This window comes from Sinohyriopsis cumingii, unplaced genomic scaffold (assembly GCF_028554795.1).
Source record: "Sinohyriopsis cumingii isolate HCF-2022 unplaced genomic scaffold, ASM2855479v2 utg000160l, whole genome shotgun sequence".
In the NCBI taxonomy this organism is placed as follows: domain Eukaryota; kingdom Metazoa; phylum Mollusca; class Bivalvia; order Unionida; family Unionidae; genus Sinohyriopsis; species Sinohyriopsis cumingii.
Window position 1 is genome coordinate 4806565 of NW_028315873.1, and position 72089 is coordinate 4878653.

Genomic DNA, 72089 nt, shown 5'->3' on the forward strand with positions numbered 1-72089 from the left:
CCCGGATATGCGTTCAAAAATGGATCGGGGCCTCTGCTAGTATAAATTTTGTAATTACTGACTACGAATACGTAATGCATATGACGTGTTATGACTTCTGGTCTGCATCATATTTATAGTGATGGAAGTGTCGACCAGTCTTAATGAATACAAGGAAATTCGTTCTCCGTGGACAATTCTATTCCTTCCATAGTGTTGCTCCTGTCTTCAGGCGCATATCAATGACAAATTGACCAAACGAGTAGCACCAGATGACACCTTCCCATGTTCTGTGTGTAGAGCAGAAACGTCCCCATCGAGTCCTGAAGAGAATGTCGACCAATGGGCAGATTCATTCCCAATAAACAAAATGGTGGTTTCTCTTCTAGATAAAACAACGGATGTAGGTATAGAAGAAAATTATGTATGGATGTATGTTGCAAACGAGGAAGGACAACATTGTCAGCATCTTACTGCCACGAATGTGATAAGTATCTATGTGATCATCTGCGAAGTATCTGTCAGAACAGTGTTCACAACCTGGATACCGGAATAGATTCAGAGAGTGTGAATCCAAATATATCTTTTGCAGAAATGTGCCCAAAACATTTTGAAGAACGTATCAAATTTTTCTGTATTGATCACAATAATGTGTGCTGCAACATGTGTGGATTATTAAATCACATGAAGCCTGATGTCATGATAAAGGAATTTAACGTTCAAATGAAGTCAGAAAAAATATAAACATATCTTAAAGACCTTGAAAACCAATTAAAGAATATAAAAACAACGGTGAATCGGAATGCCGAATGCATTCAAAAGGAAAAAGCCGCCATATTGCACGAAGTACGGACTTTGATTGCGTCACAATGCTAAACTTCAAAAGATTGAAAACGATCTAACTTACTGTCTTAAAAGAATGTGTACAATAAAAGATTTAAGCTTTTGAACTACTGGAAAAAAACATTAAACAGCCTTATTACTACCATTGCAAGTCACAATACCCATGTTGACCTCGTAATGATTCACGGATCAGAGGTCATCTTCTCCACAACCTGGACCAGAATCTAAACAGGTACTTCAGTTCAATAATAGAGTACCAAGAAGATATAAAAAATGTGAGTTTTTCGTTTGAAGTTGATAAATATTTAAAGATTTCTTAAATGCTAGTAATGGAATTGGAATGGTAAAAGTAACCCGCTTGAAATCCAACATCCCTCGATGTCCAATATGAGATCCATTAGCTGGTAACAAATGCCGTCAAGGCATCCGAGTTCAATATAAAAATGGAGGAAGATGAAGAAGTGTGCCACATATCAGATATCCTACAGCTGAAAGGACTCCATATTCCTATTTGTTGACCATGGCAATCCCAAAATAAAGATCTACGGAGTAGATTGTCAATGTCAAGACTATGTGACTTTCTCAAAACGTCCATGGAATGCATGTGCTCTAAACGACACCGATGTGGCCGTGACAATTCCAAAGCAGAGGACGATCCAAATTATCAGGATCACTCCGAAGATACAAAAGGTGAGGGACATACGAACAAGACTTGAATGTTGGGGCATAGCAGCACTGAGAGAACAGCTTGTGATCACCACTGGGAAGGATAAACAATGCATACAGATATTAGACAGAGCAGAAAGAGAAATTTCTGAAAGGCAAATTGACTCTGAAAGTGACAAACTCCTCCAACCAAGGCGTCTTGCAAAGCATTTGCTGAAAAAGATGACGTATGTGTCAGATGAGAAGGGTGAAAACTTGTAGCTTACAACTCCTCCTGGGACGTTGAATTTGCATACAAGGATCAGGACATCAGGACTATATCCGGCTTGGACACTGACAAAGACGGAAATATCTACCTTTCCGGGTACGGTTCAAAATGTGTCAAACAGGCATCGGAAGATGGAAAACTCATCAAGACAATTATAGCTCACAAACAAGAAAATAAGTTACTGGCAATAAGATTCTACAGGGACATAAACAGGTTTTTTCTGACGTGTGGAAACTGTCATACTGTGGAAATAGATAACCTTTGTGAGTGAATGATGTATCTTACGATCATTTGTCCATAAACACTCTACAGTGGTCTATATGCTTGTGTATGTCTATCTTATATTTATGTATAATCCGATTTTATATAGGTTTATGTATCTTTTTTATAATTTCATCAGACTTTATATTTGTATCTCATAATGCAATGTAATATGAATAGATGGATATATGAATGTCATAAGAATTGACTGACACACTGATATGCATACATACTAGTGCATATTAGTACGAATTGATAGACAGATGGATATATGAATTTCCTAGTGCAAAGTAGTACGAATTGATAGATGGATATATGAATTTCCTAGTGCAAAGTAGTACAAATAGATACCAAGATGGATATATGAATGTACTAGCGTAAAGTTGTACGAACAAATGGATGTATGAATGTCTTAGTACAAAACCGTAAGAAATTACGGAAAGTTGGATATATGTATTGCCATAACAGTCTCACAATTTTATCAAAAATATGTTTTATTATGGCTATTTTGTACATATGCTTCATTTCCATTGATTAGGAAGTTTTGAGACAATCACTCCTGGAAAACAAGTCAATCAACATTAATTTCATCCAATGTGCATGTAATCGTGTAAAACGTTGTACGAATTTTCGCAGTACATTTTGTCGTGGTCAGCGTCACACGTAACAATTCAGATTGGCGTATGGGCTAGGCTCGTAATAATTTGGTTTCATGCCATGGTTAACCTATCTTATTTGGACGCATACTAAGAGCACAAAGAAAAAATAGCTCCATACTTGTACAGCATAGTAAAAAAGAGTGCAGTCTACAACCAAGTTACTTTTGTATAGGTTTCTGTACAAATATGAGGTTCCCCGAGGGTGAGGGGAGAATAAATAGGGACAAACATACAGCATTTAAGTTCTCCGTCGTCTGCCTCCTCTCGAAATAAAGATTCGGTTGTAAATTTCAAAATTCAGAACTAACATTTTTCTCTTTGGAACAGCTAAGAACCATGACTCATTGTATTCAGGTAAAACCATCTTTGAAACTGTTACTTCTTTAGAATGCCAAATTTAGGATTTGCCCATATTCTGAATAATCTAAATTTCGGGTTGGTCCAAATTTCGGATTTACCCAGATTTTCATCTATTATCATTTCGGGATTGCCCAGACTTCGTACCTGTCAAGATCTTTACTTGAAAATTATATAATAATAATAATAATAATAATAATAATAATAATAATTAGAAAGTACAAGTCTCCACCTTATGGAGTACACACCGATTTTATACACCAGCATATTTGTTTTAGTAGATTTGATTTAGACTATAATATTTATGATAAAAGTCTGTTGAATATGAGTACACGTGAAATTGTGTTGTATTGTGAAAACCTTATTTTATAAAGCTTGTAAATTTATGGCAATTAATTAAAATCAGTACTGTTGTATGTAACTGATATTGTGATTATGTTAATAAGACAAAATGAAAAGAGAACATGATAAAAAGTTAAGCATAATTTATTCTTTATTCGTTTATGACATCGTAATCAGCATAGATTTTTTCTTTTTTCGTCTGTAATCTCTTTTGTCTTTCTATATATCAGAAATTACAACATCAACACAAGCCATGGATTACACGTAACAAGCTGCAGATGAATGATAACAAAAATGAAATCTTTTCAATCACCACGCAAAGATTTTCTCATTCAAATTTCTTACCTGACAGAATGTGTCAGCAATTCCAACATTAAATTCACACAGTCAGTACGAAATCTAGATGTCAATCTCGAAATTACAATATCATTACACTAACATGTAATGATGATTTGCAATGAGGCAAAGCTGGAGCTGAGACCCTTCAGCTCCAACTGCAAATTTCTTTAGATCGATGCCACAAAAACACGTGTTCTTAGCACTTTTAAGACTGTACGGTCTATTTCACTTCTATCAGGTTCGTCTCAGTAGCCGCAGAAACTTTAAAACACGGCTTCTGGGTTCATTATTAGAATACAAAGAACTGAGCACATCTCCCCTACTCTGTAACCTTCACTGGCTACCCGTTCGATCAAGAATCAATCAAAATAAAATCTGTTCACAATGCTACACTTCGGATACCTATCTGACGTAACCCATGTAAATATCCCGTCTAGAAACATGCTCTCCTTTTCCGACACTCGTATTTTCGTTGTTGCCACTGTTAAAATAAAGTCACACAGACAGCGTTCTTTTGCTTACTATGGCCCAGCTGCGTAAAAGAAATTGCCAATTGATCTTAGACACAAAGACGCTGTAATCTCAGTCAACAGTACTCTTAAAATTCACCTTTTTTACTACAATAACAGGCTTAACAACTTAAAAATGTTTACTTCCTTAATTATTGTTAACATTTTATTGATTTGTAATTTATGGCTTTTTTCAATCTTGTTGTCTAATATGTAAAGCCCTTAGAGGTTCTAAAGAATAGACGCTGTACTAAGTCCACATTATTATTATTACTACTAGTAGTAGTAGTAGCAGCAGTAGTAGTAGTAGTATATTCCAAGTACTCTGAGAGATGGAGAGTGAATGTCCTAGTGCAACGTAGGATATGCGGATGAACAGATGGACATATGAATTAATAAATCTCAAGAATATAGAAACCAATGGTGGGTACTAATTTTAACTATTTACAACATTCGTAATATTTTATAATATATGGAGAGCAGTATAGTCAAAACGCGAATTCGTTGTTAACAAGAGTTAAAGTCATAACGCGTCTAACTGTGATTTAACATGAGGACGGCATTGTGCAATCAATGGGGCAAGGGAAAATTGGCTTATAGTCTTTGAATCTTTCTGGCTGCATTAGAATGAGCGTTCCAACTTTTCATACTGTTTAATATCATATTGGGAAGAAGGGACGGTTAGCATTATGTGCACATCGTGCAAAGTTTGTTCATTCATTTTTGTAACATAGACGGAACAAAGGAAAATTGGCTTATAAATTTGAAATGGTGGCTCATTCAGAATAGAAGTGTGAAATCTCTTAGATTTGTCTGGTGTGAAACTTAACAGGTTGAGTGGATCTAAGATTTGAACATTCTGTATTAGTTGTAATTATTTAGATTCTAACATATACCACTCACTACTCAAATTATTATGTATACCATAGCGAGTGTAGTTTTGCAGGAATGTTCAAAGCAATATTATGTTTTTAGTAAACCAATCGTTGACTGCTCGTATTACATAGCCCAAGAGATTCAGGATTTTGTCTGCACTACATTTATTCACTAAAACCATCTGCGTATGTCACTGGCAGCCATTTGCATTTCGAACATATTGATATTCAAGTCAGAAATATTTACATTCATCGGTTTTGGAGGACCAGTGATATGTTTCTACATTATCAGAAGCCAAATAGAATACATTGACCGAATTGGCCTGCCAATGATGATTTAGTTCAACTACCTTTGTTTGACCTTTTGGAAATATATGTCAATTGGGATTGTCGAGTTTTCATACAATAAACATATGCTATTGAATATGGCCGTACAACACTTTGTTTGAATTTCCCTTTAGGTAGTATCACGTACAGGGCTATAGTAAAGTCAACCAATGTTCAAAGTTTGGTTGCGAAGCTTACGTGTCAGGTGATCCTTAGGACCTGAAATGGTGGCTACACAGAGGTAATCGGTTCTTTTGACATCTGTCTTCCTGAAATGGTAGCTACACAGAGGTAATCGGTTCTTTTGACTTCTGTTTTCCTCAAATGATGGCTACACAGAGGTAATCGGTTCTTTTGACTTCTGTCTTCCTGAAATGATGGCTACACAGAGGTAATCGGTTCTTTTGAATTATGTCTTCCTGAAATGATTCCCATATAGAGAAGTAATCGGTTCTTTTGACTTCTGTCTTCCTGAAGTGATGGCTACACAGAGGTAATCGGTTCTTTTGACTTCTGTTTTTCTCAAATGATGCCTATACAGAGGTAATCGGTTCTTTTCACTTCTGTCTTCCTGAAATGATGGCTACACAGAGGTAATCGGTTATTTTGACTTTTGTCTTCCCGAAATGGTAGCTACACAGAGGTAATCGGTTTTTTTTTACTTCTGTCTTCCTGAAACGATGGATACACAGAGGTAATCGGTTCTTTTGACTTCTGTCTTCCTGAAATGATGGATACAGAGAGGTAATCGGTTCTTTTGACTTCTGTTTCCTGAAATTATGCCAATACAGAGGTAATCGGTTCTTTTGACCTCTGTTTTCCTGAAATGGTAGCTACACAGAGGTAATCGGTTTTTTTATTTCTGTCTTCCTGAAATGATGGATACACAGAGTTAATCGGTTCTTTTGACTTCTGTCTTCCTGAAATGATGGCTACACAGAGGTAATCGTTTTTTTTAAAATTCTGTCTTCCTGAAATGATGGCTACACAGAGGTAATCGGTTTCTTTTACTTCTGTCTTCCTGAAATGGTGGCTACACAGAGGTAATCGGTTTCTTTTACTTCTGTCTTCCTGAAATGGTGGCTACACAGAGGTAATCGGTTCTTTTGACTTCTGTTTTCCTCAAATGATGGCTACACAGAGGTAATCGGTTCTTTTGACTTCTGTCTTCCTGAAATGATGGCTACACAGAGGTAATCGGTTCTTTTGAATTATGTCTTCCTGAAATGATTCCCATATAGAGAAGTAATCGGTTCTTTTGACTTCTGTCTTCCTGAAGTGATGGCTACACAGAGGTAATCGGTTCTTTTGACTTCTGTTTTTCTCAAATGATGCCTATACAGAGGTAATCGGTTCTTTTCACTTCTGTCTTCCTGAAATGATGGCTACACAGAGGTAATCGGTTATTTTGACTTTTGTCTTCCCGAAATGGTAGCTACACAGAGGTAATCGGTTGTTTGTTTACTTCTGTCTTCCTGAAACGATGGATACACAGAGGTAATCGGTTCTTTTGACTTCTGTCTTCCTGAAATGATGGATACAGAGAGGTAATCGGTTCTTTTGACTTCTGTTTCCTGAAATTATGCCAATACAGAGGTAATCGGTTCTTTTGACCTCTGTCTTCCTGAAATGGTAGCTACACAGAGGTAATCGGTTTTTTTATTTCTGTCTTCCTGAAATGATGGATACACAGAGTTAATCGGATTTTTTTACTTCTGTCTTCCTAAAATGATGGATACACAGAGTTAATCGGTTCTTTTGACTTCTGTCTTCCTGAAATGATGGCTACACAGAGGTAATCGCTTTTTTAAAATTCTGTCTTCCTGAAATGATGGCTACACAGAGGTAATCGGTTTCTTTTACTTCTGTCTTCCTGAAATGGTGGCTACACAGAGGTAATCGGTTCTTTTGACTTCTGTCTTCCTGAAATGATGGCTACACAGAGGTAATCGGTTCTTTTGAATTCTGTCTTCCTGAAATGATTCCCATATAGAGAAGTAATCGGTTCTTTTGACTTCTGTCTTCCTGAAGTGATGGCTACACAGAGGTAATCGGTTCTTTTGATTTCTGTTTTTCTCAAATGATGCCTATACAGAGGTAATCGGTTCTTTTCACTTCTGTCTTCCTGAAATGATGGCTACACAGAGATAATCGGTTATTTTGACTTTTGTCTTCCCGAAATGGTAGCTACACAGAGGTAATCGTTTTTTTTTTACTTCTGTCTTCCTGAAACGATGGATACACAGAGGTAATCGGTTCTTTTGACTTCTGTCTTCCTGAAATGATGGATACAAAGAGGTAATCGGTTCTTTTGACTTCTGTTTCCTGAAATTATGCCAATACAGAGGTAATCGGTTCTTTTGACCTCTGTCTTCCTGAAATGGTAGCTACACAGAGGTAATCGGTTTTTTTTATTTCTGTCTTCCTGAAATGATGGATACACAGAGTTAATCGGATTTTTTTACTTCTGTCTTCCTGAAATGATGGATACACAGAGTTAATCGGTTCTTTTGACTTCTGTCTTCCTGAAATGATGGCTACACAGAGGTAATCGTTTTTTTTTAAATTCTGTCTTCCTGAAATGATGGCTACACAGAGGCAATCGGTTCTTTTGACTTCTGTCTTCCTGAAATGATGGCTACACAGAGATAATCGGTTCTTTTGACTTCTGTTTTCCTCAAATGATGGATACACAGAGGTAATCTGTTCTTTTAACTTCTGTCTTCCTGAAATTATGCCAATACAGAGTTAATCGGTTCTTTTGACTTCTGTCTTCTTGTATTCCTTTCTCATTTATATATCTCGTCTTTCTTTACTCCTTCTAATGATGACTTCAGACATAATAATGTTTATCCAGGCTTTGATTAACTTATGAACTCGGTGTTAATAACTTTGGATCCCAGGCGATTTAATAGAGGAAGTTTGTAAAACTTCAAACGCTTCTCCTCAACGTGCCTTTTTTATTGCTCTTGGCAGTGTCTCTAATGGTCTCTGTAGTTAGCATGCTTCCATTTTTATCATATTTCGGAGCTTCCTACTCGCATGTTTAGTCGTCGTATCTAAATATGTCTAGAGAAACAGTTATATCAATTGTTTTGTTAGTCGCTAATGGATGCAAATATTCAATACAATTGCGTCACAGTTTTATCAGCCAGACTAGTGTGTGTGATTATGATTTTTAACGTAGCTATAAAAGAATTCAGTAATACCGTTACGATGTCCAGCATTGGGGTATCATGCCGCAGACATGTAGCATGATGGCCCACCCAGACACATTATCCTAACACCAGGCCGACCAGTCTTAACACTAACCTCTTAATGCTGAGCACCCAGCGAAGCAGCTGTTAGTACTATTTTTGTAAGTCTTTGGTATGACTCGGCCGGGGTTAGAACCCACGACCTCCGCTTCCGAGGCGGTCTAATAGCCAGACACAAAGAACATATATGTTATCAAAGACGTCTTCCACGTCGTATTAACGTTACCGATTGTGTTTGACACCCATACCCACACCCTTATATATATATATATATATATATATATATATATATATATATATATATATATATATATAAACATCACTGACCGCTCCGGTGGCCTAGTGGTTAGAGCGTCCGCCTCGGAGGTCGTGGGTTCGATCCCCGGCCGAGTCATACCAAAGACTTACAAAAATGGTACATATAGATGCCTCGCTTGGCGCTCAGCATTAAGAAGTTAGTGTTATGACTGGTCGGCCCTGTGTCAGGATAATGTGACTGGGTGGGACATCATGCTACATGTCTGAAGCATGATGCCCCAGTGCTAGACATCACTATAAGCTGCCACATTATAGACATCGTAGCGATATGACTGAAAAATTGTTAAAACTATGTTAAAATCAAAATCACATCACATCACATATAAACACATCAGGACTTTCTTCGTGGTTTGTGACTATCTCAATGAAAGGTGACGTTATGCCCCAAACGTAAACGTAAGTTATAATAATACGGCTTGTGTTGTACTCGACCTCCTTAATCTAGCCGTGAAGTTTTCCAATTTATCTCAACGAATTTTCTTTTGATTCTTCTTACTGATAGAACGGGTCTCTAGCTAGATAATGTCCTAGAGATGTTTAAACCATAAACTTCTAAGTACAGGTTCCATTAGTAATAACTATTGATACAAGCTTTGAAAATGTGAGTGTTTTTCATATTCGGTACCCTAAAGACGCCCCATTTTCGCTGATTACTCTCGATGAAATTCGTCAGGACCTCCTTGGTGGATGCACTCATTCCCTTAGAGGTAACATATTAAAGATGGGTTCATGTCAAAATTCTAAATAGGGAAATTATGGCCCAACTGTATACGTAAAATATCTTCTTACTACATGTGGTGTACTCGATCTCCTTTCTCTAACCTTGAATTTCTCGATATCGGCTCCACAAATTTTCTTCAAAAGTTTTGTCCTGTTAGAGCGGGGCCCTATTTAGATCCTTTATAGCAGGCGTCGATATCAACATCCTCAGCGTAAGGGGTCAATAAGTACAAACTATCGATATAATCTATTAACATTTACGTGCTTTTCATACCTGGTACCCATCGAGCGCCCCTTATTTCCCTCTTTCTTCTTGACGAAATTCGTCATGACTTCTTTCGCGGATAGATTCAATCCCCCTAGAGAAAAAATATAAACGGAGGATCTATGTCAAACTCTAGAAAGAGTGGACGTAATCGCCCAAATACGTAAGTAAGATGAAATCTTCTTACTACATGTGTATCACCCTACAACTTGTATCTTGCCACGACTTTCTCAAAATCGGCTAGACGTATTTTTATAAAAAAAAAAAAAAATAATAATCCTACCCTAAGCATGGGTGCCTAACCGGGATACTGTCCAACAGGAGTTGAGATCAAAACACTCTAAGTAGAGGTTCAATTAGTACAAACTCTTGGTACAAATCTATTAAGGTTTGCGTGTTTTTTTATAACCGGTACCCATCGGACGCCCCTTATATCTCGCTTTCCTCTTGACGAAATTCATCGTGACGTCCTTCGTGGGTGGACTCTATCCCATAAAGATAAATTATCTAAAAAGGCTCCATGTCGAAATACTATTCAGAGGGGAATTGTGGCCCAAATGTGTACGTAAGATACAATCCACTTTCGACATGATTTGTACACGACCTCCTTCATGAATCTAGCCGCAAATTTCTCCAAATCAGCTAACAAAATGTTTTCAAACTTTTGCTACTGTTAGATCGTGTACCTAGTTACAGAATTTGCAAGAGACGTTGAAATCAATGTCCTCTAAGTCGGGGTTAAATAAGTACAAACTATCAATACAATTGATAAACATTTGCGTGTTACTTATACCCGGTACCCAAATGGCGCGCTTTATAGTGCTGTTTCCTCTCGACAAAAATCGCCAGGACTTCAAGATGTTAAAGAATGGCCTATGTCAAAAACTATAACGAGGAGACGTACTGGCCCAAATATATACGTCAGATCCACGGCAAAATTGGGTGGACGAATTTTTTAAAAATTTTGCTACTGTTAGAACATATACAGTTAGCTACTATGCTAGGGTCGTTGAAATCAAACCCTCTAAGTAGGGGTTTGATTAGTACAATATATTTCGACAAGCGATAAACATTTGCGTATTTCTCGTACCCGGTAACTAGATGGTACCCCATAATTCCCTATTTCCTTTAGACGAAATTCGTTAGGACTTCTTTCGTGTTTAAACTCTATCCCTCTGGAGATAAAAGGTCAAGGAAGGGTCTGTGTCAAAACACTATAAAGAGAGTAGGTAATGGCCCAAATGGAGACGTACCATATAATCTTCTTATGGCATGTGTTGTACCCGACCGCCTTTATCTGGCCGCGACTTTCTCGAAATAAGTTCGACAAATTTTGTTAAACATTTGTCCTCCTGTTAGAAGAGGTGCCTAACTAGATACTTTCCAGCAGGCGCTAAAATCAAAATCGTCTAAGTAGAGATTCAATAAGTACAAACTATTGATTCATTTAATTAACATTTCCATGTTTTTCGTACTTGGTACCCATCCCCCCCCCCATTATATCGCGGCTTCCTCTCGACGAAATTCATCGGGACTTTCTTCGTGGGTGGACTTTATCCCCTAGAGATAAAACATTGAAGAAGGTTCCATGTCAAACCTCTATAAAGAGGGGACGTAATGGCCCAAATGTTAAAAAAAAGATGTAATGTTCTTATGACATGTGTTGTAATCGACCTTCTTCATCGAGGCGCAGATTTCTCGAAATCGGCTTAACAATTTTTGTAAACTGTTGCTACTGTTAGAACATCCAGTCGGGTTAACGAATGCATGCCCTAAAGAGCTGTTATCTGCATTAACGAAGTGGTAACCGATTCCGTACTGAACATCCAGTCGGGTTAGAATAACGAATGCATGCCCTAAAGAGCTGTTATCTGCATTAACGAAGTGGTAACCGATTCCGTACTGAACATCCAGTCGGGTTAGAATAACGAATGCATGCCCTAAAGAGCTGTTATCTGCATTAACGAAGTGGTAACCGATTCCGTACTGAACATCCAGTCGGGTTAGAATAACGAATGCATGCCCTAAAGAGCTGTTATCTGCATTAACGAAGTGGTAACCGATTCCGTACTGAACTGGGAATTATTAATAAACAGCCAGCTGGATGTTAATACGGGATAAGTATTCAAATTTAAGTGAAATTATTTGAATCGGGAATAAGTAATTGATTGCTTATTTCTTATTGAATCGGGAATAAGGAATAAGTAACCAACTTGATTTCACTCTATAAAAATTGTTCTGACTAGTATATGATGTGAAGTATTTGTACTTCTGTTTTAACTGTCGTGCATTTTGAGATTTTTTATTAATCATAGTTAATTTTACAGAAACGTTACAGGTAGTTATATTTGTTATGATTTCCAATAAATCAATATCTATATGAATTGTCCTGTCGTCGTTGAATGATAATTAAATAATAGATGTACCAGTGTAAGTGAACGCAGTGTAAATTTAGGTCACATGATAACAGCCTAGTCACTTAGGTATTCTTCCGCTGCTTATCTGTGTATTGCGATTTCTTAATAGTTATGACTCATGTACGTGCTTTGGTTGTGTCAACGGCAAAAGGAGTGTCGTTATACAGATAGAAGGCATTTTGCATTGGTTTTGAAAAATACTGTTCAGTATGAACCTAATTTTCTTCATCGCAAGACTGATGATTCTATTCCTCCTGTTGTCAAAGAATGTTTACCCTGTAACACTCCGGACATGTAAGTAAATGTACACTTCATTGTTAATGAATATAGATGAAGGTATGCTCGATATAGGGAGAAGAAAATAACATTACTTCTTTATTAAACAGGCTACTGGTGTCAAAGTGGGCAAAATGGGTAGTAAAGGGGGGCGGGGGCATCAGAGGGACTGGCATGGGGGAACAGGATTCAAATTAAGAGGGAATTAACATTAAGCCACAAAGTTGAAACGTGTCGATTGTAACCGTGTAGCATGTGTCAACAGTCCGCACGTAATATCGTACCGTCAGCATTTCACGCCGTAAAACAACTCCCCCTACTCCAGGGAACAGTTTTTACTACACCACATTAGACCAGTTAAATCATGATTGTAAGCCACATTTCGGTTAGAGCGTCCGCCTTGGATGCGGGAGGTCGTGGGTTCGATCCCCGGCCGAGTCATACCAAAGACTTACAAAAACGGTACTAACAGCTGCCTCGCTTGGCGCTCAGCATTAAGAGGTTAGTGTTAGGACTGGTCGGCCCGGTGTCAGGATAATGTGACTGGGTGGGACATCATGCTACATGTCTGCGGCATGATGCCCCAGTGCTAGACATCACTATAAACTGCCACACTGCAGCCATCGTAGCGATATGACTGAAAAATTGTTAAAGCTACGTTAAAAATCCAAATCACAACAACAACAACAACAATCCACATTTCGCCTGTAAAATTGCATCACATTTGCCACTACATCAGCATAAAAAGTACCTTGCGATTTTATTCCATTGTGTAATATACCATCTCCAAACTTAAATACTGCACCTGGAGTAAAACAACCAACGTACACAACTAGATTTTAATAGGGACTATTGAACAACAGGGACACTCATGCGGTTCTGGCCTGAATTCACAAAAGGTAACCATGGCATCATGGAAACTCACTAACACTTCACTCCGTGACGTTTGCTACTAGTAACTGGCTAATTATTTCGGTCTGACAAATATTTTCCCACGACCGATTTGCCATAATCAACAAAGTAATCACAAAAATCTAAGAATTCCTTAAAATGAAGCACTATGTAAAAAAAATGCGCATACTCCAAATTTATTACAATACTTTCCGACACCCAATGATGTACTAACCATCATCCAAATATCTACTATGAATACCCAGTTATTTACCATCCACAAATCAATTTTTTATGCAGGCCTAGATGTCTCCTATCCACCAATCAATGATCGATCATCAACGCATAGTTTTCAACTATCAACACTAGTGATCTACTATTTGGGTACCCTATAAAAGAGAGTAAATGAAGAATTTTGGTTTGCTTGATAAAACGTCTACGTTCCTTATCTCCCCTTACAATCCCTAAAATCCTCCTGATAGAGTTTAAGTTTTACCCCATTCTATAATATCCCCATGTTTCACATCCCTCTCTTTCTTAAGGAAAACCTACCATCCTCGCAATCATTACATATCAGTAACCAGTTATCTACTATCCACCACCTACAGTAGTTGTTTAATATCTAGAAACCAGTAATATATTACCCATCACCCCATTATCTGCTTTTAACACCATGTATCAACACTCAAATATTCAGCACCCACTTATATACTAAAAACATTTACTATTCGCCAACTAATTACATATTATCAAAACCCACTGATTTATTATCCACCGACCAATTATTCGATATCAATTCACAGTAATCTAATATGAACACTCATTGATCTGCTATTCAGGTACCCTGTGATTCCTCCTTATAAATAAAGGCAACATATCGTCATCCATCTATAGTATTCATACCCTCCCACGTTCTTCTATTTAAACATAACTATCATCCCATGCACACAAGATATGATTTAAACGAAATTATATTTAGACAAATACAATTTAAAACCTTCAAGAAATAGCACAAATAAAAATACATTCTTTAAGCCCCATACAGACAGTAAGTATACAAAAATAACTTATTCACAGTCTAACCTGACTCGGTCTGTTCGCAGCATAGTGATTCTGTTTTGGAGGGAAATGTGAGTTGCTGTTAAGTTGTACCGCAGCACGAGAAGAACACACGTCTGACACGGATGTCGTTTAATATAAAATGTGCCAAAATTGTATCCAACATTATTCCAATTAAATCTAGCCAAAGCAATCGCCTATAATGCAAATGCATTAGATTCAGGGCATCAATCAAAATGTATACGAGGTCCTGACATTTGTATACAATTGTATATCCAGTTAATTCAATCTAACGAATTTTGGAATCAGGATGAACGATATTTCCTGACTTTTTCTACCCCAGTATAGGCGGGATACTTATTCTGTCAACAGACAGACTCCAACACAGTGAGCATGGATATAATGACCACTACAATGAGACATTTGACTCTGACATGCATCGTTATGCCAGCCACAGCTGAAACTAGGTCTGGATGATAACCAGGCACAGAAAACTCGGCAACCTAACCTTCAAGCACCATATTGGCTGGGGGTAAAGAAGACTGGATCATCACCAGAGGGTTATCAGCATCTAAGTTTTCTTTTTTGAGCTGGTCACGCTCCTCCGCAGCTTTTTGATCTGAAGACCAAACTTGACAGATTAGCTTGGAGATCTGCCACCGCATCTGTGAGCGTTCTGCTACAACATCTGGCGACTAGTCTAAGGCGGTTTTCTCTTCCTTATCTTTGTTTCTGTTGTGGGGTGAGTCTCCGCTAGTTTTATTCTTCTGTTTTTAAAAGGCGCTTTGATTCCAACACAGCCCGACACAGTTTTTAATTTTTAATCCCTTGCGAAGCCAGCGCCCCGCGAGCACTGGCGAACCTCTGAATTGCGTTTTGAAGACTTGTCTTAGTATGCAACTCACCTTGACTTGTGAGAATATACATGAAAGCTATATGTTAATAGAAAAGCAGACTTACATTCAAAATGATCATTATAGGTGCTCAGCCGATTCCCATCAACTTTCATACAATGAACGCTGTTCTTATCTATTTATAAAGTAGAGAATGTCAAGGCAATATCTGATTGGTTGAAATCTAATGAGGTAGTCAGTCAGCACTCTTTCTTTTCATGGCAATCGTGTGAAGCTTTCTATAATGGTGACTTCACCAAAATGCATCATTTAGTACCAAAGCTGTTGGAAATCTTATTTCATATGAAAGTCATAGGCATTTGTCTTATAAAAAGGAAGTACATATTCATATAAATATATATACAGCATAGAGGTAGTAGATAGTGTCTTGTGACATGCTAAGCGTTGCATCCTTCTCCATCCACCAAGTCTGAGCACCTATCACATCTATAAAACCTCATATATAAAGCTCCTGCTGAAACTGTCAACTGCTTCCCTGCTGCAGTACAATGCTTGCTGTTTGGAATGGCCGTCACTGCGGACGACTATATATCATCATGATTGTAGGCAGAAACCATACAGTGCCATATTCAGCAACAACCGGAACATGCATATAATGGTAGTGGTACTGAAAGGCATCATGTGGGGTTCCAATAGGTTGGCCTGCCTAAGACGTGAAAGCACCGGATGCAGTCTTGCTTTTCTCCTTCTAACTGCTAAGCTTATACACTAGGCGGCCTTTTATTGTGACTCTTTCACTGTGAACCCTCGCGCAAGTATTAGTCAATGACCGTTACTATACCGCCATTAGCTTGGGCAACTGTCAATTTCAGTAAGACGCAGAGCTGTGACAGTAGGCCATTCACCTTTATATGATGTTTTTCAGCCCATCTTCGTGGTAATGAGTATGCTGACATGCCTTTATTTAACAGGCTAATTATAAGACAATTATTTTAACTTTTGTTCGAGATTACGTCATGTACCCTAGGCAATAAATTATTGCAGAATGCAAGAATGGTGTCTTCGAACTCTTACTATTTCCTGCGCAGTCGGGGGATAGTCTTTCACAATCGCGTCAGTACCTTTTACAAAAAGTCGGGCAGTTGGGAAAGCTCTTTCCACCTTTTCGGTGGCCTAGGGGCAGGAACTGGTCCTGGGCCTAAAGCAGGAGACTCATATCAGCGCTTAGGGGTAGCGGGTTGATAGGCCATATTCACCTGTATATTCTTCCTTATATTCAGTTTGGTCCCTCTGCCCACGGCTAATCAGCTCAGATACAAGTGCGATAGCAGATATCGTGGTTGTTATACTAGTAAGGAAACTGGAGATTCGACACTACCCTAGCTGCAGCAATGCCTTTTTTCGAACTGCATTCTGGGGGTTTTCAGATTATGCTGCACCGTATTGTCCACATATAGGCAACAAAGATTTGACCTGGATTTAATACCATTTGCACACGATCGGCATTAAAGTGGCGGAACTCTTTTCCTTCGTTGCCTTCGTTGAAGAATTTGGCAACAATCCGTACACAAATTTGTTTTGGCGAAGTCTACCGAACCATAAGCCAATTACATAAGTATGTCCTTTCAGTATTTTTAATCACGTACAACAATGGCGAAACGGTACTTTAAAACAAAAATAAAAATAGCGGACAAGAATAAAACGAGTAGTTACCCGCAGCCGGAGGCCACTAAAAGACCCAGTTTGAGCCGGCTTAGTGGGAGCATCAGCACCATAAAAGCTTCATCAGCCCCTTGTCCAAATTCCTATTTTACATCTACTACTTGAACTCTGAAATAAATGGTCATTTTCTAGCATACGATAGGGGAGGTCGCAAACATTCCTATTAAAACAGAGGCTCAAAGTGCTTTTAAAGTGAAACGCCACTGCCATGACAAATTGCTTTTAAGGTGTAACGTCGCTTCCATTACAAATTGATTTCTACCGCTTTCTTGCAGAAACGTAAGAATGTGTTTCACCTCACTTTGAAGCGTATAGCAGTATTAGGTGAAATATATTATGCTTTGAGCAGGAACCCTTCACTATTATTATTAGAAATTTTATGTTAATTATGCTAGAATTAAACACAGAAATGACCGAAATGGCAATTATAAATGAGAAAGGCGTAGGGTCACACTCTGTGTACATGCAGTGGAGTTGTTTATACGTCAGTGAAGAACGGTTTGTCAGTGTTGTGGGATACGTTGCGACTGGACGCTGTTTATCACTGTGATATGTAACTACCAATAGGTATGCTGTTGTTTCTTTGATGACCGTTTAAGTTCATGTGTTACAGCAGTACCAGGACTTGTGCTTCATACACATACAAGTCCCTGAGCAGTGACTGTTGGACTCATTTGCATATCAATAGGGAGTCAGACATAGGCTCAAAAGAGACTTCGAAAAGTCAAATGATGGTATAATTTAAAGTTCACTATCTGTAGCGAGAATTGTGTGCTGTCGATAGCTGATATGACCAGCATCAGTGACAATATTGGACTAGCCCAGAGTTTGGACACTCCAGAGAGCTGTCATATATAACGCGTTCCCCTTTGATATGCAAATGAGTTTCTCACTGGTCGCTTGAGCAGTAAGATTGCAATCACAGTGAGGAGTATTTGCCCTCAGGCTCGAAACCTATCTGTGCTTACCTGGACAGACCATTTGTTCTTCGGGAGGTGGGGGTAGAAGGCGGAAAGTGTAGTTGTTTTACAGAAGAAGAAAAAATAAACGCCATAACTAGCTTGAAAAAACTGTCAGGATTTCTTGTTCTGGTTTGTGGAGAAAAGCGGTAAAGTTCGTTCAGCCATATTAAATGAAGAAAAGAATTTTTTTATCTTGAAATGCAAGAGAAAAAGATCCTGATTAGAAAGAATATTCCACACCCGGAAATTAACTGGTATGTCTCTTAGCTGGAATTGTGTTATGAGGGAAAGCAATGTATATTTCCTACCTTACCTGTTTGAAATCAGAATCTAATATTTTAGTTTATATCAGTACCAAACGAAATATGAACTAGCCTTATGAGAGTATCAAGTGTGATGTCAAAGAAAAGATATGTTTGCCATTCCTAAGGAAAACTTGTTTTTCAATTCGAAAGTATCAAAGTGGTAATCTCTAAGGTCCGATCTATTACGTTTGAAATGATCAAACTGGTAGATCTCTGAAGTCTGATCTATTAAGTTTGAAAGGATTAAAATGGTAGATCTCTAAGGTCTGATCTATTAAGTTTGAAAGGATCAAAATGGTAGATCTCTAAGGTCTGATCTATTAAGTTTGAAAGGATCAAAATGGTAGATCTCTAAGTTCAGGTCAATTAAGTTTGAAAGGATCAAAATGGTAGATCTCTAAGGTCTGATCTATTAAGTTTGAAAGGATCAAAATGATAGATCTCTAACTTTAGGTCAATTAAGTTTGAAAGGATCAAAATGGTAGATCTCTGAAGTCTGATCTATTAAGTTTGAAAGGATCAAAATGATAGATCTCTAAGTTTAGGTCAATTAAGTTTGAAAGGATCAAAACGGTAGATCTCTAAGGTCTGACCTATTTAGTTTGAAAGGATCAAAATGATAGATCTCTAACTTTAGGTCAATTAAGTTTGAAAGGATCAAAATGGTAGATCTCTAAGGTCTGATCTATTTAGTTTGAAAGGATCAAAATGATAAATCTCTAAGTTTAGGTCAATTAAGTTTGAAAGGATCAAAATGGTAGATCTCTAAGGTCTGATTTATTAAGTTTGAAAGGATCAAAATGGTAGATCTCTAAGGTTTGATCTATTAAGTTTGAAAGGATCAAAATGGTAAATCTCTAAGGTCTGATCTATTAAGTTTGAAAGGATCAAAATAGTAGATCTCTAAGATCAGGTCAATTAAGTGTCTTCCCGTTGAAATAATCATATGCATTTATTGACCAAAGAAAGGAATATTTAGTACTATAATATCAAAAAGGTTTATAGAAATATTCATAGATTTATATTTAAACTTCGTCGATGTTTCCTTATCTTACTGCTGAAATTTGAAATAACCATTAGTGCGTATCAGTTCACAAAATAACTGTTTCTCACTATTTTCCTCTTTTCCGGACACGAGAGTGCATGTAATTTCTGCAGGAGGATGTAATCGTACGAAAAGATCAATATTGGATCTGTTTGAATTATATCATTTTCGTTTTTATACTGCAAATACTATTATTATTATTATTATTATTCGATACCTGGAATATTTCAGACCGCATGGAAGAATACTGTCAAGAAGAAATATCGATGATACTGGGAAGTTTCTATTCAGGCAAACTGGTTTTCCATTCTGACGGGGTGTCGAACTGTAGCGTTACTATAGAGTCATGGTATTCCAACCCTTACATACAGTTTTACTTTGAAGATTTTGACGTTGGAACTGACGACTGTCTCACAGGCAAATTAATGATGAAAGATGGCAATAGCGTGTACGCACCTAAAATAACGGGTAAAAGACTTACATTTTAGAACTTAAAGACCACCACCACCCGCCCAAGTTTTTTTTTTTTTTTTTTTTTTTTGGTTACATTCTCAACACCTTAAAGCCTAAAACTTCAGCTCAAGGTAATAATTGACGGCTTGTGGCTTTGCGCAGAAAACCCTGCCCATAACATTTAGTATTTTCCGTTTAAAATTCCTTGTTACTCAATTTCAAGTGTCGCGTCTGAGTGGTTTTGTTTTCTTCGGTTTGCTATTGAACAAAAACAATTAAGTGTTCCTTTAAAAGTGTCCTTAATATCATTTAGAGTATTACAACTCTGTGGCTTTTAACTCAATAACAGAAAAGAGTGATAACCAATACGCCTCGTAAAATTCAACAGATAATTTATTTCATTAGTGTTACGACTCTGGTTTATAACTATGTAATATATAGACGCAAAAGCATCAAGTTTTGTAAAACAATAACAAATAATTTAACTCTCCAAGTAATAAAATGAAAATTTCAGAGGAACTTACATATTTACAAATAAAATCCAAAATACCCTTAAAATGTTCTACTAAAGTCCTAAATAATCGAGTGTTCCAAATGAATTCCAGGTCCTTGAATGTGCTGGTATGTAACATTTTTGATGCATAATAATAGCATTGTCCAGAACTTTATTGAATAAATTCACAATATTCCTGGAATATTAATTTAGTCCCGAGTCAAATAGCACTTTCCAATTCCAAGGATTAATCTAAACGAACGGTTTCCTCTCCAATTATATATAAACACATATTTAAACATACCTGCAGACTTATATTAAAACAGGAACATAGGAAATACTAATCAAGAATTCATTCATCACTCTCGTCTTTTTATGCACACATACGTTTCAACATCACAATATTTTCCTACGTGACTTGTGTTCAATATCACGTAGCAACAGAACCCACCAGACTGATCCATCCAATGGGAAATCGCCCCAAATTTCTAAACAGGTTAATTATTACGAATGATTTTCAAATTTGTCAGCAACTATTTATGGCCCATATGCAATCTACAGAGACTTGCCAAAAGTGAAAACACTATATATAAAAGAGAAAGATGTATACAATTTAGGATATGAAAATATAATGCTAACATTATACGGGAAGATGCCTTAAGCATGACACAAAATATATACAAAATAAAGCAATGTATTACCTTATGCACATCTAAATGCATCTGCAGTCATGTGATCCTTTACCTTTATGTGCCTAATATAAACGTTGTATCCTTGCAACATCAATCTCTATCTCAACACTCTTTGTCGTTTATATTTGCTTCTCATTTTCCTGGTGAAAAGTACTTGGGTTGTGATCACTGAATACAATTATATGAGAAGGAACTGAATTGCAAACCAGTATTAATGCCAAGCACTCCTACTCGGTTGATGAATAATTTATCTGGAACTTGTTTCATAATGTAAAGAAATAACACACTGTATGTCTTTCACCAGTGTTGTCTTCTTGAATTACTTCACCACCAACGCCAACATCATTGTATCAGCGGAGATTTTAAATAATTAGTTGAAATGTAAAGCTAAATGAACTGGGGCACAGTTGAGTGAGCGATCTATATTATGTAGTACAAGCAAGAGACATTCTGCTCTGTTAACTTCAGCAAAGTCCACAAGGAGAGATCTCAAACTTGAAACTGTGCTACCTCCTGTCCTTTTTAACGTTTTCGCCAAACTACAATCCTTTTGGTCATAAAATCTTTTCATTTCTCTTTCCAATTTACGAAAAGTAATTTTTCTTAATCGAAACATATTGGAATTTTGGGGCTTCCATTTTTGTGAACAAGAGTCATTCCGTCAACAAGTACAACATTATGGTGAGAAGTTTGATCCATTTGATCATCAACAAGCGGTTGTTCCATCTGTTTTTAATATCAGCCGTTCCATTTAAACTACTAGCATGCCTATGCTCAAACAAAGCAGAAGACTACCACCAACAACAGACCCTTTCATTTAATAAACTTGTTATGCATATCTATATTGTGTGATTAGTTTTTGTCCATGACTGTATGTTGCAATGATCATTTATAAACAAGATATTACATAGCTAAGTTTTGACAACGAGTATAGATCCTATATTTAGAAAATGAGCTATGAATAGGCTTTTTATTTGGGTTCCATATAATGAAGGTATTTACAGTCTAGGATAGATTTCCACTGGATAATTAAGTCTCGTGGGTTGTGTTGCGACATAAGTGGAACGTAGAGTCGTGTAGATCTATATAAGGAGGAAGATGTGAACAATCATTCGTTCCTAGTTATAATACTATTATTATTTTATTTTCAGTATGCAGGACGATTTCATGTTGTTTTTAGATTTAATATGAATAGAGTCGTTTATTTAAATTATTTATTGGAATTACAAAACTGCTCATATGACTGTTAGGGCTAAGGAATAGTTTGGGACAATGTAAATTAATTTAAAGACATTTTGTGCAATGCCAGTGTGATAATCAAAACTATTGGCAATTCAGCACGTTCAAGGCTGTTCGTACATCTGTACATTCATGAGATGGAATTCATTTGGAAAACTTATTTTGGACTTGTGATAGAACTTGTGGGATTATTTTGGATTTAATTCACAATACTGTAGGCTACTCTTAAATTTTCATTTTAGAACTTAGATAATTAAATTATTTGATTAGTTTTACAAAACTTGGTTTGCTTCTCTCTTTTATTTAGTTTAATACCATAGAGTCGTAACAAATATATGAAACACTTCACCGTGGAAAAATTACTTTTTAAGATATATACTTCTAACATAGTGGGCACAGGTAGATTCAGTCTTCATCCTTTTCCAGATTCGAACATTAGTTTTGATCAGTTTGTTCTTTACTCCATCCACAAGACCGTTTTTGAGATAAACAAGAAAGTTTTATAGGCGAAATGAAGCTACGCTGATATATTTTAGCAACAGCTTATCTATTGTGAAAATAACGAGCAAACTATAAAATGCATCGATTTGAATGCGATATTACTGGCAGTGCCACTAGACTTGACATGATAGCATAACTTGTTGCTATGCATTTTAGCCCGGATGTTTCTTGTCTAGATGGCCAATTCATAACTACAGCTTTGATTATGTTATAAAATATTAATTTTATTTTTTTCGGTATATATTAGTCAAAAATAGACTTCAAGTTGACACTGATCTAGTTATACTTTATTCCTGCGTGATACGGTGCCTCTAAATATTTCACTATAGATATTTGTATTTTTTATTTGGTTTTGTTTATGTGTTAAATAAAATGTGCAAACCATATTGGGTTTTAATTAGGTTACGTTTAAGTATTTAATAAAATGTGCTAACCATATAGGTTTGTAATGCGTGATGCCTGATAAATTCACACTGATGTACATGCATTAAATTTTACTGTGACCCGTGACCTTAATCATTAGAGGAAAATTTTTCAATATTGTTTTATTGTGTTTCTCGTGGCATAATGTTATGTGACAACATTCTTGACGCAATTTTCACTCTATGACCCGGACTTTGACTGGCAATGGTAGCATCTAAAAAAATATTACGCACTGTGAATATTTTTTTCTTGAATTGATCATATCACTCTCTTCCACTTCCCGTTCCTACTTTTGTGACATTTTATTTATTTATATATGTTCTGGTATGTACGTATGCAACTTGATTTATAATCTTGTCTTGTTAAGGCTTAGGATCCCAGATATGTGGAAGTGAGAAACCAGATGATGTTTATAGGACTTTCACCAGATACCTTAGAATAGAGTATGAAGCAAGACGACGATACTTCCCCGGAAGACCAGTCCATTTCTCTATTACATTCAATGCTTTTGATGTGGGTAAGTACACAAGATGTGTTTTACTATTGCTTTCAAATCGATATTAGTTTTCCTTTGAATGATTTGCCTTTTCGGGTATTAATAACCTGCATTGATTAATTGGATAGTCTTATGAATAAAACCCACATGCATGGCATGCAGAAAAAAATCTTTCAGACAAAACAAAGAAAAACTTGTTTGTCCCGACATTGCTAACATAATTAAAACATGTGTTGCATTGGCTTCATCTTAATAGAAATGATATATCTAAACCCGTAATATACGACTGAGTTCCAGTTGTACAGCAGAGCCTCGTTAATCCGGATTTCGTTTATCCGGATCATCGCTATCCGGATATAGTTTAACAGGAATTGAGGTCCTAAACATTAATTTACTCCGTTAATCGAGAAATCCTCGTTCCGGATCCGAATATCAAAATCGGGAACCAGAGCGTAAAACTACCGTAAAACTCGATGATCCGGAAATAATGTTTTCAATAATACAGAATTTTCTAAGAATCATACTTGAAAAGAAGATCAGTTGGATAACATAGATTCACCGACGAGGATTTGGAGTTGTGTCAGTTTATCAGTATTTGATTGGTCAAATTCTAGCGGCAAGTTAAAGTTATAAACTGATCACATGAACATGAGTGTGGAAAAACATTATGCAGCCTGACCGTATTGCAACCATCGATTATATGAACAATGTCTGTGTTTGCTACGCGACTACTCTTAGTAATTCAATAAACAGACTGGGATCAAATCCTACACACTTTAGACATAACATATGGTTAATAAATTATTTATCATTAAGTTTCTTTGTTGTTTACCAATCGTACGCAACAATCACAGTTTGTTAATGGCTGTAAAAATAAGGTAGATTTAAGTTCTGGACAGTATACGGCCTCATTTCAGAATAAAACGTGACGTCAAGTATTGGCTCATTTGCCGCTATAACAATTGTATAACATGGCGTATAATAACAATTGTATAACATGGCGTATAATAATAATTGTATAACATGGCGTATAATAACAATTGTATAACATGGCGTATAATAACAATTGTATAATATGGCGTATAATAACAATTGTATAACATGGCGTATAATAACAATTGTATAACATGGCGTATAATAATGACTGCATTTTATTAGATTACCATAGCGCATTTAACTGCAAGATATCAGTTTGTATTTGTTTTTCTTCGTACATTTTACAGTATTTTTGCGCACTTTCAGGCAAATATAGTCAAGCAGAGATACTGGCCAACATATAAAACGAAGAAATGCCAGCACAATGAAAATCACCCATAAGCTACTATTCAAAATATCCGCCGGCATACAGGTGCATTTAACAAAATGAACAGGTACAGTACACGCATGATACTGTATGATGATATGACCATGAATCAATAATCCAGAAAACTCGTTAATCCCGACATATTCCCTGAAAACGAAGGTTTCCGGATTAACGGGGTTCTAATGTACATGTATTCATTAGTCCGTGGAATACTTGTACCACTCTTACCAAAACTATCTCTCGTAAAAAAAGAAGCCATCAACAGAACACGTGGTTAACAAATACAAGCGGTCAAATAGAAACAAATGGGGGCTTCATTTATGAACTGTGTCTACCATCTTTCTTTTCTCGAACTAGGGTTGTTCATCCTTTACACGATGGTTGGAAATGTGTCATTTATATTGTATTGCCATGTCTATATTTTTCATACTAACAAACGGTCGGAACATGGATCAGGGGTGAAACCCCTTAACCCCTAAAATAGGTCCCATTGCTCTCTAAACCTAGCTTCTGTTACTTGAGTTATCACCCTTTCCTTCTTTCTCCTGAGACATTGTGTTTAGAATCATTATTAATTTTTGTATCGCAGCGAAATTTAAAAAGTCAAATGCAAAATGAGAATTTTTTTAATAAATATTTTCCGATCTGCAGGGATCCAGTTTACTGCATCAATCTTCGCAACGACTTCCTAGAAAGAAATTTAGGTTTTTTTTTTATATATATACTTCAGATTTTACATTGCCGTACTATCTTAAAAATTTTTACAACTTTTCTTTATTTTAGGGATATGTGAATCCTGGGAGTCTCGATGTGACAACGGACACTGTATTCGGGATGAGATGAACTGTAACGGATACAATCCGTGCGGAGACCACTCCGATTGCAAGCTATCAGTAGGCAGTATTGTGGGTATTGTTATAGGCAGCCTTGCTGGATTGGCTATCCTCATGACCGTCATTGTTGTGTTGATATGCTGTCATCGTCGGCGTAAGGTAAATGAGTGTCTTTCATCTCGTTCAAGTTGGGAAATCTTGATTCTAGAGTCACGGTCACGGATAGTGGGTGTGTGTCTGGGATTTTTTAACGTCGCTTTACAATTTTCCAGTAATATTGCTACAATGTCTGCATTGTGGCCGTCTATAGTGACACGTATAGAAAATGTTAAGTAAATTAATGCAATACACATACGTATATACCGTCATAAACTGATCTGATAGTACGTATACACAGTCCTACACTGACCTGATAGTACGCATACACAGTCCTGCACTGATCGTATAGTACATATACACAGTCGAACACTGGTCTGATAGTACGTATTCGCTGATTTTACACTGATCTGATAGTACGTATACACAGTCCTGCACAGATCTGATAGTACGTATACAAACACAGTCCTACACTAATCTAACAGTATGTTTACACAGTCCTACACTGACCTGATAGTACGTACACACAGCCCTACACTGATCTAATAGTACGTATACACTGTCGTACACTGATCTGATAGTACGCATACACTGATCATACATTGATCCGTTAGTACCTATACAAGGTCCTTTTTTGATGTGACAGTACGTATACACAGTCCAATACTGAACTGATAGTACGTATACTCAGTCCTACACTGATATGTTAGTATTTGTTCACAGTACGGTATTTACAGTCATTTTCTTATGTGACAGTACGTATAAGCAGCCCTACACTGACCTGATAGAACGTATACACAGTCCTACTCTGACCTGATAGTACGTATACACAGTCCAATACTGAACTGATAGTACGTATACATAGTCCTACACTGACCTGATAGTACGTATGCATAGTCCTCCACTGAGCTGATAGTACCTATACACAGTCCTACACTGATCTAAAAGTACGTATACACAGTCGTACACTGATCTGATAGTACGTATACTGATCCAACACTGATCTGATAGTACGTATACACAGTCCTACACTAATCTAACTGTACGTTTACACAGTACTACAATGACCTGATAGTACATATACACAGTCCTATGCTATCTGATAGTATGTATACAGTCCTACACTGATCTGATAATACGTATGCATAGTCCTATGCTATCTGATAATACGTATATACAGTCCTACACTGATCTAATAGTACGTATGCACAGTCCTATGCTATCTGATAGTACGTATATACAGACCTACACTGATCTAATAGTACGTATGCACAGTCCTATTCTATCTGATAGTACGTATATACAGGCCTACACTGATCTAATAGTACGCATACACAGTCCTATGCTAACTGATAGTACGTATATACAGTCCCAAACTGATCTGATAGTACATATGCACATCCTACACTGACCTGATAGTACGTATACATGGTCCTACACTGACCTGATAGTATTTATACACAGTCCTACACTGATCTAATAGTACGTATGCACAGTCCTATACTATATAATAGTATGTATACACAGCCCTACACTGACCTGATAGTACGTATACACAGTCCTACACTGATCTCATAGTACGTTTGCCCAGTCCTACACTGACCTGATAGTACGTATACACAGTCATACACTGACCTGATAGTATGTATGCACAGTCCTACACTGATGTGATATTACGTATACACAATTCTACACTGATCTAATAGTATGTATACACAGTCATACACTGACCTGATAGTACGTATACACAATTCTACACTGATATATTTGTGTTATTACCAACAACAGATTCGGAACAAGCACAAAATATGAACAGAAAATACAAGCTCGTAAAATTATGACTGTATTATGTGTCATTCTTGCACATACGCAGTGTAACAGCTTAATCAGTCTCATTGTGCATATATTAGGATCGTACACAGTACAGGTTAGAACCAATGCTAACTGACCACCCTATTCTTGGCCAGTCCATGATTTGTTATAAATATTTACATTCTTACCGATGCCATCAGAACTGCGCATACCTCTTGACCAAATATAATTTATGAAAAGTACCAGGTCGTAAATTTCAGATCCTTGTAATTACAAATCTGCGCCATATTCGAAATCCCAGAGTCGGTTCACTAATGTCCTTATAATCTAATATACCAAACAGTTCGAAGAATTCGTCATTGACAATACTTATGAAATGGATATTAAAAATGTTTGGAATGTGTATATTCTTTTTACAAAATATTTAAATCTGATGTCATGTAAAATACACTGGATGCAAGCAATAAGAAAGAATTATTAACTGAGATACATTTCCCTATTTGAGATTAACAAAATAAATATACTTTGATATATCTATCTCTTTAAATACACTTTTATATATCTATCTCTTAGAGCTGGGGAGAAATGTGAAATTAAAGGTGCTATTATTTATTTACAACTTCTACAATTACCCGTCTTTCTTACATTGATCATATCCGTAGTGTATGGCTATTGTCACAGACTAGATATAACAATTCTACTTACACTGATCATATCCGTAGTGTATGGCTATTGTCAATGACTAGATATATCAGTTCTACTTACACTGATCATATCCGTAGTGTATGGCTATTGTCAATGACTAGATATATCAGTTCTACTTACACTGATCATATCCGTAGTGTATGGCTATTGTCAATGACTAGATATATCAGTTCTACTTACACTGATCATATCCGTAGTGTATGGCTATTGTCAATGACTAGATATATCAGTTCTACTTACACTGATCATATCCGTAGTGTATGGCTATTGTCACAGACTAGATATATCAGTTCTACTTACACTGATCATATCCGTAGTGTATGGCTATTGTCAATGACTAGATATATCAGTTCTACTTACACTGATCATATCCGTAGTGTATGGCTATTGTCACAGACTAGATATAACAATTCTACTTGAATTGTTTGTGTGACAGTCTGGTGTACCTGTCAATGTATTGCAATGACTATTGTATCTATATCATACTAAAATCTGATTAAGATCATATCTTTCACGTCTGACGCAGACTTGGAAGATTCGATTGAAGTCAGATTGATAATTTAATAATTTAAAATTCTTTTAAAATAGATGAAGATGAAAACTATAGTAAACTAACAATTGAAACTATAGGTACACATTTTTTCGACAATTTTTAGATTTTTCTGGTACATCACAAGACGCCACCAGCACCATCCTCCGTGACTACCATAACACCAGCACCACTAATAGCACCACATTATTTTTACCGCTGATAATACTAATACAACTAGCACACATCTCTGCTACTATATTGCACTTCACCAATTACTGCCATCACTGGCACCGTCACCACTCCACTACACTAGTACTAACAGTTTCATACAATGACATGACTGCTCTGTTTACACATTTCTGAATAGATGAATAGACAGAAACACGTACCAGCTACGAAGGATATGTAGCTAAAGGAGTCGGATTCCTCTTATTCATTCCGTTCCTGCATAGTATACTGCCATCTACATCCTATATAGTACGCTGCAGTCTTTATCCTGCATAGTATGATGCTGTCTATATCCTCCATAGTACGATGATGTCTATATCCTGCATAGTACGATGCTGTCTATATTCTGCATAGTACGATGATGCCTATATCCTGCATAGTACGATGCTGTCTATATACTGCACAGTACGATGCAGTCTATATCCTGCATAGTACGCTGCTGTCTATATCCTGCATAGTACGACGCTGTCTATATCCTGCATAGTACACTGCAGACTATATCCTGCATAGTACGATGATGTCTATATCCTGCATAGTACGATGCAGCCTATCTCCTGCATAGTAAGATGCTGTTCTATATCCTGCATAGTACGATGCAGTCTATATCCTGCATAGTATGCTGCTGTCTATATCCTGCATAGTACGATGCTGTGTATATCCTGCACGGTACGCAAATAATAACTTACATAGAGCACATACCATATCGCGCATAGTACGTTGACTATATCATGAAAATGTACGAATTGTAAACAGTAAAAATGGAAATGTAATTATTACGAGATGCAACCAGGATAAGATAAGATACAAGCAGCTTAAGCGAGGGATTTATAAGATAAGGTTAATTTTCATTTAGAAGACTTGTCTTCTCCTGTCCTTTGTTGTATCTGTGACTTCAGCAAAAAAGACTAGGTCCTTACTTTCTGAAAGTGGCATCAGTTGGTATGCCTGGATCTAGTAATTTTTTGTGCATTTAATTTCTCAAATGCTGTAATTGTAAAGTTTTTCAAAACTAGTTTTCAAAATATCTTGTGAATATTCCATAAAGTTTGCTTAGATACATATTTTGTCCTCAAATAAAACTGCTCTAAGAAGTGTTTTCGTTTCTAATCATCTGTGAAGTCTAAAGTTAAACTAAGAACAAATAACGTGTTAATCAACCAATTTACTGAACAACCAATTCTAAACATACATCGACACGAGGTTAATCTGTAATGCGTTGATGTAAAGACCACTGTAAATACATGATGGCATAATCCAACTTTGGGGGCGGGGCATGTTTTTACATAATAAGTAGCGCATATGCCAAGACATGAATGATGTTGGTAAATTTAAATTAGTCTGTATCAGGTTAATCTACTGCGATGATTAAGTTCTCAGTAATTATTTGACTTATCATGAGTTTCATTCTGTACTTTTATGTGCAATCAACATCTTCCCAGTTTATATGTAAGATGAACCCAACCTACTATGTTTGCTATTATAGATTCATTTACTGAGCGATGGATGTTTCTGATTGGTAGAATGTAGTGATGGGTGTTTCTGATTGGTAGAATGTAGTGATGGGTGTTTCTGATTGATAGAATGTAGTGATGGGTGTTTATAATTGGTAGAATGCAGTGATGGGTGTTTCTGATTGGTAGAATGCAGTGATGTCGTTATGGTAAGAGTTTAGATTTAAATTTCCTAATCCGGAATCCATTCATTATTTCAGTTCCGCAACGTACCTTCCCAATGTCCAGTGCCAAATATTGCCACTGGCTATGTCATTTCTACATCCGCATCCCAGCCAGGCGTGATTCCGTCCTCCCACAACCCGTGGTACAGTACTGGTCACCAGCAGGTATTACTTGGTACTGCGTATGAAAATAGTCCAGTTCCTCTCATGCCGCCAGCCCAGATATCATCACAACCCGAAAAGTAAAAGGATCTGTCAGGAAATCCTAAGGTGCTGGAAACATTGTAAAAACAAGCATTTTGAAACAACTTCTAATCAAAAAGCGGTTTGTCAAATCAAATAATAATTTAATTTAATAGTGTACTTTTTCAATAAAAGGCCATTCTGGAAGAGTTTCTTTTAAAATTATATTTTTATGCACAAAGATGCGGTATATATGATTATTAGTTATTCAGGTTTCAATAGTTCAATAGCGGCTGTAGGTGGCCGAGTGGCCTGAAGCGCTCGCGTTTTTCCCGATCACTTTCATATCACCAATGTCTGCATGTATTTGTGTCATGGGCTCTGCCAACGTGTATATGCGAGAAAGCTTGCCAGTCGCTTGCTGTAGGTCGGTGATTCGAACCGGAGATTTCCTAGGTTCTTGCTCCACCCCTTATACTGGCCGCCATTTATAACCTATCTCGCGTTGAAATTCCGTTGAACTCCAAAACAACAACAGCAAGGTTTCAATAACGTCAAATAGAACGCATGTGTTCGTGTTCAAAGGATAATGTGAGAAACAATATTTCTTTATCCACTCCTTATAGAAAATGTTGTTCATAGTGAATTTATCTTTCCAATTACAACACTGATGTTTATCATAAAATTCCTATTCATAGGACACAATGCACACACAGAGGAAAATAAAAACGCCCAGATATTGATCTGCGATACGGTAACGTGTAATCTTAATATCAGGCGTTTTAAATATATTACCTGTTTGTGAACACATGCCTAGACATCACATCATCTTACGTGGAGAGATAATAAAGGGGGATATGTGCAAATTATAGGTGATTGGAAAATGGCGACCGCTCCACATGAAAAGGAACATTGTATGCATATGTTGCAATGCCCTATCTGTATGAAGAATTTCAAGAAACCAAAGGTACTGCCATATGGACCTAGATCCTGCGCATCATGCTTACAGTCTCATATCAATGGTACTTCGACTAAAGGAGGAACACAACATGCCTCATTTCCCTGCCCAGTTTGCTGAGCTTCCACGGCTCCATTACATCCCACAGAGAATGTAGATCAATGAGTGGATTCATTCCCAATAAGCAAAATGGCGATTTCTCTGTTGGATATCAAATCGGAAACAGATAGGAATATATTCTGTGATATTTGTTGCAAAAGAAACAGACAAACTTTGGCAAAAATCCTTCTGCCATGACTGTAGTAAATATATGTGTGATAAATGCAGAGAATATCATGATGACCTTCCAATGACATGTCAGCATATTGTATACATAATGGATGCTGGAAAAGCTCCCAGTGGTGTGAGTCCGAACCTGTCCTTCGTTGAAATGTGCCTACAACATTCCAAAGAACTTATAGATGTATTCTGTATTGATCACAGTACCTTGTGCTTTAACTCATGTGGATTATTAGAACACCGGAAGAGCAGTGATATCAATCCAATGTATAGCGTGTTGGAGGATTTCTATGTTCAAACGAAATCAAAAGAAATGGTAACATACCTTAGACAGCCTGACAAACATTTAAACCATATCAAAAAGAAAGTAAAGCGAAATGTCGACATCATTCGAAGAGAAAAAGGTGCCATCCTTCACGAGATCTCATAGAGCCACAGTTAATGCTAAACTTCAAAAGATTGAAGACGACCTAATTGGTTGTCTCGAAAGAAATTTCAAGAAAGATGATTTAAACTTTCAACCGCTGGAAGCAAAGGTAAACAGCCTTATTACAGCAATTCAAAGTGACCTTAGCCATTTCAACCTTATGCTGACCACGGGTAAGAAATCCAGAAGATCATCATGCCTAACACTCTTGACCAGAATCAAAACAGGTACTTCACGGCAATATCAGAGTACCAAGAGGACAGTAATGGTGTGAAATTCACTTTCGAAGTTGACAAATATTTAATGATTTATTAAATGCTTTAAATGGAATTGGAACAATATGTGTAACCCTCTCGAAGCCCGATCTTACACCAAGTCCAAGCAAGGAACCATTAAGTGGTAGAAAGGCGGTACAGGTCTCTGAATTCAACATAAAACTGGCGGATGATAAGGAAGTGTGCCATAAATCAGACATCCTACAACTGAACGACCCAATGTTTATTCTTGTTGATGAAGGCAATCTCAGAATAAAGATTTGCGGACTGGATTTTCATTGTCAAGATAGTGTGGATTTTTCAAAACGTCCACGGAATGTATGCTGACTATCAGACTGCGAAGTGGCCGTGACAGTTCCAAGTCTGAAGGTTATTCAAATACTCGAGATCAATCAGAAGATGCAAATAATTAAGGACATTAGATCGAAGCTTGAGTGTTGGGGTATTGCAGCAATTAGGGACAAATTATTGATCACAATTGCATTTTGATAATAGAAAAAGCTCGAACAGAAATAATGTCAGTTAGGTCAATCAGCTATCAAAGTGAACAAGTTCTGAGGTCAATGCATCTTGCAAATGATGTAATGAAGGCAGTGGTATATATGTCTTGTGAACTGAGTGAACAGCTTGTACCTTATAATTACGCCTGGGATGTTGTATTTACGTATAGGAACCCGGACATGAAGGCTCAAGCTAGCGTAGACACTGACATAGAAGAGAATATCCACATTTGTGGTTACAGGTCGCACTGCGTCCAACAGATATCAGCCAAGGGAAGTTACTGATCGCACTGCATCCAACAGATATCAACCATGAGAAGTTGCGGATTGCACTGCGTCCAGCAGGTATCAGCCAAAGGAAGCTACGGATCGCACTGCGTCCAACAGATATCAGCCAAGGGAAGTTAAGGATCGCACAGCGTCCAACAAATATCAGCCAAGGGAAGGCTGATCAACACTATGACATCAGACAAACTGGAGAAGAAACCGCTATCAATCAGATTATGCAGGTATATCAGCAGGTACATCCTTACTTATTGAAATTGCGCCATAGTGGAGACATACGACTTTTGTGACTAAATGAGATATTTCATTTGTATTGATCCGTAAACACCGAATATAACTGCGCATAATTGAGAAGAAAATCTGTAAACATTTGCTCTTGTTACCTTGCAAATATACAAAAGAAATAAGTCATAGTCTAAGCCCTTATATTTCTAACTTTTAAAAGACTAACCGTCAGTTTTTAAGAAGTTGATTAAAATAATTCTACTAAAATTGACTCTTATTTCTTGTGATTAACGTTTAAATATTTAAGATTAATTAGAAAATTAGACAATAAAGAATTATACAGGCCTGTGTTTTTGTAACAATAAGTTACTAAGATCGCAACGCCATTTTGCACTCCACTGTACGGTATGCCATTGTCGAACACGGTACTTCCACATAGCATACAGCTGACATGCGTAACCTACATGTACTTCTTAAGCTGCAACAAATACACACAGAACGATAAATTATACTTTATACTGGCATCAAAATTCCATGCAATATTCTGGTATAAATTCGTCCAACAATAAAATTAAGTTCAACCATTATTAATTGATATAGCTACAGAAACTATCCATCCATCCATCTATCTCATATATATATATATATATATATATATATATATATATATATATATATATATATATATATATATATATATATATATGGCTTCATTTCGATCGGACTGCCTTTATGTGTCTATGTATAATCTTGTGATACTTGTGTGAATTAAAGGTCACCGGCCATACTCCAACATTTTCCTATTTATATCAGATTTGCATTACATGATTAAAAATAGTTATACTCGCACCAAAAAAAAAATTAATATCAAGGTGTAAAGAAGAAATATTAATTTAATTTCTCGAAATAAAAGTATACAACGCTGTTACTTCCCCTTAGTTACGACTTCAGACCTATAAAGGACGCAACTGGAAGTGACGTACATTTATCCCTACAAGACGAAGTAAATGCTTCTTGTTGTCGAAAAATAAAACACTATAAACAATGGATAGAGAATATTTTAGATGAAACTAATGAAAACTAATTTATTTCTCAGTCTTATATCGGTATGCGTGCACGACGCACTAGATTGTGTCGCTTTCAAAACTGTTCCATTGTCTTAATTTATTTTGAAAATTCCTGTTAATACAGGTAAAAAGAATCAATGCAAGCTTCTCTGTGTCGGCAGACTTTATATAAAAAAAGATGAAAGAAATCGGCACACTTAAAGAATCCAAAGGAACCAAACTTGACTTTCTTCTGTCGGCCGACTTCAGAAGAAAAAATCGGCACACTAAAATGATACCAAAGTCAATCGTCCGGGTTTTTTTTTTTTTTTTTTTTTTTTGCATTGTAATAAAATAACCTATGTATTTTTTTATATCCTGTCTGTAAGTTTAAATTATTGCTCCACGCAAGTTGTGTTTATCACCTGGGCTTCTATTTGTTTGCCATATGCAATCATAATTGATGTCTGCAGGGCAAATATTATATACAATAATAACTTGCTTTAATAATACTCGTGTTACCCATGCTAGCAAAAAGATTATCATTTGCACTTACATTGAATGTATTTTAAAATAATGATTTGTTTTTTAAATTTGCGAGATACCGACTTATAGTTAACCTGGATACAATACAATCTGGGTCAGTTTGCAATACGTAACTTACCATGCGTAAATGGCAGATGCCTTCAAGCAATTGGGTGATACTTTCGTCTCATTTGCTGTTTTGTTATTTGACATAAGCGATAGACACTACACTAAGGATGCATACGCAAGCCGGCATCCGCTACATATACGGAGTTCGTGGATATATATTTTTTAAAAATAATTTTCGCATGGTGAAAAAAGAAGGAATATATGATAACTATGCAAGGTTAATTTCTTTCATTTTATTTTCAAACAAGTTTTTGTTTATCAATTTATTTTGTGTACCGGATGGGGGCACAAATTAAACGCAAAATGATTTCCTTTCTAATTTGTACGGAATAATGGAGCAAATATGATTGATGATATTGACCGGTAATGACAAGCTTTCAGTTTATGCACGCAAACACTGACAACTTGAAAAATAAAAGCAAACAATAAAATTAACTGTTACGAGCTTCATATTGCAGCAACTAAATACTGACAAAATGCTCAACATTATTCTCTCTCTCTCTCTCTCTCTCTCTCTCTCATGTGTAATCTAGCAGACTATGAACATGCGAAATCGTTGGGACCAATCGCGTAATTTCTTCCAAAAAGTGTCACGTGGTCATGACATCACACACAAAACCAAACTCAGCAGCTGTAAATATGGCGTCGAAAGATGAAAATCGACCATCAAGAATGAACACTGGCGTGCCCAGTACTTCTGGAAGTACACATTATCAGAAGTTACGCAGTGAGAGCAGTGAACAGGTTTGTATTTCAATTTCTTGAAAAGATTACACCAATGTGTATTATAACGTACAAAACAGCTGCCAGTTATAAATTATCATCTCATCCGTACCCACCCACCCACCCGAAATGGATGGTCTATTAAAGAAAACAGAATGTGATTTTATTCGTAGCCGTTTGAAAGAGGAAATATTTTAGAATTCTAGTAAGTTACTCTTTGCCCATGGATTATGTTGTTCTAGTTTAAAACCTATATTAACAATTTGAATCTTCCTTTAAAACACCGAACAGCTGCCGTTTACCTATCAGGAAAGACTATAAGCACTGCCGCCGTGTATATAATTTACGTAAAGCTATTCGTAGGCTGCCGCATACCTTGTAACACGATATACGTAATATACTCATTACCCGTATTTCGATATTTGCAAGTTATTGTTTAAACTTTTACAAATAAGAATGTTTAAATTAATATTGAGTGAATCTCATTGGTGGAAAATTCAGTATTGTCGCCCAATAATTGCACTTTATTAATAATTAACTCAGTTGTATGACATATCAAATTAAATTAATGAATTAAACAAGACTCCAGCTTCTTATTTTAGTTTATAAGGTTTATTTAGTATAAGCGATATATAATACAGCATATGATATAAAGGTAAATTCTACGTAAATCTAAGAAAAGGAATAATATACTCAGACCAGTATATGAAAATGTTATTATATGGCCCTGTTTTATGATCTTTTCCAGTGATGGTAATCACTTTAGTTCTCAATAAAAGAAGGTAAACTAATTTTTGCACAAGATCAATGAGTTGCTCTGATAACATTTCCTTTTTTTAAATTGGCAATCCGAGATAAATAGTCATACATTATTTCATATGATTTGCATACAGAACTCTGCCAACCACTCAACATACTTAGGTAATAATGAGATATCATTTTAAATGTCATATTTATATCTAAGACAAGATTTAATGTTTGTTCCATCTTCTTCATCTTGTTTTAGTTGAATTTACCATCAGCTTCCAGAGTACAAGTAGGGATATGAAATTGGTTAGTTTTTTCAATTATTTTTGACCAAATTAGGTTGGCTTTTTAAGGCATGGACTGGTGTTATGCTGAATACCCCCTCCCCCCACATACATACATCCAACAATATGCTCAATGATTGTATACAGCGTCAATAGCCTAGTGGTTAGAGCATCTGCCTTGGATGCGTGAAGTTGTAGGTTTGAACCCCAGTCGAGTCATACAAAAGATTTATAAAAATGGTACTAACAGCTGCTTTGCTTGGCGTTCAGCATTAGGAGGTTAGTGTTAAGACTGGTTGGCCTGGATTCAGACATAGCGATATGACTGAAAACTTGTAAAAGCTATTGTTAAAAAAAATCATTAACACCCATATACAGTGTCATATACATGTGGCCATACTGTGTTTTTTTATTTATTAATTGGTTAGGTTAAATCACTGCATGTAAACTTCCATCTCCACCCAGCATTTTATGAAGGATATTATTTTCTTGCAGGTGCTTGTCATGGGTGTTCCATCAGACCGTCCAGAACTTGGTATATACACCACAACAATGCAGCAAAACAAAGGTAGTTCTCTAAGTGTGCATTGATTATCCATTTCCATATGACTAACAGAAAAGTTTTAAATTACTAAGCAACTATATTTGCAAATCATAATGTGTTTTAATACAGACTGTCAGGGTTGTTAACCTGTATGGCTTGCATTAATTAAATAAGATTTAAGCAATATTCCAAACTAAATGTTAGTGTAAGAAAATATCTTTTTTACAATATAAAAAGTTGAAAGGGAAATACGTGATAAATTGATAACGATAACCATGCAACACCACATCCAGAAAGGAACCTACATATATTCTCACACATTAGTTCATGAAATACATATTTCAATATTTTGTATTATTCATGGTCAGTACTATTGTCTTTTTCATGCTTGTATAATTCCCTTGCCCTGTTAAAACAATCGGGTTCAACAAAAAACATTAGAAGCCTTTATATACAGTGCCCCCCCCCCCCTTGAATGTCTCTTTGACCAGTGTCCACCCACTTTTTATGGTCAGAATTCCATGGCACTGAAGAGTTCCTGTTTAACAGTATCCCCAAGAAAGTCCACCCCTCAAATGCAAACAGCAGCAATTATAATTGTGCACAAATGTAAGATTTTCACTTCACAAGTGGGAACATTTTATTTTAATATGTGTCCGAAACCAATATTTGATTGGTACAGTAAGTAACATGATTATCTCTACTGATGTATATTTCCCAATGTCAGGTTTGCGTGTACCACTAAGGTTAACAATAATTATCTATAAATGTCAGGATTACAAAATGGTCTTCATGGGCTAAAAATAGAGTTATGGATTAGCACACAGGAAGAAATTAACATTGAACAGCACTGAGTAGCAGACAAAGACCAGAAAATCATGAGACAACTCATGCATCACTTCTTTTATAAACTAGGCATTTTGTCCACAAAAGTTTCATCTTCATAATCAATTGCAGTACTGTACCATTAGCAAAAAAGGAAAAAATCATTAGAAAACTTTAACAATTCATCACGAAAATGGAGACCTATTACTTTAAAAGAAAAGTTAGTCATTCGACTCAACATCCTTGGCTGTGGTGTGTGGGGCCCAAATCACTTTATGTTGGAAAGGCTCCAATCCAATACATTTTTTGTAACAGATACGGAGGATATTCTTCAGCATTGGAAAATGGAGTAAATGGAAAGATCATTGTATATGTACAAAAATTTAAATGACATTTTTTAATGTTTCTGCAATTTGCATGATAAATATACCTCACCTGCATTTCATTCTTAAGTCGAGAAAAAGAATTATTCAGTTGTTCAATTGAAATACGTCTGTTCTTAAGACAAGAACATTTTAATAATTAATGCTGCTTTTAAATGAAGATGTTAAATGCTTTGAAGTTGTATGTAACTATCTTACTACCGTACTATGTACATTTTATACACTTATGCACAAAACATTTAGTCCTCAATTGAAAAGGCCACATAATAAGAACAGGACCAGTGTGTGTATGTATATATATATATATATATATATATATATATATACATACACGTCTTATACATTTGAAAGATCCTTTTATCTTCAGTCAGTTTTGTTAAGGTGGTGGATAAGATGTAGATATGTAGAACTAATAATGTATTGGTGGTGTGAATATTTCTATAGATAATGATGAAGTAAACAGTTGTGTGCAGTGTCTGTAAACTGCTACAAACTGGTTTTAATTATATATGATCTTTTTATTTTGTGTGTTTACAGAGTGGACTTCCAACCTCAGACGTAACATGGAATTTTGTCATGCAGCAGTGACTCGGCAGTCAGCCTTTTGCCATCTTCTCCAAAGGACAACTTTACCAGAAACATCTTACATGTTCCTTTTGGAGAAGAGTATGATGGACATGGCAATAGCAGGATTGTCCGAAGGCTGTGCATATGGTGTTGTATTTCGCCAGGGATGTCTGCACTATTTACGATTTTTTGAAAGCGGCATTTTCAGTGGATTTTTTGAAAGCAAAGGTAATCACATCATCACAACATTATAGCAACATTTGAGACTCATGAAAGCAAATCCTCATGCTTTTGGGACATTCAAACTGGCTTCAAATTACTGGATGGTTAACTGGTGATCAAAGCACAGAGTACATTGTGCTTATGTTTGTAAGCATTTGTCAAATTCTATTCTACGACATCTCTTTGTAATTGCATTTATTCTATATTTGATCTATGACCACCTTAAATAAACCACAGGGGAGGGATAAAAACTATCGTACCCTAGTTGCAGCCATTTAAAGTATAAAAACGTATGTTGAAATATCAGTTAAGTTAGAACAGTGTAGTTTAAAACCTTGTCTATCCCACTGATAGGAAAGTTTTTAGAAGTTGAATTTGTAGTTTTATTTCATTTAGCATTAAACTGAAATTAAGACTGTCAGAGAACAGTTATTAATCTTCTGATATGTGTGGTTAATGAAATCACATTAGGCTTACAGTAATGTTATCTTTAACATTGTCATTTTGTCAAAATGTACAGATATAGCTTTTTTATCAGGTTATCAGTTTATAGAAATATTTAATGTTCTTTTCTCCTTGTTAAAGACAATCTATTGATTATATGTATATAATTCTATTGCATCTGATAAACATTGTTAACTTTTCATTCTGAAGCAGTATAGCGGATGAGTCTTTGTCTGCATGATTTGTTATCTCCAGAATCGAGGCACAACATTTTACCTATCTATCTTTCTCTTTCAAGGTTTGGATATTATCAAACAGGCGCTTGAATGCGATAGAAACGAGGATTTTTTTGGGGAAAACATATTTACATTGGATGATATCAAAGCAGCTGAAGGAGAATACTTTAATTTGCTAACCGAGAAACGCAAAAAGCTGCCAGAGCCAGGTTTGTGCATTATTCAAGGCTTTCTTCTTACTAATACGTGACCAAATATACCTGTAGCTTGCCAGCTGTCTAGTTAATACTGAAGTGTTTAGAAGCCACAAAATCAACTATCTTAAAACGTAACTTTGAACAAAAATGAAGTGAGAACAAGATAGGCATTGTTGATGTGAAATGTGAACAGAAGATTGTCTTTAACGTTTAATAGTGCATTTAATTTTATACTTTGTAGTGTTGGTGCCATAGTAATATACCAACTCCTACTTCAAGTTTGAGAATACAGCTTAAACAGAAGAATGTCTTGTAGTGTCCATAAGACAAGTAGGTCATTTGGATGTCAAGTAATTTTTATTTCAAGAGGTACATGAGGAAACAAAGTAGAACACATGATCTTATGAGTGATAAAAATGGAAAATGTCATTTTATAAGAGAAAAGTAGCCAAAAACCAAAATGGCAACAACATCAAAGAAATTTAACCAGACCTTCAAATTGTTAAATATTAAGCAGCTACAGTAAGGAAACAAGTAAGATAAAGTGAATGACATCCACAAAGAGCACTAAACCCGCAAACAAAATTGCACCATTCATCCCAGTAAAACCTTTATACTTTATGCACATTTTACAGAAATTTAACATCTATACGTTGTGTATTTTACCATGTATATAACTTGCATCGAAATAGTCACATTTAGTTCTTTTGACAGAGGGTATGGATCTTTTTTTGTGCATGCTGGCAAGTAGATGCATGCCATAACCTACATTTGATTGTCTGTGGTGGGCAAGTTAAACACAGTAACATTATGCTTATAGTGTTTTTTTTTTGTTTCATTACAGATTCAAAGAAATTACCATCCACAGGAAGAAGGTATTCCGAAATACTGTTCCAAAATAAAAACAGTATTAGGAAGTCGTTAGATCATTTTCTTCATCACGTACAAACAAATATTTTCAAAGAAAATAATTTTGAGTGTATGGGGGTGATGGTGCAAATAGAGAAGAAAAAGAGCTACAAAGACAAGCAGAATGCGAAGTAAGTATTAAGAAGAAATGCAGGAAACCATTATTACCTTTTCCTTCAGTCTTTCTATATCCATCTTTCATTTTCCATTTGTTATAACCATGCCCATATACTAATCCATATATGTCTATCCTTCCTTCCATTCAGCACACTGTTAAGACAATTAGTCTCTCATATATTTATATGAGTTGCCATAAAACATGTTATATGTACTGGTCATTACCTAAATAGGCACCAACTGTCCAGTCACTTTGCCCCAGCTATTGCTGTAGGGTTTAACGCCATTTTTCAGCACAAGATAGGCTATACATGGCGGCCAGTATTAATGGTGGAGGAAGAACCCGGAAAACCCTCAGAAAGAACCACCGACCCACAATAAGCTACCGGCAAGCTTTCTCACATAACCACATTATCTGAATCCGAGACTCCTTTGCCCCTGCAATTTTTATTTTATGTATTGCTCTTTCTGTCACTGAATGTCACAATCTTGTTAGTACAGTTAGCAAGGGTTGATGTGACACAGACTTTTTCCATTGGCGGGTGTAACCATCTTGTGTGAAAATCAATTGGCCCTGCAGAAAATCAACTGGCTCTCCCAATCAGAGGAAAATAATGATGGAGGAAAATTTAATTGGGCCGATGGCCATCAATTTTAAATGACCTTCCTCAGAACCCACAGGTATTGGTCTGGCAAGCCAGCAACAAAATTGCCCCCTGAACTAGTCCTTTTGTTTTTATTGGACTGGAAACTTGGTAAATGCTATGGTCATTATCAGAAGATACATATATCAATGAATCAGTGTACTTCTGCAATGTTTGTTCAGTTTTCTTTTGTATATCAATGCAGTGCATGATACAAACTTGTGAGTGCAAATTGTACAACTTCTTTATGGATTGTAATTAAATTCAGTAAAATATTATGTTCATTAACAAATAATGCATATATCAAATCACTGTTCCGCTAATTAAGTTTAGAATTATTGCCCTTTATTGATTTCAGTCTAAAAACAGTGCATAATATAATCTAATGAATCATCTAATCTTTCAGATTTCATTGGATTGCCATGACATTTGGAAAAATGTTTTCATCATTATCGGAAGTTGCATACGTTGACAAATCTCTGCTACTATTTCAGTTAGAGCTAGTTACTTTCTTAGATTATTGTTTGATAGGATTTTGTGAAGTCAGCTTGTTTCACATTTTTCATTGGATTGCCATGTAACTGCATGTTACAGTCATCATTTGAAAATGTTCATATAAACAATTCACTTTGCTTTTGCAATTTTAGTCTGATGTATTGTCGTGCAGCAGAATGCATTGTTAAAATCTTGTCAGTGCTACCGATTGTGGTGCCTTTTTGAAAGGATCATGAAAATTGGCACATGTGACAATATTCATCTAAAACTGCATGTACAAATCTTTGTGCTCCCATGATATTTGTAAGGGTTGTGGACATTTTTGGATTACAGTTGGATACAGTGTATGACCAAATTTTGTTAATGCAGTTACTCAAAGTATTTAGTTGATTGCCCTTAAACTTGGTACTTGTTCTGCTCATCATGAGAGGATAAGTTTCTTTACAGGCATTTCACTTGCACTTTTTTAAAAACAGTTGTGCACTGTTAAGCTCTACACGTCTTCATCATGGGCTAGGGGTGTGATGTAGAGGAGGCATTGGTATATTTATATGATCAAATCGCTCACATTTCCTCTAGCTGTGAGCATCATTGTTAGTAGCCTTTTCAAAAGAACAAATACAATTCATTAAGTTAACTGCATTGTATGTGAACTTGATTATTTTAATGATTGTGTCTTTGCAGCTCAATTGCTGACTTAGTTATTGGTCTTTTTTAATAAGAACTGAATCTGTACAATACCTGTTTGATAGCCTAATTACTGGAAGAAAGATTCAATATTGTGTTTGTGAGTGTTCATTGTTACATGCTGCCATTCAAGTATGTGCATGATATTGTTGAAATGTGACATGAGTAATTGACGTGAGTAATTGACTTATGATCATTTTTGCAGGTACAAAATTGATGGAGATCTCATGATGGGTTTGGCTTTACTATTTGCAATCTGTAACAAATACACTAAAGAGAAAAAATTGGTACTCGAGATTTTCAATTGCTTTAGTAGTGTAGTCATTTTGCAGGGTCTTAGGTTTTGCATAAAATCTCCATCGAGAAATATTAATCACAGATTTGTTTCAGCTAGCATGCAATAAAAGAATAATATGTTTTCTTTTCCTACATTTCAGTTTTTTTTCTGCCAGTAAATGTTTTGATGGGACTGCCTTTCAGGCTGCTTTTGAAACTCACAGAACTGAAGGCTGCATGTGCCAACAAGTTACAATCTCAGATGTCTTTGTTCCACTTGAATATCCAGTTTCATGGGATCAGCAGCTTCAATATATCTCCATGTTTCCAAATTGGCATAAATGGCAGCACAAGACAGTTTCTTATTCCCAGTGGCTATCAATTCCAGATATGAAAGAAAAGTATAAACCTGCTTCACTAAGGAATCAGGTGCTGTACAATTTTAGAGAGGGTAACATGGATAAGGTCTATTCCATTTGCTCCAAATATAAAAACATTGCCTTAGATCCAGCTCAATCTAATTCCACATTTGAAAGTTTACCAGAGTCATCTGATTATGGTGACATAGTTCCCCCTGCATCCAAACGCAAACGTCATGAACCTACTAGACGTTTGACAATTGAAGAATTGATGACAAACATACACACTGTAGACCCTCAGTTTTCTTCAGAAAATATAGCTGAAGAAAGATCTTGTTATGATAAATTCAAATATGCAATGATTGAAAATGGTCATGTAATTTGGCGACGTAGTGCAGCTAATGTGAATATTTTTTCAATGAATGAAGTTAGTATGACAACTGGACTGTTTCAGGAAGACTTATGTTCATTTGACCAAAACAGATATAGATAACACAACTGAATTGTCTTGTAGCTGTGGAATGTATGGCATATTACTGCAGTTAGCCACAATAAGTATACCTCAGGAAAACCTTGATGAGGTAGATCTGAGTGACGTGAAATGCTGCCATATGAGACTTTTTAATGAATTGATCAGTGACCATATACCTTCTCTATTAAATAATTCTTCCAGGTCAGAAAATAAGATAATTGAAAAACTTGAAGCTGCCAAAGATCAAATTAATGAGCCTATTTGCCAGATGCCAACCTCATCTGATAAAATTTTGAAGTTCTCAGTGTATTCTGATGATGACAAAACATGTACTTTTGTTCATATCACTGACAATAGTCTATCTTGTCAGTCTGGATTTTGTAATGCACTTTATTCATCTTCAAAACGTAAAGTTCTCCATCTTGACAACTCTGAGACCCTTTGTCCTCACCTCAATCAATTGAAAGTCCATGCTGACAAATGGATGGATCTACTGATACAAACTGCTGACTCCAGTGATTCTGTATATTTTAGTGGTGATGAGGATGAAGAGGATGTGATTCCACCAGCATTAGCAGCTACAGTTGCTGAGGATATAAAGGTACTATCAAAAGCTGATATCCCTTCTTATATATTCCAACTCTTTATGAAGTGGAATTTTCTATTACCATGAGTTTTGAAATTCCATTAAACCAGACATGTATAGTTATACTCTGAGCATACTCTTTCAAATGAAATCTGAATTGATGAATAGCTCAGAAGAATTATATAGAAAATTGTCCCCAGAAATTAGATATTAGAATATTCGATTCAGAGGAAGTCTGAATTACATTAATATTTTCTATAAATGCTTAAATTATTTAACGTTGGATATACTTATAGATAACTGATAGTCCCATGGTTTGGTGTTAACATGTACATTCAGAATCATAATGTTTGGTTCATCCACTGAGAAACTTCTGACTGGTTGGATATTACCTTTGATGACGAGGATACAAATAGGTGCCAAACTTAATACCAGTTTCTCTTGTTTCGCTTTATCAGGACACAGTCCTTTCAGAGAATGAGTATATTTAATGTGTCCTTTTAACAGGGGCATCAGTTTAATGAAGATACTGGCCTGTGGGAGTATCCAAGCCTCAGCAGACACATACCAACGCAAGATGGTTCATTGTTACTTCAGCAGGCCATACAGTTGAGACATACCTTTTGTGATGCCAGTTTTGGCCGCGACATTGATGGATACCTTCACACTGCCCCTGATGGTGGATACCATGAGTTGCCTCCACCGACTGTTCCAGACATGTGCAAATGTGGTGTAAGTAAATGCTGTGTTCAGCTTAACAAGCCATTTCTATAACCAACCACTTCCAAATACATAGTTTATCCATTTGTCTCTTTTTTTTCTCCTAAGCTATTATATAAAACTCTGTAGGCTTGTAGTGTATGTTTTTAACAATTGCTAATAATCAGGTTATTGCTGGTTATTGCATTATCTCACTGATTGAAAGTGAGGCCTAACCTGTGTACCTCATGCATGTGAACTAAAATCAGTGTGGCTCTAGCTTACTTAGCTCTGCTTTCACTTTTACATGGTCCAAGGTTTGGAGCTGCAGTTGCTAAATGCCAGGGTCATGACCATGATGGTGGAGGTTCAGATATTAGTATTAGATCAGCCCAGATACAATTACAGTGGTGTGTTCTTGGCAAGGTACTTTGCCCCAGTAAACTACATTGTGTTGATGTACTGTAAAATGCCAAACTGAACTTAATTTGTGAGAAAGTATTTAAAAGAGAATGAAAATAACCAATATTAAATAATGGTCTATGGTAAAATGCATTCAGGTAGCTCAATATTATGCTTGTGATCACATCAGTAACTGACATAAATCATTACAGCAATTATACAAACTATATGCATGTAACAGAAGTAAATTACCTGTAATTACCATTTATTATTGGTTACAGTTTTAATTAGATAGTCACCATACATTATTTTTCTAGTGTATCTTTCATCAGCTCTTTTTACTTATTATGAGTAGGAGCATGAACATACTGTTTGAGAAAAATCTATGATATTTACATGAAAAAACTGAGGTTATCTATCACTTTTGTATGGAAGAGTTAGTGCATTATCAGCTAGTGTGTAATAAAGGAAGGATAAATTGCTTGGAGAAAAAAAAGTTATTGCCTAAAGAAAACATCTGGAATACAGAATAATCATCGTCTTTGTGACATCAGTATTTGTATGAACCGAGGATGGATGTACTTTCATTGATTGAATATCATACAAAGTTGTCACATGCATATTACTTATTATGGAAAATTATACAATGTATGTACTAATTGCTTATCCACAATTTAAATGAAATTTCATTCTAAAAAAATTGTTATCAGTGTCAGATTTTTCTGCATATGTTAATGGGATTCAGTACAGGTTCAGATGGACCAGGACTACACAGTTAATATCACATCCTGTACACAATAAATAAAAGTACATTTACTTTTGTTCTGCTGCATCTTCAGGAAATATTTGTCACACTGCAACAAGAAATTTGGTTAAATTTTGGTCCTTGAACATTCACTGTCTGTTCATACTTTTCCTCAGTCATATTTGAATTACTTAAAGTTTTGTTTAATTGATTGATTTCAGGTAGGATATGTCTTTCCTAATGGAGAGACAATTGCAGTATCCCATATTTCCACTGTATATACACGTCATGGACCTGTAAAACACAAGGTATAAATTTTTGCTTTATTTTCTTCTTTCAATGAGCTTCAATTCATTGATGACGAACATACTCATCTTTTAAGTAACCACTTTATTAGAAAGCATTGCATTTTTATTTGTTCCTATCTATTCATATCTCTGTCTTTCTGTCAAATATTGTTAGCATAAATATGCACACAAAAAAAAACATTTTATACCGACAAATGAAAAATATGTTGTTGCTTATATTGGCATGCATAAGTCCTTTTTATCAAGCTAAGATGTATCAACTAAGTTATGGGGATGTGGGAGAATAATTTTTCTGTTGCTTTACAAACCCAAATCTAGTTCTTTGAAAACTCACAAATTTCACAACATGCATTAGCATCTAATTTTATGGTATTAAAAGATTGACTTCAATGGTCAAGACAGTGTACTTGCCTTAGTGTTTCCAGCAGTATAAAAGATAATAGTCTTAACTTTTTATCAGTGAGGAATCTGTTTTTACATTTGTGTTGTTTGTATAATGTTTCATTTATTTGGTAAATGATACATTTTGTGTGTGTGTGTGTGTGATTTTATATTTAGATTTTTTATTACAGTTGTTTAAGTGTTAATCAGGATACTGATATTTCTTATTTTGTATTTAGATTTGGTATCGCCGTTGCTTGAGTGGCACTCGGGATTGTGACATAGGTCCAGGAGAGAGAGAGGCCATCCACTTTCTTACCAGGGATACTGGAGCTGGCGATGAAATTGGCTGGGACTTTGTGGACCATGTTCTGAACTCATATTTCTTTTGGCTCCTATTGTACAATCATGAATAGTTTCTACAAACGTGTCAGTCATAATTCAGTTTCTTTTATGTCTAATGATACTTTTATTGCATGTTTTTTTTTCCTGGATAAGTAAGTTCAATTTAGATTATAGACAACCATGTTCCATTTGCAAATTTAGTCCAAAAATGTTAGCTGCTGATATAACTAAGATAGGCATCAACATTCGAACTTCAACAGTTGTACCAATAGAGACTCGAACGAATGACTTCACAATAGATCCTAGTCATCAAAGGAATAAGAGGGCTTTCATTAGCTTTGCCCAGGGTGATCATGATTCAAAGGATAAAGCTCAGAGTAGAAACTCTACCTTTCTAAGAAAGTGCTTGGTACCTTGGGCAGTGCTAATGAGCTACCTTTAGAAGAGGAAAAAAACCGAAATGATATTCTGTTACAACATGTTGATAGAAACTTTCACTCACTGTTGACTATTTTTCTGCAAAATGATTGTAGCAACCGAGTATTGAGAAAGTTAGCAGTTCTTTTTATGATATTGTCTTCAAACCATTCCATTTCAAGCATTCTTCCCTATCGATTTGTTGACGACTTCCAATCTATTTTGAATTTACTATGGAAAAATTCAAATTTAGACACAAATGTTATAAACAGAGTTGCCAAGTTTTCTCCTGAAATTGGAGATGTATTATTTGCAGTCATGAATACTTGTATATGTTCAGCAACTTTAGAATTTTTGGACCATCTGGTGTCAAGAGTGAAACAGCTTTTTTCAAACTGTAAAGAACCAGACCAAATTAATCCTAAACCAGGTAGTTATAATCCTGCTAAATTTGGGAGAGCATATTACTTCACCCCCCATGGTAAGCAGTTAAGAGAAACTCCAAAATACACAATGGATAAAATATCTCATAATAGTACTTATGATGATGAACCTGCAAGAGCTGAAGAAAAATGCCATAAAAAATACCCTGAAGTGGGAAGGAAGGGTACAACATACTTATTTCTCTGGTATGACCCACAGCATTATGTTCATTGCTATGGATATCATATGATACCAGGACATGAAGGGAGAAAAGATCCTGCTTGTTCTGCTTATGCATACATGGAAAATGCCCCAGAAGAAATATTTTATGATTTATGAGTACTGTTTGAATCGAGAACCTGGTTTTTGGAAAAACACTCGTTTTTTTCATGATACATTTCATGGCTTTTCCCATAAGTGTCCACCAGTATACAAGTCATCACGTCTCATGTTGTTAAAAAAAATTAATACTGAAATATGTGAGCAAACAAATGCTTTTCTTCAGCACATAAATATTCAGCAAGAGCTATGAGAATGGGTAAATTCAATCACTACTTGCAGTTTTTTATGCACCAATGGAGCCAGAAGAAAAAGAAGAACTTCTGCAAAAAATGTACATTAGCTTTCAGTTATGTTGGATGATACACTAACCACACTGTACTTATATCAATCAGTCCAGTACAACAAATTTAATATGCATGATTTACTGTGCAAATGAATGTACCATATTTGAGCAAATTATTGTCCCTGACTATAATATGCATCATAAGACTATTTTAACGCAGCTCTCTTACAAAATGGATATATTTATATTGCAAGTTGTTTGAGAATAAAATATGATGACAGTAGAATAAAATATGTAGATCCTTCAAGTTTGCCGGTTTTGGATAATCTATAAATATTTTGATGTGTTTGGTACGAATTTCAGATAGTGTTGTGGTTAGCACATGATATACCAAATCTGTTCTTAAGTTAATTAAACAGACCAGTGGTAAAACTGCAGTGATTAGTATTTCATCTATTTTCCAAGACTCTTAAATTGAGTATACATTGAACATGTTGTCCCCATGTATTTGTAACCTGTACAAAAGTGTCTGTACTTATTTATAATGTGACACATTGTCCCCACATATTTGTTACATGTAAAAGTCTGTCCTCCTTTATCATGTGACAGAATTTCGGACAGCATTTTTTTTTACAGTTATGTGGAAAAGTGTAAAGTTGTATACATTATCTTTTCTTAAATTTAAAAGAATTTAATTCATATGAAACCTCTTTGTATCATTTTCATTCCCAATTGTTTTATTGTGGTCATTTTCTAAGATTATTTGATGCTTAAGGATTTTATAGACTTATTTACTTCATGAAAATACCCAAAATGTTTTTTCTGTAAATACCAATGTAATGCTGATTATGTCACTTATCAGGTACCAATGAGTCTTCTGTCATGGATTTAAAGTGGACTTTTGTTTTTTGGTAGAAAAATATTTCCTGTACATGTATCAGTTGCTGTGAGAAGAATGGAATTTTATGAGAGCGTGTGTTCTGCTTAAGGAAAATTTAGACTTTACATGATTGGAAATTATGTCTTATAGTAATTTGCCTATTGTGTGGTATTTCCAGTGTGTGTGTGTGTGTGTGTGCTTAAGATTTATTTACCCCAGTTACAATTCTGGGTAAGAAAGGTTCATAGCCATTATACAGTTAAAACGGAATAGAATATACTTGATAACATGTTAGACTGATAACTTGTAAATTGACATTTTTATTTTTGTGAACTGTACTTTAATCATTTTGTTGCATTTACAAGGCTGGTCATCTCTGGAAAATAATGCATTTATATGTTTGCCATGACAGTACTTGGATCCATGCATTGTTTAGGATTTGACATGCATTTATATTTGAGATCTGTATTATTTTGTTCAGTGAATGGTTATTGTTTGTATTTAAGAATTGTAATGCATTTGAAAAAGAGTAAACATAAATGATTTGCTTGTTGTGAATGTGTTGATATTTTACCATGCAAAATATGAATAAATTGATTTCTCATTCATTGGAGTAAATTTTATTTACATATATGATTTATGCTCTGGTCATAAGGCTGACATATTATGATGTCAGTTGATCTTTGACTGTATTCATTTTGGCAAAATGGTACTAACTGTCCTTCATCTTAAGTTAAATAACTATGCAGATTCTTACACTGGGTAAGATAAGCCCTATTGCATTTGGGATCAAGATGTGAAAATAGTGTCTTCTGTACATTATGTTTAGTTCAGGGTAGTATACCTTGACCAATGATCAAAGTTATTTATAACCATTATAATGTACCATGCATGGTATTCCTGTTATGTTACTGTTGCCATACTCCATGAGTCCGTGTGGCCATCTTCCCTGTCTATGATTAACACAGATTTCAGGAGTGCAATGAAAACTTGCACTGTAGGTACATCTTTGGATGGTGGTGTGTTGTACATTGAGATCAATGCGGTATAAAAATGGTAAAAAGACTCTAGCTTGGCGCTCAGCATTTAGAGGTTAGTGTTAGAACTGGTACGCCTGGCTTCAGGATAAAGATACCAGGGTAGGGACATGATGCTACATGTTTGCGATATAATCCACACACACACACGCACGCAGGCACGGTTACTGAAAGACTTAAAACATGGTTTCCGCGCGAAAACAAAAGTTGAAAACGACATACCTCACCCAAACTCTGCGATTGCTTGCAAAAGAGGCGAGGAAGAAGGTTGTGGAATTTTATGTGAAAGGTTGAGATCACTTGCTAAAAGAAGAAAATTGGTTTCCGCACAATAACACTAGTTGTACAAACGTGGCGCAAACTTTGAGTATTACTTGCACTTCGGTTAAGGAAGAAACCAAGCGATTGTGGGGTGAAACGGACAAAGGTCGATGACAATCTGCATAAATCTTGTTACGCTTGATAAAAGAGAGGATGAAGTCCTCAAATACGAGATAATCCCCAAGATGTGCTTATTTATAAAACAATAACCTTTTAAGGACAATTCTAGCTTTTTTGACTGTATTTTAATTATATGGTGCCTGACGAATGCTCCATGGAAGAATCATTGTTACCAAGCAGATATTCAATAACCTCGATTGGAGGATAACAATTTTAGCAGAAATTTTAATTCCAAACAAATTATGTTTAATAGATTTGTAAAATATTTGCAACGGTCAACAATATATTTATTTAGTGCTTGTAGTGCACTTAGTTATTATAAACGTTTTCTTGGAAAAATAACAAATAATACTACAAAGCAGGCATGCTCGTGTAGCCTATATACACCTAGCAATGGATGTAGCTGCAACACTTGTCCATGTTTTGTAGAATAAAACTCTCATAGATTAATGTAGATTCTAGCTCAAGTGACATCATGTATGCAATTATTAAAGTATCACTTACCGTACTACATCTTGAAAATGCGGAAAACTATGTATGACATGCAAACCCAACACATAATGGCAAATTTGCAAGGCTCATATTTGATATCAAGCACAATATAAATGAACCGGCCCGTAACCATTTTAATGTCACAGAGTCATTTGTCAAACAAGTGATTGGTCCTTCCAACATAATTACTAATAGACCAAGACAATCTAATAGATTTATCGGGCAATGAGATTATAAAATTAAAACCTTTAGAATCTTTGGGCTTTAATTTTCACGAATAAATGGACATCACTACATATGACACGACATTAAGACAACTATTTGATTTAGAGAAAATCTATAAAAAAAATTAAAGTCAAATTTGACAGAAAATGTTCCATATAAATTAGTCGGGGCCTACTGCAAAAATAAAAATTTAGGTTTCTTTTCTTATTAAAAACATTTTCAAGAACACGATTAATTATCCCTAGGTCAGTGCAAATTAGAGTTACCGTACATTTACACCTAACCGTAACTCCAAATCAAACACTAACTACAATGCGAAAAACTTGGCAAAGATTACTGAAACTTTGCATAAAGGTAATAGTATGCAAGCAGAACAAAGAATGCAAAAGTCATTAGCTGGATTGTTCTTCCTGCCTATCAGATCATATCAAATACTAATTTCTCGACATATTCAATGTGATCCTCGTGTATAAGGAAAGATGTATGTATGTGAAATGTAATGAACTGTGCAACGTTTATGCTTATTCAAGGATGGTCTTGTATAATATCTAATTTATCTATGTTGACCTCTTACACAATGCTGCAAAGTTAAACATAATATATTAGCTCTATTAAATTGCTTTGATATGAAAAAAAAAATATTATCTTAAATAAAATGTTTTTAAAAAATATTCTTCAAAATTTTAATACGTTATGGCATTCGGAAGGTTTTCGGTATACCAGCAACGATTGCAGATTTGTGAACACTTCAAGCATGCAAATGTTTAAATTTAAAAGCCATTAGAAGGAAAAAAGATTTTCCTCTATGCCGGATTATGTTAGAAAAAAAGAGTGACTAAACCGAGAGCAGCTTTCAGTTAAAATTTTGATGAAATAATTCAATACATTAAAAGGACAACTTAACAATTTTAGTTCCAATCACACTTAAATTTCGGTATTCATTGTGAATTATATTCATTATGAATTATAAAACTTTGGGATGGTGTATAATTCGGTGTAAATAAAGACAGTCGATGACAGTGACATTGGCCGGATGTTGTGGGGAATCAGACCAGTTTTTCCGAACCCGGTATTCAAACAATGAAAACTTTGTGAAAACTATAATATTCGTCAGTACGTCATTTCCAGAGAAGCCTAACCCTCATCGCTAAACCTAACCATAAAAGACAAAAATCCACTTTTCTCCCAGACGGCTTGACAGATTCTCATGAGCGAGGTACCTGTTTGTCGGATTAGATGAGGCAAATATTGCAGAGAGAATCCTGTCAAGACTGTCATTTCGGTTCGTACGTTATCTCCAGACAACTGTAACCCTAACCCTAACCCTAAAAGTCACCAAAATTTATTTTTCTCGCAAACCGCTAAACCGATTTGCATCATCCAGGTACCATTTTATCGGTGTTGATGATACACGTATTGCAATAAAATCCTGTTAAATCTGGCCTGTCCGTTCATACGTTTTCTCCAGAAAAGCTTAACCCTAACCCTAATCGCTAACCCTAAAAGCCACATAAATTCACATTTCTTCCAAACGGCTGAACCGACTTTCATTTCAAGGTATGAAGGATTCGTCTTAATAATACACGTCTTCTGGTCTATCACGTATGATAATCAAACGTTATGAACACAGCAACACGTACATATACAAGTGAAATTTGAGTATGGTTTTTATTTACTTGCATTCAGTGAACAAACTGATAATACACATTTATTGGTTTTACGGTCAATGGGTTTGTCTCAGGCTTACAGCTGTGTACTCTGGTTAATGAGCATGATAACACAAACAATAATTTTTTGTTTCAATGAATCCCAGTTTGTGCATATGCCTGCTGAATACGTTTGAAAATGATTTTGCTTTGAAAACAAGAATCACTCAAATAAACAGATTATGCTGGCTAAAAAGAATTTAAAGAATTTCTAGATAAGACATTTATTCCTTTTAAATGCTAAGTGTTGAAAGTATCTGATATTCTTAAGCAATAAGATTTTCAAATTAACTGCTGTGGAAGTCATATTGATATCAGATTGGCACCAATTTCAGTTTGGATAACGTAGACATCAGCGGAGGTCTTTTGGTGAAAACCTCATGTCAGCATCCATTCAGGGGGAATAGTGACAACAAGATTGTCAAGACATTCATCATAGCAGCCACATTGGATGTACCATATACAAAGTCCCCAGATAAAAACCTCATATCAATAATATGACTTATCCACAAGAAGTAGCATTAACAAGATTTTCATGATGGTTGATGTGGTGGCCATATTTGATTTTGGACCAACTAGCCATCACATTCAGTCTTAAAGTGAAAAGTCAAAGTTGATATGACAATCCATTCAAAGGAAGAAGTAAAGATTTTCAAGATGGTCACTGGTGGCCATAGTGGATATCCAAACAGCCACATTTTCAAGTTGGAGGAACTAGACCATGTGACGAATGTGTAAAGCTTCATGGCAATATTCTATGTAGTTTAGGATGGCAGTAACGAACTTTTGCCAATGGATAGACAAAGAAATTAACACACCATACTATAAACTCTCTTGGTCTATGACCAGCAGAGACCAAAAATCTAAATTATGGATTAACCGAATATAGCATGTTGGTAAATCTTGACATTCAGACAAGTTTTATGATGTTCTATCCATTGTATCAGGTTTAAGGTCCATCACAAAGAATTTTGTACTGCACTTGCAGGAATCGTGCAAACTTGTCAACTTGGACAGGTAGGAAAAATACTATTTTTATACAAATTTGGTTTGGTGGAGTTTTATAATGTATCAATGATGGTTTAACCAAAACGATTAAAAAATAACCTGACAGTCAAGTATTTGCCCCTTTGAGGGACCTTTCCTTTTGTTAAATCAGACTATAAGGTCTGATTTAATTATGCACTTCACCGATAGGGAAGATCCTTGTGGGACAGCATATGATTACTGATAGGGAAGATCCTTGTGGGACAGCATATGATTACCGATAGGGACGATCCTTGTGGGACAGTTGTGGGACAGCATATGATTACCGGTAGGGACGATCCTTGTGGGACATCATATGATGATCGATAGGGAAGATCCTTTTGGGACAGCATATGATTACCAATAGGGAAGATCCTTGTGGGACAGTAGTGGGACAGCATATGATTACCAATAGGGAAGATCCTTGTGTGACAGCATATGATTACCGATAGGGAAGATCCTTCTGGGGCAGCATATGATTACCGATAGGGAAGATCCTTCTGGGACAGCATATGATTACTGACAGGGAAGATCCTTGTGTGACAGCATATGATTATCAATAGAGAAGATCCATGTGGGACAGCATATGATTACAATAGGGAAGATCGTTGTGGGACAGCATATGATTACCAATAGGGAAGATCCTTGTGGGACAGTAGTGGGACAGCATATGATTACTGACAGAGAAGATCCTTGTGTGACAGCATATGATTACCAATAGAGAAGATCCTTGTGGGACATCATATGATTACCAATAGGGAAGATCCCTTGTGGGACAGAATATGATTACCAATAGGGAAGATCATTGTGGGACAGTTGTGGGACAGCATATGATTGCCAATAGGGAAGATCCTTGTGTGACAGCATATGATTACCAATAGGGAAGATCCCTTGTGTGACAGCATGATTACCAATAGAGAAGATCCTTGTGGGACAGCATATGGTTACCAAAAAGGAAGATCCTTGTGGGACAGTTGTGGGACAGAATATGATTACCAATAGGGAAGATCCTTGTGTGACAGCATACGATTACCGATAGGGAAGATCCATTGTGGGACAGCATATGATTAATTAATCTGAATCCTCATATTCATTTCATGAAGATTCTTCTGATCTGTGATGCAATTTTTTCATATCAAATTATTGTTTGCATCCTATTGCCATTAATCTTAAGACTTACCAGTATGTTATAGATATAGTATTAAATGGCAGATAATAACATGTAGCAGAAAACACTACTCACCGAAATACTTTTTGCGGTCTAAGTGACATAGAAGCAATATCATTTATATTTTTTAAGTTGTTGATATAAATAAAATGAGAAATAGTGGTCAGCTATTTGAAAATGTATAGGCAGCTCCATTGTTACCAGTCCAGCAATTGATGTACACTTACATCTCAATGTATGCTCCAAAGTATGTTTAGGTATTGATCATGGAATCAAAATTTGGTCTATTAATGATTATCCAGCTGACAAGAATTAAGTTCAAGAAATGTGAGGATTTCAGGAAGACGATCTGGTTGAAAGGCTTGTAAATTAAAATGTGTTTCTTAGCACATTACATGACATCATTAATGAAGCATAAGTAGAAATTCTTTAAAAATGGATCACATGTAGTATAGTTCCTTCATGAACAGTTTACTCTTTCGTGTCAATGTGTCATGTATAATTCATTTGGACTTAAAAGTTATGCCAGCTGAACATGTTACATGGAAGTGATTGAATTTATTTTCTCCCCAACTATGCAGTTACAAATTTTTTATATATGGATGTACACATTATACTAGCAATCAAAGACAAATAAAAATATTGATCCAATATTTAAAAAATTACTTCATTGTTAAAATTGTAAATGTTTTGGCTAAAACTATCATTAGTTCAATTATTATTTGCCTACTTATTTTTCTCTCATTTCTTACAAAATAGGCACACAATAACACATACCTGGCATAACTGAAGAACATTTAACCTCATGATTCAAACTATGAAGTGTTCGGGTGAACATATAAGGCAAGGTCAAATCAGATAGCGCTAAGTTAGCAAAAACATCAAATGTTGTCACAAATATCAGGCAACAGTCACTGTACAGAGCTACATGGAGGACTTTGGGAATTCAGTACAGCCACATGGACTTGTAGCTTCCTAAGAGTTTCCATTTTCCATTTCTGGCTGCGTCTTCAGATGGTTTTGTAAAGAAAACTCATTGTGTAAGTCATATGTACATAGATGTCTGGGGATTAAATTTTGTTCACCGCTCTCAGTGCCATAGAAGTACCTGACATTTAAAGAAATTTTAACCTCAAAATTCAATCTAGGAAGTGATTTGTTTATCTATTGAAGGTAAAGTACAGACGTAATCTGATTAATTGACCAGTAGCAGTGGTGGCACCTAGGTAGTAATGATAACTCGCTACTTGCTCCCATGAAACCATCAAGACCTTTTACACATTTATAAGTGGGTCGTTGCACTTGAACCATATTGACATCATTTGTTGAGTGTATAATCTTTTATGACTTTTGAATGACTACATCTTTACACTTGCTTCTTTCAATCAATGAATCAATCAATATTTATAACTAAAATGTCAATGAGGTACCCATGCTGTCATGGTTACCTTCTTAATGTAAGGAAGCAGAGTACTGTTTGATATACCTATGATCCTAACATGAACCCTGATTAGTGTGGGACACTAAAGACAATAAAATGGTAAGATAACCCTAACATGAACCCTGACTAGTGAGCCACACTAAAATAGTAAGATAACCCTATTAGTGAGCGACACTAAAATGGTAGAATAACCCAACCATTAACCATGACTAGTGAGCGACACTAAAATGGTTTGATAACCCTACCATGAACCATGACTAGTGAGCAACACTAAAATGGTAAGCCAACCCTAACATGAACCCAGACTAGATAGCGAAACTAAAATGGTTTGATAACCCTACCATGAACCATGACTAGTGAGCGACACTAAAATGGTAAGCAAACCCTAACATGAACCCAGACTAGATAGCGACACTAAAATGTTAGGATAACCCTACCATGAAACCAGACTAGTGCGCGACACTAAAATGGCACGATAACCCTAGTATGAACCTTATGACTGTTGCTCTAATAGTCAGTGGCATTTAGGTCACTAAAATTGACTATTATTACAATAAATGGTTATAATGTTACAAGTTACTACCACAAAAAATACATTATTCTAAAATCTCTGAGAAACACTTTTGGGGGAATTATGTATTGAATTAAAATTTTATATTGCTGACAAAAATATAATAAAAATCACCATGCCCTTTAATAGCAGACACTAGGAGAGAGGTAAATTCTGTGTGATTCTCACAGAAACATTTCTTTCTGAATCAGAGAAGCATACAAGCTTAACTTTACTGAATGTCTGGCTTAAGCTGGAACAAAAAAATTTAAAAAAATGGTAACAGAAAGCAGGATGTTGTTCCATTACAGAATTGTTTTCTCATCTTTCAGCTAATGCACAATAACAATTAATCATGTTATTTTCAATAGTGTGAGCAAGTGAGACAAAAGCACAATAGAGACTTAACTTTCTCAAAATGAAACATTTATTGAAGAATGATAGTTGATGTCTCAAAACATTTAAAATGGTGTACAATCTGCTGTAATCATGTCCAATATTATCTCATTAGAAGCTTATGAGCTTAAGCTTGTCATTAAATACACAATGAGTAGTTATCACTCGAAAGGATCATTTGGCTTCTATGGTCAATTATGCTGCAAATAACCAATAGAATAACCACCGATGCTCCAACGAGACTGTCATGCTGGCAACATTTAAGATGTAACAATTTGATGCTGCTTTGTTTGATCTCATTATATATTAATGCTCAAATGAATTAAATTGTAGTATTTTTTACACATGTCAATCAGCGAGGACTGCAAAACTTATTTCAGGTGAACATCTGTATGAAATCATGTATGATGCTCTTTTCTGTCTATATTGTTCACAATTATTTCCTTCTTGGAAACTGGTTGCTGCAGCACTGTTCACTTGTCAAAGTATCTAGGATCTTCTCAAAAGAGGTTCTGAAAAAAGTGAGAAATAATTCATGTGATAATTCTGTAATTTGTTCCATCTCACGTGGATTTTACTACAGAATAAAACAGACACAATAACAGGGAAATGTCATCAACCACTATTATAAATGGATGACATCATTCCTACAAACAAACTTTTATTATGCTGAAATCTATTATGGGAAGTCCCTCAAAGCTAGATCTTATGCAAAGATCCCCGCCATTTTAAGTCATTTTAAAGATTATCCCTTTGAGTACTGATGGCCAAATCTGATGATTAATCAAATTCATTTGAAAAATTTATAAAGTACTTAATACACTTGTGCTTAATGTGAAATTTTTGTTGCACAGATGTTTGTGAGAGAGTTGCTTACCAATTTTTCTATGTGGAGTAAAAGTCGTGATATAAGGAGAGTGGATCAGCATAATGCCTTGATACTTCTGATAAATGTATGAAAATATATTCAGTGATTTTTTAAAAGAAGTTGTTCAAAGTTTCTTATGTTGAATTTAAGTAGCTATACTTTTTGACAGATTTGGTGTTATCCTTAAAATTTTTAAACTCTGCATGGATGCAGTGTGCTATGTTTTGTTTTCACTTTTCTGGTTGTTTAGCAGATGAATGATGGACAGGTTTTTCCATTTTTACCAGATAAACATAGAAATACATGATTTCCAAACTGTCATAAAAACTAAACTGAGCATAATTTTAACAAGTAGAACATTTTAGAGAATTTCGTGAGGGAAAATAAAATGAGGAAAATATTACATGCTAGAAATACACATACATGATATCAATTATTCACTTACTTTTTCTTGAAAATTAAGTTGATTTTAAAGCAACTCAAAAATTGTGATAATTTTACAATATTATGATTTAGCATAGAATTTCATATTAATATCTGGGTATAAAATATGCTGCTAATCATATATGCAAATGTCAGCATTTGCAAGCTAAAAGTGGTAATTTCGTTCTCTTCTCTTCCATCTTTCTTATGTTTCAAAACTTTATAAAGCACAATCAAATCTGGAGACCCATATGAGAAATACCTACACAATTTGGGTGACTTTAGCAAATTCGCATGCTTTCACTGGCCAGAGCACAGATCACAAGATTCTCTGGGCAATGGACCTAAAACTGACAAAGGAAACATACTAAATTAGATAGTATACCACTTTAACTGTCAAGTGGCCATCCATTTAATACATACACAAAAATCTGGCAAAGCTTGCCCCCCGCCACACACACACACACACACACATACATGCTTTTTTACATCTCACCCCTGTGTACATATGCTTGATGCACACACCCCCAGAATCCTAAAGAATGGCCCATATTTAATACTCAGAAATGATCAAGGATTAATAATATTAATGTGTTTAATAACACAGATATACCACCGATGTAGAATCTCTTGCTGTACCAAAGAAATAAGCTGTGTAACTTTAAAACGTTGATCTAGTGTCCAATAAAATTCAAATGCCGACTGAACACAAACAGGTTACGTATTAGACAAATTATTATTCAGGTTTCACCCCCACCACCCCCTTTCATATGTGTACATACATCATCAGTAGACACATCCACATCCACCTTCCATGCGCATGTACTAAATGGACAGCCCCCAATAATACATTCTTTACTCGCTCAGGCTGCAAAGAAAAAACAAGAAGATTGTTTTTTGCATACAGTGAAATACAATCAACACATCTGAAGGATAAAATAAGCGTAACAAAATTGGGACAGCATGTATTTATTATGTTATAAAGAAGCCTATAAAAGGTAAAAATTGCATATTTGCAATCTACTATTGCATACATTATATGAAAAAATATAATGCAAAAGAAAAGCTTAATTACAAAATTTTTAGAAATATAATTTTTTTAAAAATATTATATTGTTCATATTAAAGTTTTAGCTAGACAAAGTTTACATTTAAATAATCATAAGATGGAATAGAAATAACAAGAACAAAGAGATGTGTTTAATAAACATGATAGCCGCATTGAAAAACAGATACAATGTAATATTTGATGAACATTTTAAACATTTAAAACACTGCAATACTGGCAGGACAATCCAAAAATGTCATCTATGTATGCAAATCCAATTGTTAACCTTATTTTACCTGTGGGGGTGGGGTGATTGTGCCAACAGGGATTATGTAACAAGCTGGGCGTAAAAATTGTATAAAACATTTATGAAACTGAAAAATTGCTGTAAGGAAGAAAAGACAAGTAATAAATTACTTTACAAACTGAAATAGAATTACTTTCATCGCTTGCCATGTAAAACTCAGTATATTTTTATATACAGTTTGGTCAAGAATCGCTAGATTGTATATCATTTTCATACAGTTTCAATTTCTACCCAGTGGATTAAGATGAAATGTAGTTGCAGATGAAGAGGTGGATGGCCAGACAAACTGATCCAATACTTGAAGATTATAATCAGACCAGCTGATTAAAAAATTAACATAAATACCGAACATTTTGTTAATGTTTACAGCATCTGCCATATTAAGATCACTGTTCCTTGCTGACTGCTCTTTGTATCTTTGAGTAGGTACAGTATATCAACCAGATTCTATTGGCATTTTATTCAGTCTTACATTTATTATCATACCTATTTTAGTAACATAATTAGATCTATTTGCATTTACCATAAATGGTTAGTTATCTGCATCACTTTATTGACTTTATCTTTTCATTATCATGGGAAGTTTCCAGTTTATTCAGTACAACAATCTGTAATAAGAAAGACAAAACATGATCTTTTGAAACAAGCTCACAGCTTTTATTAGCCGTGAAACCTATAATGAGATTATAATCGGTAAATGAAATCAAAGCCAATAAAGATAAAAAAAAATGATTTCATACACTACCCTAAGACTTTTGTCAAGCTAAAATTGGAATAATCAAACTGTTTTGGTATGAAAAACTTCAACAAAATTTATGGATATAAGATACTAGAACATTAAGGCTAGTTTAACTGTACTGATTTCACTAAATTACTGTAAATAACAAATAATGCAAAAAGGAAGATTTGTTTACAAACTATTCAGTTATATGTAAAACACTGAAAAGACAAATTAATAGGTATTGATGCAAATACATGACATGCCTTGAAGACAGCAAGTTTGTTTTCCATAGAGAATGTTAGCAAAGTTGTTCCACTACTCAATAATGGAACCCATATCACTTGCATGTGAACAACTGTACTTTGTCCAATATGTTTTTGCAGAGTTTTGCATTATAAACACCTTGCATCAACATAGCCAGAAGGGTGTGTGTGTGGGGGGGGGGGGGGTCTGGCATGCACCCACTCCCCCTTAAAAAGAAACATACACACACAAATGTACAGTCACTTGTCACTTTAAATTTGACATCATTTTATTTTTGCACATGTTTATTAGGTAGTATGCACACTTGGAGTGAATAGACACACACAGTTTAGCTTTGGTGCCCTTGCAAAGAAGTCGAGGCCTGGAGGAAATTTTGGAACAATCCCATTCCTGCACCACTGGACCTGTTCCAGCCTGGCATAATCATATTGTTTACAGCAACGGGAGATATTTTAGACTCTGACATTGTTCAGATGAATTTCTTAATAATCTGTTTGGCAAAGTTATCTCCTATTCATTTTGAGAATTGCGTTATTGTACAGGTTTAAAAATCAACAAGCTTGCAATAATGTCATGATGAATGCCAAAACTGTAATATCAGATGAATCAAAGTCGTTGCTGTTGTGGGGTTTAATGCCATTTTTCAGCACACAATAGGTTATACATAGCATCCAGTATAACTGGTGAAGAAGAACCTGACAAGAACCACCGATCCCAGGGAAGCGACTGGCAAGTGTTTTGGTCTTTACCTTTTTCGGGCTTAAAATTAAACAATCCAACTTTTTATAAATGGGAGTTAAAAATATCTGGTGTCGAGATTGTCAAACCACTCTATGACAAGATGAATTTAGAGTCAGTGCTGACCAAGTGATGCATACTGGTTGGGCTTTCGGGGGGGGGGGATTTTATGTATCTCTGGCCCCTAAAATTATCAATATATGGGGGACATTGGCTGTTTGATTCATTAAAAGTTCATACATTCTACACTAAGTTTGTTTTCAATTTGTTTTTATCAAACTCGTACAAGTTTTCACTCTTCGGTACTAATAAATGTTTACAAGACGGTGAGCAGACTGGTCTAAATTTAATTACATGTAACTGTTGTCAGAAGGGTAATATAATATATTCCATTAACAATCCTTCATATGACTGATTTCAGGTCATTAACGTTAATTTTTATATTTGTATCATAACTGGTAGAGTAAAACTTTATTATAGTCAAATAAAAAATTTAGTATTTGCCTCACTGGGTGAATGTTGTATTTCGTTATTAATTGGAGATTTGTCAAACCAGGCTTTAAGTTCACCAATAAAATTATAAATTTCACACTACTACAAAAAACATAATGTGTAGGATATTATTGGCAAACAATAACTCTCCCTAGAATGAAATGAAAATGTATGCATCAAGCCGAAAGGGCTTGAAATGATGTCTTTGATTATCCTACATAAAAATAAGTGAACCATATTTTGTTGTTGTCAAGTTGATGTGCTTAATGGGTGAAAATGGCTTTTAAATATTTGAATTTATGCAAGATATGATTGCTTCAAGCCTAGTTTAAGTCACAACGAAGATGAATAAAGGTCAGATGAGCCAAAATATAGTTACATATTCTGGCTTTTTTTTTTTGTTTCTTCAGAATTACAAAGATTTACTAGGAGCTAGGGAAATAAGTTCAAGTGATTGTAGCAAGTTATTATTTCAATAGGTGGAGACACAGAAATAGCAAGTCCCATTTTTTGTTCCTTCTGCAGGTATTATGGTTTGCCAGAACAAATATTACATCTTGTATTAGCCCACAGCATGAATGATTCATAACACAAATATCAATGAAAACAAGTAATGTCTGATATTAACTTGAGATGAATCAAAAGATTCATTTTTCAAAACTGCCATTGTAAAGCCTCTGCTGAAGAAACCAACACTAGACCATAACGATTTAAAGTACTACCACCAGTTTGTGATCTCAAATTGATATAAAATATGTTAGAAGAGCTTGTTCTACCCCAGCTTGCATCTCATCTGAATTCAAGCAGTCTTTTCAGTAATGTACTGCTTATCGCCCTTGCCACAGTACTGAAATTACTCTTCTAAAAGTAGTTAATGACATTCTATCTGCTTGGGATAGCGGAAAGATTACAGTCCTCACCCTCCTTGATTTGTCTGCAGCAATTGACACACCAGACCATGATATATTACTTCACCGTCTTCAGCATGTATTTGACATTCATGATACAGCCTTACTGTGGTTCAAGTCCTACATGGTCAACAGGACACAAATTGTATCTGCAACTGGAATACACTCCAGCCCAGTTGATCTATATTGTGGTGTTCCACAGGGGTCTGTTCTTGGACCTGTTCTATTCATTCTATACACTCAGCCGCTCTCAAGTGTCATAGATCATCATCCAGTGTCTCACCAATTGTATGTTGATGACACCCAAATATACAAATTTAGCCACCCAACTGAAGTTGATGCTATCATCCAAGGTGTAGAGAGGTGCATTTAAGTTGTGAAATCATGGATGACATGTAACAAGCTGCAGATGAATGATGATAAAACTGAGGCCATTCTAATCACAACAAAAAGACTTTCTCATTCACATCCTTTACTTCAAACAATAAGTATCAGCAACACCAACATTAAATTCACACAATCAGTACGAAACCTAGGTGTTACTCTGGACAGTACTCTCACATTGCACCAACATGTCATGAACATATGCAAGGATGAATATCTTGAGCTGATATGAATCAGCTCCATTCTCAAATATCTTTCAGCTGATGCCACTTGTTTGTTCATTAGTACTTTCAAGACTGGACTATTGTAAATCAATTCTGTCTGGTTCATCTCAGTATCTACTCCAGAAATTTCAAAACACAGCTGCTCGGATCATACTTAGAGTACCACGATCAGAGCACACTTCCCTGCTGCTCTGTACCCTACACTGGCTATCCATTCCATCCAGAATCAAACACAAAATTTGTTCTCTGTGCAACGTTTCACTGTCGGACTATAGTCCAACATACCTATCCGACCTCACCCATATGTGCACACCAGCAAGATACTTACGCTCCTCTTCTGACAATCATATGCTCATTATTGCCACTATGAAAACAAAGTCATGTGAACATCGTTCTTTTGCATACCAGGACCCAGCAACATGTTATGAATTGAAGACTGAACTCAGACACAAAGACACAGTGATCCCATTCAAGAGTGCTCTAAAAACTCACTTATTTCGACTGTAAGAACAAACTTAAAGACCTAATGTTTCCTACCTTAAATATTCTCAGCATGTTTGTTATGTTTTCTAATTTCATAGCATTTGTTTTGTAATCATATCATTATATATGTTTTCTTATCTTATAGGTGTTGTCTAATGTTGTAAAGCGCTTAGAGCTTCTAAAGATTAGGTGCTATGCAAAGTCCTCATTATTTCATTATTATTATTATTATTATTATTATTATTATTATTATTATTATTATATGCTACATGAGACTGTAAGGCATTAAAATTTGGTTCTTCTTTTAAAACAGTATATCTTAATATACCTTCTTAATTCCAACCTAGTATATGACAAATATACTGTTATTAACTTTGTTTTATTATAGAAAATGTTTATTAAAGATAAGGAAGTCCCAGATTCCTCCTTGTCCTCTCTTGCAAAATGGTCCATATAATATGAAATGTGTTAAATGGCTGTTAAAACCCAATCAATATACAATTCAGTAAAAGCATACGACTTAAAATAAAAATCATACACCAATTATGAAGAAAAAGAGTCTTAACAATAAAGATAATAATACTCTGATATTCTTAACCCAAAATTATTTTTAAAATCTCATTAAAGGTTATGCCTCCTGTAACAATATAAAATTCCATAATCAATAAGTAAAAAAACCTCACGCAATGTTGACAGCTTTTTTAAAATTAAAAGTCACGATGAAATCGCATATTCTTAATTCAAATTTGGGAAAATATTGTTTACTTCATCATAATGTAACTTCTATCTGAACAGGAAGCACAACAAGTTAGTGGGATCTCAAATAAAAATTAAAAGTCCTCCTATCAAATCTGATAATGCCCAAAAAAATAAAATTATATTCTATATTCTCTACAATAAAACTAATCATTCATTATAGTCTATAGGTAAACAAAAAATTGAGAATGCCAGTCTTTATACATAACGTATATTCAAGCAATGATGACATTTGCATTTGAAAATGTAGTAAAAAAGATACCTTCACTATATCAATTTTATCACTGTTTGAAACAAAGTAACTGAAAAATGAAAAAGAAATAAGCTGTTTAACTGAAAATGACATGTTGCATACAAATTGTGGCATGTTTAAAGACTAAGTTACTCCACGTAGTAAATATCTAATTATTCACAACAAATCTTTTAATGGTACATTGATTTTATAATTTTAGGGAAATTCATCTGTTAAAATTATAAATATTTAAAGGAACAAAGATAATTTTTCAAAATAACACATATTCCATTTTTTATGTAGCTCTCAGAATATGTGATTTTCCATTTCTGATAATGATTATGCTTAATATTTAATTACCAATTGATTAATTCCTTATTTTGGCCAGATAACTTGTTTTGAAACTCCTCTCTGAGAACCTTCCTTTCGTAGTATGCTGTCTATAGAAGCATACAGACAGCCAATTGTTCTTTATGGTAGTTAAGTACAATTTCCTAGTGCTCAAAGGTATTATCTTTTATCTTTTTGATATTTCTGCTCCAAAACTGAATTTTTAACAAACTTAAGCTGTGCCAAAGTTTCAATTTCTCAAATTAGTACTTTACTGAATACTATGATTAGACTGCTCTGGTTGGCCTAAGTGGTTATAGCATCACCATGGATGTGGAAGGTCGCAGGTTAGAACTTCGTTTGAGTCATACCAAATTCTTGCAAAAATGGTACTAACAGCTGCCTCACCTCACTTGGCGCTCAACATTAAGATGTTATTTTTAGGACTGGCTGGCCTGGTGTCAGGTTAATGTGACTGGCTAGGACATTATTTTACATGTCTGCAGCATGATGCCCAGTTGCTAGCCATCACTATAAACAGCCACACTGCAGGCATCATAGCAATATAACTCTCTTCTTTTTAAAGCTACATTAAAATTCCAAATCACACACACACACTACTGACAGATTTCTTATCTGTTCTTTAATGCTGTATTAGGGTTTTAGGTCCATAAATGCCATAGCTTGCTTGCTCCGACAGAGGTGTTTTGACCAAATAAATAACTGTACTTCTTATTATCATGTGTTAGTTTTATTTATTCAACAGATCTTAACCCTTAAAGGCTGTATAGTTTTGAAGCACATGATCCAGCAGGGCTAAATTGTTTGAGAAAAGAAATGAAAAGTGCACTCTAATTTTAAATTGTATGTAATTTAATTAGGTTTTGTATCATGTCTGCTTTACATTAAATTTTGATTTACTGCTGGGGGGGGGGCCTGGAAAAACTATTTTGTCCATTCAGAGTGTACATCGGACATGTATTTAACACCAATCAGTCACTGGTATCTCCATTAAAACTTTCCCAGCTCCAATAATCAGATATATTTCATAATAACAGAAATCACTGTCTTCATCAGTGTCAGCGGCCAGTATTTGCGGAACAAAAGAAAATGAAACAAGCAGGGAATTAGCCTTTTTGTTTTTTCTAGGTAGGCTGTATTTTTAACATGCACTTGTAAAACTTCCTTTTCACATGGCTTATACTATGACATAATGTTTACTACAGGGCACAATGTGCCAATAAAATCTAGTTTAAGAACCATATATGTCAAGTTGAAGAATCCAGATGTAAACAGTTGCCTACCTGAAAAAAGACTTATGTTGCAAAAAACACGACGATACCTCTACTGGTGTGACTTACCCGAAGCACTTTACATAAAAATTGTTTACAGTGCAGAGTGACTTTAAATTGTTGGAGTTCCTGTGCATCAATATTTGGGAAATTCATACAAATTTTGCATGACTGATGCCCTGGAAGCATCTCTGTATCTGCTTTGTAATGAATCTAAAGATAAAAAACAACTACTGGATAATAAATTGTTTCCAAACTTAACAATTATCAATGGATGGGTAATGTGGGGTTTAAAAGATCTTAAAGTAACTTTTATGTTCTCAGAAATTTTCAAATAATGAAAACAAAACAATGGTGGCTAAGCTAACAAAACCCTAAATCACAAAATTTCTATCATCACATCGGTTAAAAGTAGCATTGTGAATAATTGTAACCAAAATTAAAAAGAAATAATGGCCAAAATTGATAGGTTGGAAACAACTGGGTATTCAGTTTACTACTAGGTCAATGATTATGCAATCAACGTTTTACCCATGGTAGCAACTAACTGATACATGTAAAATAAAATTCTAATGAGTCATTATGCATACAATAAAAAGAGTGGTCACGCTATACCTCCTACTACGGTTTGTGGTCATTGTGGTTTCAGCTCTGTATTCCTGTCTGGGTGTGGTATTTACCTATCTGCTGTGACACCAGGTGGTTTCTCTGACAGGTCGTCTCAAGCAAAATAGAGGTATACAGTGCTGAAAATACAAAAATAATTTAATTTTGCCACCAGAACAACTTCATACAAATTTGAGTCATACACTCTACTCTTACAGCATGGCTGGTTAATCTAAAGAGTACAATTTGTATCAATTTATTCCATGCTACTGCAGATTTATAGATAAGCAGTGAATTTTTATATTTAACACAATCAAACTGACTAATGTTTTGGAGACAAATTGTTCAATGCGTCGAGAACACAGTATTTAGGCATATACTACTCTTGCTGTACGTACAGTATGTACTTCATTTTGGGAATGCTGAAATCAGATAAAGTTGAAGTATACTTAGCTAATGAAATGAATAAAAAATATATTAATACTTAAGAAAGTGCTTAGATAGCTTCATTTGATTCAAGATACTTCTCATCCTTTTAACCAATTCTGGCATTTCTGACTTCCATTGCATTACTGCCAACTGAAATGTAGGCCAACGAACTTGAAATCATGTCTTATGTGAGAATTTGAATTAATTAGAAAACGACATCAGAGTTAGTAAAATCTAATAAACTTTATTACTTTAATTTGTAGAAAAATGTGGAGACAGGCTGCCAAGAGTGTGAGATATTCCTGACAATTTGACTTCTTGTTCTGATGTTAGTCAACATTGGAACTCACTACACATACCGTTATTTAATCAGCAAAACCTAAATCCCCAAAACATAAATATCAGGGTTGATGTCTTACACTGTTATGATTAGCTTAAGTCCATTTTTTATGCTACACAACAGTAAATATATCTGTGGAGGAAGAACCTGGAAAACCACTGGGAAACACCACGGACCCATGGGAAGCAAGTGGCATGCTCTCTCAAAACGGAGCAGAGCCTGAGACTAAATTTTCCTGTAAATATTACATGTACTATATAATAATAAATAAATAATTTAAAGAGTGAATTGTAAGCAACAATAACCCTGACCTGCGCATTACATTATACAAATGACTGCCTATAATGCTGCTGATTGGTTATGAACTACTAAAGTATTCTCACACCATACCCTTTGATTGTACCACCATACTGATTTGAAAAACTGAAAGAATAAAATATATCAAAAATGCACAAAACTTAGCCATTGCATTCACTGATTTATGAATTCTAAACTGATTGCCTCCAGGTGGGTCTCCAACACTGCTGACTTTTTTTAATCAAAAGGGAGCTTCTTTAGCAACATGGTCGCCATTTTTGCTTGGGCCAGCTTGTTTTCAAGCACTGTTGTGATTGAAATTACTGTCTTTGAAACTCTCAGTAATTCCATAAATTTGGGATTTACATCTCTTTGAACACGTGTATACAAGAATTCCTTCTATTTATTTGTTCAAATTGTTCTTGAAATATTAGAACAAAACATTCCACATATTGGACGTAGATGGCACGGCTTCTACTTAGTCCTACAATGTAAGACATAGCGCATGTTATTTTTGTTTTAGTGATATGATGCCCACAAAATAAATATCAGTGTCGAGGTCTTACATGTAGGACGAGGCTAGACTATTATAAAAATCAGAAATGGAAGAGTGCTTACAAACAAACGGGAGGATATGTGAATACTATAATTATAATATAAATCTACCTACCTCGATGCATTTAAAGTCTCTTGTATAATAGTTTCGGCTTTAAAACAAAGCAGTCTAGGTGAATTACTAGGTCTACGAAAAATACTAAACATCTTGCCCGCCATGACTTTTGTACATTTTGTACTCTTCAGTACTAAAGATTCAGCATCCCGCAGCATTTCGCGAAACAACCAATGAGAGTGAATCTTACAATTATTTTACTGAATACTAGTATACTATTGGTTCCAACGATTTCGCATGTGAGCGATCTCCTATACTGCATTTGTATGTTTTTAAGTTATTTATATTAGTCTTTTACTATATGCCGAGTTCTGTAACTAACTGGGACGTACTTATAGACAACCTGACCTTTTTATTGTAATAAATTATGCACTGATTATTTTAAAATCACCCCGGTACCAATCGTATAGTACTGCAATAAAGCTTTGTTACTTCGGATTTTTATCCTGCCATGAGGCCTAAGTCCGACAGAAACAAACTAGAGAGCCTGCCTCATAATGCCCCGTGCCCTATTCAAAATATTCAATTAAATATTGCGGTTATGTCGATGATATTAGATTGCTTGTTGTTAATGGTAAATCCCTTACAATCCCTTTATTACGTAATAAGTTCTAACGATTTATAGCACTAAATTGTTTTATGAAAGTCGCTATATAATTAGTTCCTATCGTTGATATGATATTGTGTTGTCGTATATTTATAAGTTATTAATCTTTGTGTTTTGCTCCTTGCCGAGTTCTTTAATTAATTGGGACGTGATTAAACACAACTCGGCTTACTTATTTCAATAAATTATGCACTCATTATAGTAAAATCACCCATGTACTAATTGTATAGCACTGCTATACAGCTTTGTTACGTCGGATTTTGTCCCGCCATGAGCCCAAAATCCGATACACACATGCTAGACAGCATGCCTTATAATGCCCTGTGCGCAATTCAAAATATTCATCTAAATATTGCGGCTATGGAGTTGATATTTTATTGTTGGTTATAAGTGAAAATTCCCTAACAATCCGTAAGTTGCTTGAAAAGATTTTACGATAAATTACATTAAATTGTTGTGATAAAAAATCGCTATGTA

At 35.4% G+C, this 72089-nt stretch overlaps 2 protein-coding genes and 1 long non-coding RNA gene across 3 annotated transcripts; 2 read left to right on the forward strand and 1 right to left on the reverse strand.

The window, feature by feature from the left end:
* Positions 1–12516: 12516 nt before the first annotated feature.
* LOC149774663 (uncharacterized) lies at positions 12517–31366 on the forward strand. Its single transcript, XM_089944838.1, has 5 exons — positions 12517–12696; positions 19748–19984; positions 23685–23834; positions 25900–26108; positions 31034–31366. Exons 1-5 carry the CDS (start codon positions 12612–12614, stop codon positions 31241–31243), a joined length of 891 nt encoding a protein of 296 aa, XP_089800964.1. The 5' UTR covers positions 12517–12611; the 3' UTR covers positions 31244–31366.
* Positions 31367–36443: 5077 nt separating this feature from the next.
* On the forward strand, positions 36444–48497 carry LOC149774664 (uncharacterized). Its single transcript, XM_089944968.1, has 8 exons — positions 36444–36573; positions 38079–38151; positions 39873–40130; positions 40867–41013; positions 41846–42041; positions 44291–44558; positions 47614–47700; positions 48321–48497. Exons 1-8 carry the CDS (start codon positions 36469–36471, stop codon positions 48495–48497), a joined length of 1311 nt encoding a protein of 436 aa, XP_089801094.1. The 5' UTR covers positions 36444–36468.
* Positions 48498–62164: 13667 nt separating this feature from the next.
* On the reverse strand, positions 62165–71245 carry LOC149774665 (uncharacterized). Its single transcript, XR_016416737.1, has 3 exons — positions 71006–71245; positions 69279–69409; positions 62165–62447 (listed from the first exon to the last, which is right to left on the reverse strand). It is a non-coding gene; the product is annotated as an uncharacterized LOC149774665 (long non-coding RNA).
* Positions 71246–72089: the final 844 nt, after the last annotated feature.

What these genes read in the sequence shown, in the direction of transcription:
- LOC149774663 (XM_089944838.1), top strand. Translation starts at nt 12,612, where the DNA reads ATGAACCTAATTTTCTTCATCGCAAGACTGATGATTCTATTCCTCCTG. An exon ending in GTACGCACCTAAAATAACGG is followed by an intron (nt 19,985 to 23,684) that starts GTAAAAGACTTA and finishes TGTCTTGTTAAG; the next exon opens with GCTTAGGATCCCAGATATGT. An exon ending in GCTGTCATCGTCGGCGTAAG is followed by an intron (nt 26,109 to 31,033) that starts GTAAATGAGTGT and finishes TCATTATTTCAG; the next exon opens with TTCCGCAACGTACCTTCCCA.
- LOC149774664 (XM_089944968.1), top strand. Translation starts at nt 36,469, where the DNA reads ATGGCGTCGAAAGATGAAAATCGACCATCAAGAATGAACACTGGCGTG. An exon ending in GCAGTGAGAGCAGTGAACAG is followed by an intron (nt 36,574 to 38,078) that starts GTTTGTATTTCA and finishes ATTTTCTTGCAG; the next exon opens with GTGCTTGTCATGGGTGTTCC. An exon ending in CAAAAAGCTGCCAGAGCCAG is followed by an intron (nt 41,014 to 41,845) that starts GTTTGTGCATTA and finishes GTTTCATTACAG; the next exon opens with ATTCAAAGAAATTACCATCC.